General features: G+C 43.6%; 2 protein-coding genes across 2 annotated transcripts in view; both read right to left on the bottom strand.

Moving 5' to 3' along the window:
* Positions 1-27216: 27216 nt before the first annotated feature.
* LOC103719523 (AFG1-like ATPase) lies at positions 27217-35752 on the bottom strand (the record flags this gene model as incomplete). The annotated part of the gene is given in 15 exon segments (XM_039128465.1): positions 27217-27544; positions 27862-28055; positions 32600-32689; positions 32800-32843; positions 32846-32888; positions 32974-33102; positions 33208-33264; positions 33358-33450; positions 33599-33663; positions 33771-33858; positions 33946-34015; positions 35020-35142; positions 35289-35389; positions 35467-35546; positions 35692-35752. Coding segments are annotated over 15 exon segments (1374 nt in total), but the record flags the coding sequence as incomplete, so codon positions are not given.
* Positions 35753-65029: 29277 nt separating this feature from the next.
* Positions 65030-65654, bottom strand: part of LOC120111413 — a 3087-nt gene continuing 2462 nt past the window's right edge. Inside the window, exon 3 of the mRNA XM_039128464.1 lies at positions 65030-65081. Within this exon, the coding sequence (XP_038984392.1) occupies positions 65030-65081 (52 nt within the window). The remainder of the gene's footprint in view (positions 65082-65654) is intronic.

Below are 65654 nucleotides of genomic sequence, written 5' to 3'. Positions count from 1 at the left end.
CGGACCCGGCCCATAACACAGTGGACTAGGGGACACTGCAGCACGGATCTATTGGAGCTAACCACGGACCGATCGTGGTGTTGTGATTAGATTTGAATGGATTTGAACCCTTAGCCTGACGAGGACGTCAGGGCTTGAACAGGGGGAGTATGTGAGGACCCGTGCGGGCGTGTGTTTAGTCCCACATCGGTTTATTCGCTGGGTAAATCTTGGGTACTTATACAGGATCAAGGAACCCAAATAATACCTTCGGCTAGCCATTTTGGGTGAGGTTCTGGTTGTTAACAATGTGACATGATAGGAATGACACGAGGGCATATTGATAGAAAGTTCCAGTAAAATACCCACTCATCCCCATGACCTAGCAGGTAAAGTAAGCCCAACAAATTGATTGCTTTTTCGAGTCTTTTAGTGATTCTTTAGAATTCCTTTTTTTTTTAAAAAAAATCCCTGGAGTCAAACTTGTTTATGTCAGAAAAAGTCAATAATGGAGGCTTATTCCTACTCAAGCAAGGGTCTGAACCACAAAATGGAAAGAGAGTCTGCACATGGTCTTTATCAATTTGGACAATATGATAGGGTATCAAGAAAGCTAATTTTGGGCTTGAAGAAGGTGTAAGATAAGTTGGGTTGTTCCATTAACTTGTATCTGACAAACAATAAATTAATCAATATGAAATGGTCCTTACAAAACAAAGTACCGGACACGAATTAGGTTGAGCTGATAGTGATCAGTAAACAACACAAGCTCAAGTAAGTCTTGAACTTCTTCTCTTAACTCCGCTCAATGTTATCCTTGACATTGTTCACATGAACTCTCCTATACAAGACTTCTAATTTCGAATCAGGGGCTCATAATGTAAGACTTATCTGGTTTTATTTGATTTCTCATCATTCTTTATCCAATGAACTGCGACTGAAAAGACACGTGAGATTTGGCCAAGAAAGCAAAGCACGCCAAAATCATTCAATCAATACTCTTAAACCATAAACTCAGAAAACTTTAGTCAAAGAGCAAAACAAATATGCCAACCAAAGATACCAACTTTCTGAAAAATCATTTCAAGAAAACAAATTTTTCCACCCATGGAGAACAAACTATTACGCATTAAAGAACACAAACAAAAGATCAACTCAAAATATTGAAAACAATCGAATAGTTCTCTACACCATCAAACTCTCAAGATAACGAGAAGAGAGCAAACAAAGAAATCTACTAGTCCAACCAACAATTCGTCAAAAACTCGCAACCAAAACATGTAAGACAGCTGAAATAAATCATCAGAATGCATCTTGTTGCTGGAAATTGGACCGGGGCGGCCGTCGGCTGAGGAGGAGGAGCTTCGGTGGATTCCGGCGGGCGGCGACCTGACGGCGAGCAGTGTCCTCCGTGGGGTGGGGAATCTGCAAAAGCCGGTGGCTGGGGTTTCCGGCGCCGGCCCTCCGATGCTTAAGTTAGAGGAGGCTTAAATTTGGGAGAGAAGAAGAGGAGAAGAGCAGAAGAGCGTTCTGCTGCCCTTTTTCTGAGTCCAACCCCCTCCTTGAGAAGGAGGGATTCCTCTTTATAGGGAAGTCGGATTATCTGTGATGTGATGGGGTGAGGTCGCCGTACGACCAGCATGTCGCTCAAGTTGGTGCGTAATCAGGTGAATTAATGCTTCGGCGTCGGAAGTGAGGCCGGGCAGAGAGTTGTCATGGCTGACTGGACACTGCCGAGCCGTCTTGCCGTGGAGGATTGAGGATCCGTAGATAACATGAGTCATGCACATTGATTGTTGAGTGAGCCGGAGACACATATTAATTGTTGAGTGAGTCGGGAGTTTGCAGAGATCGTGCGCATTAAATGCTGGGGCGGTGGCAGGGTATGGCCCTGACTGGTCTTCAGAAGGGTGTACCCGTGGTAGGTGGGCGGTGAGGGCGGACTTCCGAGATCGGGAGCTCTCCGGGTCGGATGTTCCGAGGTTGGGCGCCGAGATCGGCCGTCCGAGGTCGGGCGCCGAGATCGGCCGTCCGAGGTCGGGCGTCGAGATCGGCCGCCCGAGGTCGGCCGTTGTCGGTCCTTCAACGGCAGAGTTCTCATGGGCCCGGGGGGGGAACTGCGCTCCCCCAACCTATCCCCCGACTTCCGAGTTCGAGCCGCTTGCGAGCTCGGATGCGGGAAGTAGAAATCTTTATTATGGTAGCTGAGATCGAGGAGAGTTGAACTATGTCGGCGTCCTTACACATCCCGAAGCGTTTATTCGGGGGGTTGCGCCTTTTGGCCCTTCGTGGCCGTTTCGTATGGCGAACTTATGATGGGGTCTCAGGATGGAGCAGCACCTCGATCTTATAGTCAGGGTGTCTTTCCTAGACAAGCGTGCTGCGTCGATCCTTGAAGCGGATACGTGGCGTGATCTAGAGGTTCATTGGGTCGATCGCCTTGAGGTCGGGCGTTGGATCAACCGTTCGGGATTTAAAGCCGATCGGGTAGTCCGGGATCGAGGATAGAATTAATTACTCGAGGTCGGACGCATTTAATCTCGTATCGGCCGAGTGGGGATTTGGAAGGCTGTAATTATGTCGGTGCTCCGCGCGCCCCGGGGTTTTTACTGAGGGGAGCGGGGGCAGCGCCTGCTTGCCTTTCGAGGTGATCTGGCGCAGCGGATCCATGATGAGACTGCGAGATCCGATGGGACGGCGCCTCGGCTCTGCGCCCGAGGTGTCGGTCCGGAATGGATGCGGTACTTCGGCTTCCGAGGCCGACACACGTGGCGTAATCTAGACGAGGAGGTGGGAATTAAACCCGCCGATCTGGGCCGTTGGACGGGTCTATATAAACCCCCCAAATCTGCCCTAAGAGGAGTCTTGTTTGGTTGTCTTCCATTTTCGCCGCTTCCACCTTCATTCTATTTCTCAACGAAACCGCCGACGGTACTCGGAGCGATTTCCGACGACTCCCCGTAGGTTTCCTCTCTGTGTCAGCTAGGGGGTTCTCCTCCTTCCTCCTTTTTCTTGTTTCTTTTGTCTTTGGGTTGCTTCGTTTTTCTGCAAAATGGGTTTCGGTCCGGATGAAGTGGGGTCTGGTTTGTCGGGGGAGGAGTTGGAGTTAATCCGCTCCCGGTTCTTTTTTTCAGCCCGGGTTTCGTCTCGAAACTGCGGGGCCGGAAGATAGGGTGACGCGGCCCGCCCAGGTCGGATCGTGATTCATCGCGAGACGCTCTGGGCCGGCTTGCGATTCTCCCTACACGAGTTCGTGAATAGCTTGCTGGTGGAGTACCAACTCGTCCCAGCACAGCTCGCTCTGAACTCGTGGAGGACCATAGTCGGGTTTTTGTCCCTTTGTCTTGCACATGGGATCTCTACTTCGGTGAACATTTTCCGCCGGTACTAAAGACTAACCCGGCGGATGGAGGATGGCTATACTTCGCCTTTCGGGGCGGTATGTCACTCTTCCAGGATGCCCCTTCCTCCATTCATGAGTGAAAGGGGAAGTTTTTCTTTCTCGCGTCCGAGGTGCCATGGGGATTTAACCCGGTGTGGGGGCAGCCCCGGCTGAAGGCCCTTAACAGGCTCTCCGAGCCCTCGGGGAGGGACCTGAGAGTCCTTGACGCCCTGCGGGGCCTCGGGAAGGATTCAACCTGACCGAGCTCCTAAGAGAGGACGCCTTGGCGAGCGTTGGCTTGAGTTCGGCGCGTCCCGAGGTAAGAGTAGTCGCATCGTTTTGTCTTTGCTTTACCTATTTCTTCTTCTTACTTTCCAATGTTGGTCTGACACTTAGGAAAATTTTTGGTTTCAGACATTCCTCACATGCCGACCAGCAATACATCCCTCTTCTTCCGGTTGAAGAGGCGGGAGGCCGAGGCCGGGGGGGCTGTTCCCCAGCCCCGGAAGAAGTCGAAGTCGGCCGGCGCTTCTACCTCGGCCAGGACGGGAGGCTCGGAGGCGGGGGCCTCCGCAGCCGACCAGGGGTGGACATGGGCCGCCGGTGATGCGGGCTCGGCGGCCCCACTCTGCCCTACCCCTGTCGCCCAGCGGGGGGGGGGCGACCGTGATCCGTCTGCGGCGTTCGGGGCCTGAGCCGAGCAGAGGCCCGAGGTCCCTAGCTCGGACGAGCCGAGCTCTTCGAGGGGCCAAAGGGGGGAATCGGCCGAGCCAGGGTCCCCACTCCTTGAGGGGAGCTCAGCCCTCCACGACGCCGATGTCGCGCGCGCCGTGTTTCGGCGTGCCATGCTTCCAGCGGACCGGGCCAGTTCCGGAGCTTGCCGCTGGAAGAGATCGTCGACAGTACCTACCGCAATACTGCTCGGGTAAGCCACTTTCCCAATTTTTCTTAGGCTACTAGCGAACATGTTATATGTTTTTCAACTCATAATCGTTTTCTCCCTTTTCTTTGCAGCACATCCATGAAGTCGACACCCTGGTATTCATTGCCCAAGGGTATCAAGAAGAGACTCGGCAACTCAGCCGGTAGTTAGAGCCGGCTAAGAAGAGAATCGCCGAGCTGGAGGCGGCGCTGGCCGAGGCCGAGGCGCAGGGAGGCAACAGAGGCTGGGCGACTGGCCATGGTCGAGGTGCTCGAGGAAGAAAGGGCTGCCCATTCTCTGGCCAAGTCAGCCCTGCGCGTTTCGGAGGCACGTCTGGGGAGGCTCAGTCCGAGGTCGCGGGCCTCAAGTACGAGGGCGGGGTCTTGCGCCTGATGATAGAGCAGCTTGAGGCCCGGGAAAGGAGGGCGCTCGAGTGAGCCGAGCATGCCGTGGACCTCTTCAAGGAATCGGAGGAATTTCGCGACATGCTAGAGGAGGAAACCGTAGATGGGTTCCTCCGGGGCTTCGAGAACTTTCGGAGGCAGATGGCCCGGTTCTGCCCCAGTTCGATCTTTCAACGGTTCGTCCGAGGATGAGGTTGGGCTACGACTCCGACGACGACGTTCCCGCCACCCTTGTGTCCGAGAGGGATTCTGCCGAGCGAGATGCAACCGAGCCGGCGGTGGCGGAGGCCCTCCCTCATGAAATCAACGAGGGCGTTTCCGTGGCGCCCGCCGAGGCCCCTGCTGCAGACCCCGAGCCCGCGTCCGCCGAAGACCCTCAGGTCATCGCCATAGATGACCCCGAGGGTGACGCCGACGCGACCGCCGCCCCTTAGGACTTAGATTTTGTTGACCCCCTAATGGATTTTGATGAATACAAAACACTAGAGTATAATTCCCTGGTGTATTAACAATTTTTGAGGATTTCAGGTGTTTATCTAAAATATTGGTAAGAAATGTCTAGGCATGTTCCCATATTTTTCAAGGATTTATTGAAGAATTTTTGAGATGAAGAAAACAGATCAGGGACAGCCGAGACGTCTCCGGTTTGTCCCAGAGACGTCTCTGGCACGAACAGGAAGAATTGGCACGTCTGGAGACGTCCCCGGCACCTGGCGAGGCGTCTCGCAGGGTCGGAGTCGACTCCTGACTCTGCGGAGTCGACTCTCTCAGAGGCGGCAGAAAGGCCGATTTCAAGGGATGCGCGCGAGTCGTCTCCGAAGGACGCGGAGTCGTCCCCACGAGTAAAAAGCGGACTTCCCGAGACGTCCCCAGAGAGCGCGGAGTCGACTCTCTCAGGGGATTCCAGAGGACGTGTTTTTCGGTGATACAACCGGAGTCGTCCCCGACGTCGCGGAGTCGTCCCCATGCAAAAAGCGCAAACATCCCGAGACGTCCCCGTAAAGTGCCGAGCCGACTCTCTCAGAAAAACAGAAAAACAAGCATTCAAGTCGTTCTTCTTCAGAGACGTCCCCGTAAAGTGCCGAGTCGACTCCAAACAACGTCAAGAGAAATTTTATACAGCCGAGACGTCTCGCGTCGAAGCGGAGACGTCTCCGGAGCGCCTGGAACGCGACTGACACACTTTTGCAGGTAAATTTGAATTTCAAACGGTCATATTTTTGTGTCTAACGGATCTATTGCTTTTTGGGCTATAAAAGGGAGCTTTTAAGTGCCTTCCAACAACTTCTCACCAACCCAACACAAGATCATTCAAGAGAGAAGAAAGAGAAAAGAGGTTCAAGGGAGTTAGTGCTTTCAAAGGAGAAATCAAGTGCATTCAAGCTTTCCATCTGATTTCGTGCTCAACTACTCACTCCCACTCGGCATTCAAAGCTCACATTCAAGCCAACGCGATCCACATCGGAAGAACCACCATTACCCACGCTTCCAACGGAAAAGGGTTCTTCCGGGTTTTATTATTTCTCATTGTTATATTTGCTTCATTAAGAGCTTTTAAATCTTTGTAAAACATTTTTATTGTGCTTGTTCCAGTCAAGGGACTTGGAACAAGGGATAGGCGTCCCAAGCCTAGGTTAAATTGGGGGATTGTAGGGTTCGTTGTTAGCCCGGGTAAAACAACGAGTTGGGTAGTGAACTCGCAAAACTACCGACTGTAATCGGATTATAGTGAAATTCCCAAAGGTGTTTGGGGAGTGGATGTAGGAGCAGTGGAAGCTCCGAACCACTATAAATCTTGTGTTTGCGTTTGACTGTGCTTATACTTTTTTACTTTGCACATACACTTGTGTGTTTTTTTTAATTACAAAAAGTTTTAAAACACCCAATTCACCCCCCTCTTGGGTGACCATCTCTGGGCAACAAGTGGTATCAGAGCGGTGCTCTGTGTATTTCTTGAAGACCTAACCGTCTTAGCCAAAGATCTAGATGGCAACACCCTTCAACAATGTTCCTGCTGAGGGGCAGGCAACCAATAGACCTCCACTCTTCAATGGGACAAATTATTCCTATTGGAAGACTAGAATGAGGATTTTTATTCAAGCACAAGATTATGCCTTGTGGAGGGTTATAATCAAGGGACCACACGAACCATCTCACATGGTTAATGGCATTCAAGTTCCCAAACCTGAGGAGGATTGGGATGAGAATGATAGTAGGATGGTTCAACTCAATGCTAGAGCCATGAACTCATTATTTTGTGCTCTAGATGTGAATGAGTTTAATAGAGTCTCCACATGTAGTTCCGCCAAGAAATATGGGATAGGCTTGAAGTTACCCATGAGGGTACCAATCAAGTCAAAGAATCTAAAGTGAACATTCTGGTTCACAAATATGAGTTATTTAAGATGGAACCCAACGAAACCATTTCATGCATGTTCACACGCTTCACTGATATAATAAATGGTCTAAAGAATTTGGGTAAATCTTACACTAACCCAGAACTTGTGAGTAAAATTCTCAGGTCCTTGCCAAAAGCATGGGAAGCGAAGGTCACGGCGATCGTAGAAGCTAAAGACCTCAACACATTGGGACTTGAACAACTATTGGGCTCATTGATGACGCATGAGCTCACAATGAAGCAACATGAAGAAGATTGCCAAAGAAGAAGACAATCGCACTCAAGGCTACTTCGAGTGTTTGTGAAGAAGAAAGTAGTGAGAGTGAAGAAGAAAGCGAAGATGAGGACTTGGGCTTAATAGTAAGGAAGTTCAAGAAATTCATGAGAAGAAAGAAACCCTTCCCAAGAAAGAAGTTTGGAGGGAGAAATGATTGGAAAAGGAAAAAGAAAAAGAAAGAGACCCAATCATATGTTATGATTGCAAGAGACCGGGACACATCCGTTCCGAATGCCCTCAACAGAAGAAGCACTTGGAAAGAAGAAGAAGAAGGCGTTGAAAGCAACTTGGGATGATAGTGACACATCCTCCTCCGAGGAAGAGAAGGAAGAGACCGCCAACTTGTTTCATGGCATTCGAAGACGATGAGGTATGTCAAAGCTCAACTACAAATTTTACTTTAGAAGAATTATATGAAGCTTTCCAAGAGCTCATGAGTGATTGTAGTATGTTAGGAGCAAAGAATAAAGAATTAAAGGCCTCCAATCAAAAACTAAAGGATGACATTAAAAACCTATTGATTGAGAAGGAGAGCTTGAAAATGTTAACACCATTGACCTAGAAAATAAAAATTCAAAGCTTAGCATTGAAAACGAAACGGCAAAAACACTAATTAAGGAATTAAATCTAAAAGTTAAATCCCTACTCAATAGTAATACCTCACTTCGCAAAATGTGAATCCCTTAAAAATGATAAGGAAGAATTGGCTAAAGAAAATTTGGTTCTTAAAAATGAGGTACATAAGTACAAACCAATTGTGGAGAAATTTACACATAGCTCTGAAAAATTAAATCTTATTCTATCCAATCAAAGAGCTGTTTTTAATAAAGCCGGATTAGGATAAAACTAGCAAACAACAAAAATATCTAAAGAATTTTTTTGTGAAAGCAAAAGATATCAAAACTGAAAAACCTACATGCTTTCATTGTGGGAAAAGTGGACATAAAGCCTATTCTTGCATTCAAAGAAAGATTCAAACTAACAAGAATACATTTGTAAAAGGTAAAAACACAACTAAAGTGTGGGTGCCTAAGGGAACCAACTACACTAACCAAGAAGGACCCAAGAAAACTTGGGTACCTAAGAGCTTCACATGATTATTTTGCAGGTATGCCTTGCAGCCGGGAGTAAAAAGAGAATGTGGTATCTTGATAGTGGTTGCTCAAGGCATATGACCGGTGACAAGAGCCTTTTCGTCACCTTGAAATCGAAAGAAGGAGGAGTAGTCACATTTGGAGACAATGCTAAAGGTCAAATCATTGGCGTTGGTAAAATCTCCATATCACCCTCCTCATTTATTGACAATGTATTGTTAGTTAATGGATTAAAACATAATTTATTAAGTATAAGTCAATTTTGTGACAAGGCTTTAAAGTGTCTTTTGAATCTTCACTATGCATAATTAGTAGTCCATTGACAATGAAATCATACTTACGGGACATAGGCGTGGAAATGTTTACATGGTAGATCTTGATGATCTCACCATGAAGGATGGCCAATGTCTTGTAGCCATGGATGCCAAAGTCAATGAGACTAGCTGGTTATGGCATCGTAGGTTAGGGCATGCTAGCATGGATTTAATTTCTAAATTGATTACAAAAGATCTAGTCAAAGGACTACCAAAAATAGACTTTGAAAAGAACAAAATTGTGCTGCATGTCAACTAGGGAAACAAACAAGAAGTTCTTTCAAGTCTAAGAACATAGTCTCAACATCAAAACCCTAGAACTAATTCACATGGATTTATTTGGACCTACTAGAACTGCTAGTCTAGGGGGTAAGAAATTTGGTCTTGTAATTGTTGATGATTTTTCACGTTTTACATGGGTTTCATTTCTTGCACATAAAGATGAGTCCTTTCCGCTTTTATCAAGTTTCATAATAGGATTTCGAATGAACTTAATCTTAAACTAAAAGCAATTAGGAGTGATCATGGTACCGAGTTTGAAAATCAGCATTTTGAAAAATTTTGTGAAGAAAACGGTATCAATCACAATTTCTCGGCCCCTAGGACACCCCAACAAAATGGGGTGGTAGAAAGGAAGAATCGCACACTAGCAGATATGGCTCGTACCATGTTGTGCGAATCGGATCTACCAAAATATTTTTGGGCTGAAGCAATAAATACTGCATGTCATATTTTAAACCGTGCTTTAGTCAGATCTATTTAAAGAAAACACCTTATGAGTTGCTGAAAAATAAGAAGCCAATATAGTTATTTTCATGTTTTCGGTTGTCGTTGCTTTATTTTAAACAATGGAAAGGACAATCTAAGTAAATTTAGTGCTAAATCAGATGAGGGGATCTTCTTAGGTTATTCCTCATCTAGTAGAGCATACAGGGTCTTCAACAAGAGAACTCTCATTGTTGAAGAATCCATTCATGTTGTTTTTGATGAAGCTAATGGAGATTCTTCTAGAAAAGAAGAAGATAGTGATGCAGGTATACTTGAAGACAGAATGAAGGAGTTCTCCATACAAGACAAACAACTTGAGGATGAAGTCAAGGAAGATACAATTCAGCAAGATGAAGAAGATCAACCCCAAGCAAGAAATCAAGATCTTCCGAGGGAATGGAGGTATGCACATGGTCATCCAAGGGATCTAATCCTTGGTGATCCTTCACAAGGGGTAAGGACAAGATCCTCTCTAAGAAATACTAGTAATTATCTTGCATTCGTTTCACAAATAGAGCCTAAATCACTAGAGGAAGCCGAAAAGGATGAAAATTGGATAAATGCTATGCAAGAGGAATTAAATCAATTTGAAAGAAATCAAGTTTGGACTCTAATGAAAAGACCCCCTAATGTTTCAATTATAGGCACCAAGTGGGTATATAGAAATAAACTAGATGAAGATGGAATAGTAATAAGAAACAAAGCTAGACTAGTTGCCAAAGGCTATAATCAGGAGGAAGGAATAGATTTTGATGAAACTTTTGCTCCTGTTGCTAGGTTAGAGGCTATTAGACTACTTTTGGCATATGCATGCTTCATGGATTTCAAACTCTATCAAATGGATGTAAAAAGTGCCTTTTTAAATGGTTATATAATGGAGGAAGTTTATGTAGGACAACCTCCAGGTTTTGAAACCACTTACATCCAGATTATGTTTATAAATTGCATAAAGCATTGTATGGACTTAAGCAAGCCCCTAGGGCATGGTATGAAAGATTAAGTAATTTTCTAATTGAAAATAATTTAAGAGAGGAAATGTAGACAAAACCCTCTTCATTAAAAGAAAAGGGAATGACTTATTGCTTGTGCAAATTTATGTGGATGATATAATTTTTGGTGCTACTAATGATAGTCTTTGTCAAGAGTTTGCCAAGCTTATGCAGGGAGAATTTGAAATGAGCATGATGGGTGAGCTCAACTTCTTCCTTGGGCTACAAATAAAACAATCAGAGGAAGGCATCTTCATCAGTCAGTCCAAATATATCAAGGAAATGTTGGAAAATTCAAGATGAAGGATGCAAAGGAAATCAGCACACCCATGGGCTCAAGTTGCAAGCTTGACAAAGATGAAAAAGGTAAAAGTATAGACTGCAAATTGTACAGAGGTATGATAGGTTCTTTACTTTACCTTACTGCTAGTAGACCAGACATATTATTCAGTGTTTGCATGTGTGCTAGATACCAAGCATGTCCTAAGGAATCACACTTGCAAGCTGTTAAAAGAATATTCAGATATCTAGTAGGGACATCTAATGTAGGCTTATGGTATTCTAAACAATCTGATATAAATTTAATTGCTTATTCCGATGCTGATTTTGCCGGGTGCAAACTCGACAGAAAAAGCACAAGTGGCACATGTCAATTCTTGGGTGCTAATTTGGTTTCTTGGTTTAGCAAGAAACAGAATTCAGTTGCCTTATCCACAGCTGAGGCTGAGTACATTGCAGCTGGAAGCTGTTGTGCCCAAGTTCTTTGGATTAAGCAACAACTTGAAGACTTCGGTATCAAAATGGACAACATACCAATTAGATGTGATAATACAAGTGCAATTAATTTAACAAAAAATCCTGTCCAACACTCTAAATCAAAAACATAGAGATTAGGCATCACTTTATAAGGGATCATGTGCTGAAAAATGATGTGATGATTGAGTATGTATGTACTGAAAATCAATTGGCCGATATCTTTACAAAGCCCCTTAGTAAAGATAGGTTCAACTTTTTAAGGAATGCTTTGTGCTTGTATGATCCTAGCAAATAAATTGAACTTGTAATGCAATGCTTTGCTACTCAAACTAATAATCCACTTCAAGGACAAATAGCAAACCTAGTATCTAATAAGTGAAAACATGAATCTATCAAAGTTAGATGACGAATTGTTTGACTTTCCGGAGGATGGTTACCCTCCCTTGGACTCTTCATGGAGATATTTTCAGAGCCTATTTCATAGGCATTCGAAACTTGGTCAAACATTCCTCATTTCAATATTGATAATTCAAAAATCATTATAAAAACTTTTATAGGATGTATTATTGAAGGGAAGGATCACAAGCAAACTCACTCTATATTCACCAAAAGAAATCACACTGATTATTGTGGTTGAATAAAATAAATTGGGAAAAGATAGAAATCAGTCTGAAATTTTTCAGTGCCGGAGACGTCTCTGGCAAATCACAGAGACGTCCCCCCGGCGAGACGTCTCGCATTAGTCGCGGAGACGTCTCGGGGACCGAATGAAAGTTTTTAAATTAGGTCGAAACAGCTCGAGCCGACCCGAGCTATCCTCTTTCGTCCCCAACGAAAAACAAACCCTAGCCTCCATTTTCTCTCCACCACAAACCGAACCAAAATCTCTCCCATTTCCCTAGATTTCCAATCCATGGCACCTAAGAAGCTAGGCGAACGGGTGGGAGGCGTCCTAGAGTAGCAAACGACGACGAGGAACGGAGGGAAGAGCCCTCCGCGCCGTCTCCTCCGGTTGCTCCGCCAACCGTGACCCTTTCCTGTGCAAATCGCACAGTAACCACGGGTAGGTTCATAGATTTCCAGTTTCTAGCTAGTGAGGGGTTCTCTATTGGAGAGAGACTCCGTGCCCAAGGTTGGGAAATACCTATGTCCCTAAATACTTCAACCTATCCCGGCCTAGTTAGAGAAATGTTTAGCAATATGGCCTTAGGGGACTCGGGGTACACGGATATGTCCGAGGGACATTGATAGAAATCAATGAGGATATTCTATCTAGTATTACAAATCCCTAAATACGGTGAGGCTCCGACCTCACATCCCCAAAGGGAGATTGCCCTAAACCTACTTTAGGAAGAGAGGACTGCGGCCCTCTTGACGTAGTTAACTCCCAAGACCTCAATGCCGAGATGAGATTGCTTTTGAGCATGTTAACCGGGTCTTGTTTCCAAAAACCGGTCGCTTCGATTTCGTTTCGGAGCGAGATTTAGCTATCATGCACCATATCTTGCTAGGGATTCCCCTAAACCTCCCTAGACTTATGTTGAACTACATCTCCATATGTCATAGGTATTCCTAGTTTAGCATACCATATGGGATGATTTTACCCTACTGTTCAAACATTTAAAGTTCCAATTCCAGAAAATGAGCCGGCAAAACCTTTAAGAAACACGACTACTACAATGAGAGCACATTGCATAGATGGAGTTTCACAAGAAAGATGGTCTTGGGTTAAGGTCCCTAAAAGAAAATCCCAAACCTTAGAGCCTGAGATCCCACATCAGGAGCCTGACCACCTCTCCTCCACATAGCCCATGGCTTTCCTGATGTACCTTCCAGCTCGGCTGGACCATCCACCTCTGTGCCTCCTCCTCCTCCAGTCAGTGGATCTTCTCCCTATCAGATGACAGATGCACACTAGCATCTGTGATATGCCAGCAGATGAGGGAAGAGATGAGATCATAGTCTCTGCTGAGTTGGCCCCCATCCGTACCTCACATGAAGCTCTCCTACAAGAATTGAAGGAAATCAAAGCTCAGGTAGAAGCTACAGCATCAGAATTGGTTCATGTGGGTACCATCCAAACTTTAAGATCAATTGAGCTACAGGAGAATTGAAGATCATATCAGATGGTCTTCAAGAGTTGACGAGCCCTGGAGGCAATGTGGGCACCGTGGTTGCCCAACTTAGAGGAAAAATTGAAAGGGCAAGTCTTGAGTTTGAAGCACTAGTGGCAGCCTTCCATCAATCTCAGGGAGATCAGTTTAGAACTCTACTGGATTCAATAAATGGATTTATAGAGGCAGCGGCTAGGGCTATTGAGCAACGTCGCCGGTGAAGGACATTTTGTAAACATCTAGGGTTCTTTTTGTAAAACCCTAGGCTTATTTGAAACTTCTTTTGTATTAGGAATCAATACTTGTAATGATTTCCTTTTTAACCTTGTAATGACTTCAAATGATTGCAATGATATATGAATGTCATACAATTCCTTTTGAAACTTGTGTATGTTTCTAATTCTGTGGAATCAAACTTTGTGTATGTAATTCTGTGATGTGCCATAAAAATCTCATAACATACCTTAAGTGTTCAAATTTGACACAACTTATCAACGCATATGAAACAGGGGGAGCACAACTTGTGATAACTACTTTTAAAAGGTCTGAAATGAATTCCAAAACAAAGGGGGAGTGAAATGAATGCTGAATTCATTAATAAAAATAACTTGGACAGAGGGAGCATAACTTGAATATCCTTGAGTGATTCATGGTAATATGCTGAATTCTACTAGAAATTGTGTTTTAGGTACCTAAGGAAAATTTGTCCCCTTCATTGTTGATGACAAAAAGGGGAGTAGAATCAATATATGGAGTATATGGAGTAGAACAATATATGGAGTATATGGAGTAGAACCATATATAGAGTATATGGAGTAGAACCTAGAACAAATATATGGAATGCAAAATACAAAATTTACACTCATACTTAAAAGTTGAATTAGATAAAATTGAAGAATATTGGCTTTAAGACAATTGCCCTTCTGGAAAAGAAAGGGGGAGTCAAAAAGTATTTAGCTTTCAATTGTCTTTCAGCATCAATATTTCATCAATTTACATTTAACTTGATTCAAATTCAGTTGATATGCTAAAATTGCTCAAGAGCTACTAAGATCAATACTTATGCATAAGGATAGAACTGAAAGTTGACTATTTGAATTATGCACACTGTATCTAGCTCTAACCAAAACACAATACTTGTACATCTGATCAAATACTGTGTATATGTTTAAATTTCGAATTTTGCATATACTCAGTGTTTTGTCATCATCAAAAAGGGGGAGATTGTTGACCCCCTAATGGATTTTGATGAATACAAAACACTAGAGTATAATTCCCTGTGTATTAACAATTTATTTGAGGATTTCAGGTGTTTATCTAAAAATATTGGTAAGAAATGTCTAGGCATGTTCCCATATTTTTCAAGGATTTATTGAAGAATTTTTGAGATGAAGAAAACAGATCAGGGACAGCCGAGACGTCTCCGGGTTGTCCCAGAGACGTCTCTGGCACGAACAGGAAGAATTGGCACGTCTGGAGACGTCCCCGGCACCTGGCGAGGCGTCTCGCAGGGTCGGAGTCGACTCCTGACTCTGCGGAGTCGACTCTCTCAGAGGCGGCAGAAAGGCCGATTTCAAGGGATGCGCGCGAGTCGTCTCCGAAGGACGCGGAGTCGTCCCCACGAGTAAAAAGCGACTTCCCGAGACGTCCCCAGAGAGCGCGGAGTCGACTCTCTCAGGGGATTCCAGAGGACGTGTTTTTCATTGATAAACTACGGAGTCGTCCCCGACGTCGCGGAGTCGTCCCCATGCAAAAGCACAAACATCCCGAGACGTCCCCGTAAAGTGCCGAGCCGACTCTCTCAAAAACAGAAAAACAAGCATTCAAGTCGTTCTTCTTCAGAGACGTCCCCGTAAAGCGCCGAGTCGACTCCAAACAACGTCAAGAAATTTTATACAGCCGAGACGTCTCGCGTCGAAGCGGAGACGTCTCCGGAGCGCCTGGAACGCGACTGACACACTTTTGCAGGTAAATTTGAATTTCAAACGGTCATATTTTTGTGTCTAACGGATCTATTGCTTTTTGGGCTATAAAAGGGAGCTTTTAAGTGCCTTCCAACAACTTCTCACCAACCAACACAAGATCATTCAAGAGAGAAGAAAGAAGAAAGAGGTTCAAGGGAGTTAGTGCTTTCAAGAGAAGAAATCAAGTGCTTTCAAGCTTTCCCATCTGATTTCGTGCTCAACTACTCACTCCCACTCGGCATTCAAAGCTCACATTCAAGCCAACGCGATCCACATCGGAAGAGCCACCATTACCCACGCTTCCAACGGCAAAAGGGTTCTTCCGGGTTTTATTTCTCATTGTTATATTTGCTTCATTAAGAGCTTTTAAATCTTTGTAAAACATTTCATTATTGTGCTTGTTCCAGTCAAGGGACTTGGAACAAGGGAAAGGCGTCCCAAGCCTAGGTGAAATTGGGGGATTGTAGGGTTCGTTGTTAGCCCGGTGTAAAACAACGAGTTGGGTAGTGAACTCGCAAAACTACCGACTGTAATCGCGGATTATAGTGAAATTCCCAAAGGTATTTGGGGAGTGGATGTAGGAGCAGTGGAAGCTCCGAACCACTATAAATCTTCGTGTTTGCGATTGACTGTGCTTATAGCTTTATCTTCACTTTAGCATATACACTTGTGTTTTTTTTTTTTAATTAGACAAAAAGTTTAAAACACCCAATTCACCCCCCTTTGGGTGACCATCTCTGGGCAACAGATTTATATCTTCTTTTATTGTAAACGAAGTCGGCCTTCAAATTTTTGAACGGTCGACCTCCAACTTTGACTTAGCCTCTTGGCACTTTATTAATGAAAAGATTTTTTTTTTCGCCATTCCGCGCTTACTTTTCCTTTTATCTTCTTTAGTTGTAAGCGAGGCGGTACTTTAACTTATTGTTTTACCAACCCTCGACTTTGCATCCTAGCCTTCGGGCTGCTTGATAGAGACATGTTCTTGGCTATGTTCTGCTTTTCCGAGTTCCGATTACGCTAACTAGGGGGAGCTCCGAGCTTAGACTCTAAGAAACTTCACTAAGTCCTGTAGCTCGGACTTGAAGATCGCAGAGGTCGCCATGTTTGGTTCTTGGATTTTTGAGGCACCGGGCTCGGGCCTCGGGCCTCTGAGAGGGGCCGCGCTAGACTTGCATAGGTCGCTATCGGGGTATTTAGCCAAGCTTTGGAGCTCGGCTTTTGGAGCGTAGGTCTATAAGAAAGTTAGTGCTGTCCCCTGAAGGGGAGCATGAGCCAATAATCAAATCGTTGCCAGGGCTTTCATAGTTATTGCCCTCGGACTCTGCCGAGGTTCTGGCGAGCGGGGTCGGAACCTGTAGAGAATACCTCGGCCTTCTTGAGCTCGATCAGTACGTCCGCGGTCGAGGTCATCTTCATAGGTCGACATTGGAGTCTCTGCGTATGGGGGCCGAATCGGGCCCTCACTCGAAGAAGTTTACATGAGTTGTCATGGGGGTCGTCGGTAAAGGAAGCGTGCATGAGGTCGGTGGGACCTCGATTTTGGATTGACTCGTAGGGGCGATCCGGCCTTGGCCGGGATGAAGGCCTGATCTCGATCGGAATTTTATTGGCAATACATAGGTAGATCAATATAGTAAGACGGGTGTCGAGTGGGATGTACCTCTCGCCTCCGCAGAATTGTGCGCTCCGTAGTGGAGCCTTCGAAGCCGTCCTTTAGCTTGGGGTCTATCTTGGGAATACCAATTGAACCAGAGGGGGCTGCCGTTGTCGAAAGCTATCGCTAGCGTCGCTCCGTTGTTGCTGTTGAATGTCCGGGGGACCGTCAAAGCGCTGTCCCCGATCTCCTCGAAACGAGGGGGCGCGAGCTCTTCGTCAGCCTGGCAATACTTCCCGAGGTCGGGAGAGCTTGGGTTTGCTATCAACCTGGCGCCGCTTCCCGAGGTCGAGGGAGTTTGGATCTCTACGGTCGACCCTCGGGGCATCTCAAACTCAGTTGAGGGATCATCCACGAGGTCGGAGGGTCAGGGACCGCACTCTCGATCCGTGACGCTTCCCGAGGTCGAGGGAGTTTGGGACTCTACGGTCGACCCTCGGGGCATCCCGAACTTAGTCGAGGGATCGTTCGCCAGGTCGAGGGGTCTGGAAACGCTCTGTCGACCGCGACGCTTCCCGAGGTCGAGGGAGTTTGGGACTCTACGGTCGACCCTCGGGCATCCCGACCTTAGTCGAGGGATCGTGCGCCAGGTCGAGGGGTCTGGGAACGCTCTGTCGACCTGCGACGCTTTTCGAGGTCGAGAAAGTTTGGGACTCTACGGTCGACCCTCGGGGCATCCCGACATTAGTCGAGGGACTGAATATGGGGCCGAAGGAGCTTGGGCTCGTCGTCGACCTGGTGGCGCTTTCCGAGGTCGAGGGAGTTTGAGACTCTACGGTCGACACACGGGGCATCCCGACCTTAGGCGGGGTATCTGGGGACCACAAACGATCCAATATTAGAGCAATCGTAATCATGGTCATCGTGTGGAAGTAAATTATTGTAAAGAGGAGACAGGATCCATGTTCCTGATTGCCCGGAACCCCTTGGGTTTTATTGATAATACATCCGTAGATTCTCGGAATTCCAGCTTCGCGGGATAGAGGTTCCTTCAAGAGATTTTAGCTTGTACGCCCCGGGTCGTTGCACCTGGGCGATTTGGTACGGTCCTTCCCAGTTTGGGGCAAGCTTTTCTTGCTCGGTGGGCTGAGAAGCTTCGGCTCTTCTGAGGACAAGGTCCCCCACCTTAAAGAGCTTGGGCTTGACTCTGGAGTTGTAGTACTGGGCTGTTTTCTGCTGGTACCGTGCCATACGGACTCGGGCGATCTCTCGCGTCTCTTCGACGAGGTCCAAGTTATTCCTGAGCCGAGAAGAGTTGGAGTCGGGATCGTAGTGCTCCACCCTTGAGGAGTAACCGTCCGCTACCCCAGAGGTCGAGGAACCGTCCGCATGTAGGACCCATGGCAGCCTCGGGACCTCTCCCGCGGGTGTGAGTGGCAGCTCGGGGTCGTCTGGCAGGGTGCATTCCACGATGAAATCGGCAAGTGCTTGAGCTTTAATGGCTGGCCTGGGCCGATATTCAAGGTCGAACTCCCCGAGCTCAACCGCCCACTTGGCAATCCTTCCGGCCGATCCGACTTTTGCAGTATTTGCTTCATAGGCTGGTCGGTTATATGGCTATGGTATGTGCTTGAAAATAGGGCCGGGAGTCTCCGAGCTGAAGTGATCAGGGCAAAAGATCGTCTTCTCAAGCTTTGAATATCGAGTCTCAGGGTCCCTGAGGATCCGGCTGGTATAGTAGGACTGGCTTCTGGAGCTTGTTCTCTTCCCGGACCAGGACCGAGCTCACTGCGACCGGGGAGACGGCCAAATACAAGTAAAGGACCTCGCCCTGCCGGGGTTTGGTGAGCAGCGGGGGGGAGGCCAAGAGGCATCTGAGCTCTTCAAAGGCCCGCTGGCATTCCTCCGACCCACAAGAAGTTTTTCGGCCGCTTCAGGATCTTGAAGAATGGAAGGCATCGCTCGGCCGACCTGGAGACAAATCTCCCAAAGCAGCGACCCGCCCAGTGAGCCGCTGGACTCCTTAACCGTCCTTGAAAGTGTCATCTCTTGCCAATGCGCGGATCTTCTCAGGGTTGGCTTCAACTCCACGCTGGGTCACTATGAAGCCCAGAAATTTACCCGAGGTGACTCCGAAGGTGCACTTCGCCGGGTTTAGCTTCATTTGGTATTTTCTGAGTTTGGAGAATGTTTCATTGAGATCAGCTATATGGTGCTCCGCGATTCGGCTCTTCACCAGCATGTCGTCCACGTAGACTTCCATGTTTCTGCGATCTGATCTCCAAGACTTGGCTGACCAGCCTTTGGTACGTGGCTCCTGCATTCTTCAGCCCGAGTGGCATTACTTTGTAACAGTAGGTGCCCTTGTCGGTGATGAAGGCCGTCTTCTCCTCGTCCTCACGCGCCATTCGGATTTGATTGTATCCTGAGAAGGCGTCCATGAAGGTTAGCAGCTGGTGCCCAGAGGTGGAGTCGACGAGTTGGTCGATGCTGGGGAGAGGGAAACTATCCTTCGGGTAGGCCTTGTTCAGGTCGGTATAGTCCACACACATGCGCCATTTTCCGGTTGGCTTTCTTTACGAGGACCACGTTGGCAAGCCAATCTGGGTAGAAGACCTCCCGGATGAAGCCGGCCTCAAGGAGCTTGTCGACTTCTTCGGCTGCCGCTAGCTGCCGTTCCGGGGCAGAGCCCGTTTCTTTTGTTTTACGGGCCTGCAGGTCGGCTTCACCTGGAGTGATGGTTTATGACCTCTGGGTCGATTCCCGGCATGTCAGCAGGCGACCAGGCGAAGACGTCAATGTTGTCCCGAAGGAATTCGGTCAGGCGTCTCCTTTCGCAGGGGCTTAGGCCGGAGCCGATCTACACGGTTAGCTCTAGGCAATTTTCTTGTAATGAATTTGATCAAGAAGCTCACCGGGCTCTACTTGCTTCTTCCAGAGGTCATCCCTTGCGTCCAAGGTTTCTATGGCAGCGTGCGGCCCGCTGTCTGAGTTGATGTCTCGGCTGATAGCTCTTGCCGACTCGACGCTTCAGTTGGTTGCTTTGCCTTGCGGGTCGCCATGTAGCATTGTTTGGCCATCAATTGGTTCCCGCGGACTTCGCCTACCCCCCGGCTGGTGGGGAATCGCATGAGCAGGTGGCAGGTCGAGACCACGGCTCGGAGAGCATTCAGCCCTGGTCGTCCAAGAATAGCGTTGTAGGCTGAGGGTAGGCGGACCACAAGAAAGTCCGTCCTCACAGTACTTTCTCGAGGGGCGAGGCCGACCGTAACAAGAAAGCTGACCTCGCCCTCAACCGGGACCGAGTCCCCGGTGAATCCGACAAGCGGGGCGTTAACCTTCCGAAGCTGACTTTCTGTTGACCCCATTTTTTGGTAAGCGTGGTAGTACAAAACATTAGCCGAGCTTCCATTGTCAACCAAGACACGTTTTACATCAAATTTATTTACAATCTTGGAGATAACCACAGCATCATCGTGAGGGGTCTCAACCCCTTCCAAATCCTCGTCCGAGAACGAGATGGCTTCAGAAGTGCGCGGGCGCTTTGGGGGGATTCCTCCTTAGGCTGAGTCTCCAGCCGAGGTTCCTCCAATTACGTTGATGGTGCCGGCAATAGGCCTGTTGCCATTTGGATTTTCAGGCGGTGTGGCGTTTTCCGCCGGTCTTCTTTCCTCACGCTGGTTCCTCACGAACCGATTGAGTACTCCACGGCGGATGAGCGCCTCAATCTCGTCTCGGAGCCGAAAATAGTCTTCTGTGTCGTGCCCGTGGTCTCGGTGGAAGCGACAATACTTCTTGGGATTGCGGGGAATTCCTGTATCCCGCATAGGAGGTGGAGGTCGGAAAAAGTCCCGACCTTCAATCTCCATCAGAATCTCGGCCCGGGGTGCGTTGATACGAGTGTAGTTCTCGTACCTCCCCGGGTACGTCCGAGGTCGCGGTAGGGACCTTGGCTGAGGCGGGGTCCTCTGTCGAGGCTGTCCCCGCTGTCGAGGCGGGCTTCTCAGTTGGGGGAGGTTCTTCTCTCGGCGGGGAGATCGGCTTCTTTGGCGGCCGCACTCCTCGCGGCGCTTTTTCTGCTTCTTTGAAGCTGGTTCAGTTGCACCCCACCTGGATGCAATAGCCTCTTCGGCCTTAGCATACTTCCGGGCTCGGGCCAGCATCTCGGTGAAGTCGGCAGAGAAGCTCTTCTCGATAGAGAAGAGGAATCTGTAGGAGCGAGCCTCAGTCTTTAGTGCCGACATGGCTATTGACTGGTCGAGCTCGCGAACTTCCCATATGGCGGTGGTAAAACGGTCAAGATATTCCTTGAGAGATTCCCCCTCCTTCTGCTTGATATCTAGGAGGGAGTCCGATGTCCGCCGTTGTCGTCGGCTGGCAGCAAAGTTGGTGGCGAACTGCCTGCCGAGCTGCTCAAAAGAGGATACCGTGCCTGGCTTCAGCCCGGAAAACCAGAGCCGAGCTGTCCCTCGGAGGGTCGCTGGGAAGGCCTTGCAGAGCACGGCCTCCGAAGAACCTTGCAGTGCCATGAGAGCTCGGTAGCTCTCCAAATGGTCGAGGGGGTCGGTAATTCCACTGTAAGGCTCCACTTGAGGCATCTTGAACCTCGTGGGGACCGGCTCGTCCTCGATTTGGCTGGAGAAGGGGGACTTGGTGGTAAATTCAAAATTCCCCTCCTGTCTTGCCTTCTTGCTGCGGAGCGCTTCAATCTGGTGCTCCAGGTTCTCGACTTTCTTGTCGAGCTCCCCAGCCCGGGGAATCGTCACCGTAGTTTGCTCCGGTTCGCGGCGGTCCGGGGCCGACTCAGCTTCGGAGAGCTGGGGTCTTCTGTCTAAAGATCCCCCCGGCAACTCTCTCCGGGGAGACACACGCTCTTCGTTGTTGGCCCTGGAAGAGCCGTGAAGGTTCTGGCCTTGGAGAACTGGGCCGTTCGGAGGAAACACCGATGGGGCCTGGGGCCTGTGGGGCGAGCGTAGGTGGGGCTTCCTCGCGCCGCAGGCCTTGGACGGCAGCGGCCAAAGCCTGGACCTGTTGTACTAGAGCGTTGAACTATTCCGGCTGAATTTGGGGGGCCGGATCAGCCGGAGAAGGCGAATTCTGGACAGAGTGTCCAGGACTATGCGGGGGACGCCAGAAAGCATTGGAGGCTCCCTTACTTCTCAACTTCATGACCGCGACTCGGGCCCTTCCTCTAGCGCCAACTGTTGCTGGAAATTGGACCCGGAGGCGGCCGTCGGCTGAGGAGGAGGAGCTTCGGTGGATTCCGGCGGGCGGCGACCTGACGGCGAGCGGCGTCCTCCGTGGGCTGGGGATCTGCAAGAAGCCGGTGGCCGGGGTTTCCGGCGCCGGCCCTCCGATGCTTAAGTTAGAGGAGGCTTAAATTTGGGAGAGAAGAAGAGGAGAAGAGCAGAAGAGCGTTCTGCTGCCCTTTTTCTGAGTCCAACCTCCTCCTTGAGAAGGAGGGATTCCTCTTTATAGGGGAGTCGGATTACCTGTGATGTGATGGGGTGAGGTCGCCGTACGACTCAGCATGTCGCTCAAGTTGATGCGTACTCAGGTGAATTAATGCTTCGGCGTCGGAAGTGAGACCGGGATCAGAGAGTTGTCATGGCTGACTGGACACTGCCGAGCCGTCTTGCCGTGGAGGATTGAGGATCCGTAGATAACAGGAGTCATGCGCATTGATTGTTGAGTGAGCCGGAGACACATATTAATTGTTGAGTGAGTCGGGAGTTTGCAGAGATCATGCACATTAAATGCTGGGGGCGGTGGCAGGGTATGGCCCCTGACCGGTCTTCAAAAGGGTGTACCTGTGGTAGGTGGGCGGTGAGGGCGGACTTCCGAGATCGGGAGCTCTCCGGGTCGGATGTTCCGAGGTTGGGCGCCGAGATCGGCCGTCCGAGGTCGGGCACCGAGCTTCGCCGCCCGAGGTCGGCCGTTGTCGGTCCTTCAACAGCAGAGTTCTCATGGGCCCGGGGGGGGGGGGGAACTGCGCTCCCCCAACACATCTCATACTCATGTTCAAGCGGCTAAAATCCGAAACATTTGTTCTAATGAAGAACCCAGAGGGTTAGGGTTTTACGCACCCCAAGAAAGAAAGCGAGCGAGAGGCAAGAGACGGCGCGGCCGGGGATAGGCGACGCGGGGGAAGAACGTAGAGAATCGAATGGAATGAGAGAGAAAGGAGGAGGGAAGGGAAGAAGAATTCGAGGAGGGCGCTGACGAGGAGATCCTTCGGCAATGGCGGTGGTCAGAGAGAAAGCATTTCTCTGTGGATCAAGACGACCGCCGCGCCTGCTAAAGCTTAACTCGCAACGGCTATGAAGGGACGAAGCCCACTAGCGCGCAAGCGGAGGCCCCCAATCCGCTGACCTGTGCTAATATGCGTGCTCGATCATCGCTGGAGATAAAATGGACGGTCGATCGGGTGCTCCCGTATACGGGCTGTTTGAGCACCAGGCGGGATTATTTCGTTTACACTTGCATAGTTGAAGTGATTTTTTGCGTTAATGAATCCTATGCGAGGAAATCTCATGCGTTTCTTCAAGGTGTCACGTTTCCTTTATTTTGGCTACACTTAACTTGATTTTTGCTCAAATTTGATGAGATCTAGATTGAATAATGAAGATCCATATTGATGATCTGAGTCATTAAATATGATCTATTATCTTTAAATTGCTTATATATTAAAATTCATATGATTTGGAGACTCCTATTTCATGCATCTAATGATAAAAAAATATATTTTTTAATATCATTTAAACCGGCCAATTTTTTGACTCCTTAATTATAGGTTTCTAAATCATATAATTCTTGGTGCATAAATAGTTTAGAAATTATAGATCACATCTAACGGCTCATATCATTGTTGTAGGACTCTCATTGTGCAATCTAGATCTAACTAGATTTGAGTATAGATCCATTCGAGTATAGCTAAGTCTAGTTCAATAAATAAAAAATTTCAATAGCCAAATTTTTATTGCATATTAAGTAATAAACTTAAATAATCGGTGAACATAAACTCTTATAATTAATATCGGTGTCTTTAACTCTGATGCCCAAATATTGAACAGAGAACTTTGCATCGGCTAGATACTTTCATAAACTAACGTTATTAATACCGGTGTCACTAATTTTTTCCTCCTTTGTCAACTATTTTTGGAATATAATATGATAATATAACAAATTCTAATAAATAAAATACTTTTATGACCAAATTTCTGTTACATATTAAGCCATAAACTTTAATGATCGTTGGGCATGTTAATATCACTTGTTGCCAAGCAAGCAGCCCAAGAGAGGGAGGGGGGTAAATTGGGTGTTAATTAAATATGTGGAATTTTAACTCATAATTAATCTAAAGAGTAAGTCTGGAATGTTTAAGGAATGAAAACAGTGAGACAATGGAAGGCACGGCATAAAGACACAAGATTTATAGTGGTTCGGAGCTAACCTTACTCCTACGTCCACTTTCCAAGTTTCACTTGAGATTTTCACTGTAATCCTAGAATTATAGCAAGTTGTTTTATAAGCTCACAACCAAACTTGTTGTTTTACCGGCTCACAATGAACTACCTCGTTTGTTTTACTCGGGCTCACAAACAACCCGGTTGGTTTTTACAAAAGATCACCAACTACAACCTTAGACCTCTTAATTCAATCCCTTGATTGAATCAAGCACCCAAATATAAAATAAATGTATGAATACAAGCTTCTAAAAAAGAAGATAAAATAATTTTATTGAAAACAGGGAAAAGAAGCTTCTTAGATGATTTTAGCCGATCGAGACGCTGTTTCTTTTCTTCTGGATCCTTTCCCAAGTCAAACAGCAATGAAGGATCTTTCTATTTCGGCTCTGGTGCGGAGAAAGGATGGATTCTCGATGAAGAGTTGCTTTCTTCCGATTTTTCTTTTGAATGTTCTTTGAGCTCTTGTTTCAAATGATTTGCTTGATCTTGTTTATTTGGATTTTTCGTTCTTGTTATTGTTTCACTCAGAACGAGTCTTCTTATATCTCCATTTTGAAAAACTAGCCATTAGACACAAAAGAGTAGCCGTTTTGTTGCGCCTGGCACTTCTGACAAAGTGTCCGTTGAAGCTGGAGTCATCTCGCCCGTCCAGAAGTCGGCTCGACTAAAGTGGGAGACGTCTCGACTGTGGCTCGGAATCCCTCTGACAGGTTATCGGTCGATTCTCGTTGGAGTCGGCTCACGCAGTTCGGGAGTCATCTCGCGTCTTGGTCTGCCGAAAAAGAGTGCTCTGCCTTTGTCTAAGAGAGGCATCTCGTACTAGTTAGGAGGCGACTCGCGCTTCGTCCGAAGGATAGGAGACGACTCGCGCTTGACTCGAGACGACTCGCGCTTTGCGACTCGAAATACACTTTCTGTCTGTCTGAGAGAGTCGTCTCGTAACAGCCGGGAGTCGTCTCATGCTTCATCCGAAAGATGAGAGACGGCTCGTGCTTGACTCGAGTCAACTCGTGCTTTACGACCCGAAATACCTCTTTCTGTCTGTCTGAGAGAGTCGACTCGCGCTTTGTGGAGACAGCTCGAGGGTGTGCCAGTATGCCATGCTCGTGCCGGAGTCAACTCGTACTTCCTGGGAGTCGACTCGAGCTCTAGAAAATGCTTAAATGGTTCCAAAACTTGAGTCTAAGATCCATGAACCATTTCTAAGATATTCTTTTGAAGTTGTAGCATTATTACCCTGAAGATACTTGTTTAAAATTGTTAATCCAACAAGGAATGCACTCAAAATATTTTGGCACATCAAAACCAAGTAGGGGATCAATCAATTACTCAGCAAGTATCATTAATATTTGTTGCATATTAAGCAATGAATTTTAATGATAATCGTATGTATTAATATTGGTATTGATATTGGTATCTATAGGCGAATGAAGAGCATTGCACAAACTGAACCTCTATTTTAGATAAATAATAAATAAAATATATAATAAATTAAAATAGTTATAAGTATCCTCTTCATTATCTAAAATAAAGAATTGTATTAATGATATTATTAATACATACATTCATATGATGAATGGAGAGCTCAGTACAAGCTAAGCCTCCATATTAGAGGGGTTCCTAAGCTGCATAAGCGGTTTAACATGTGCAGCGCTATGGAGCCCAAACCTAGTACCAAGAAAAAAACCCTTGACAACCAGGGCATCATGTGCCAAAAAAGAATTGGTGCCATACTGCTTGTCGATACAATACACAATCGGTTTCAGTGTAACGAGTAAATCTCTTTTTGTATGTGACCTTCAAGATTTTTCTTACTACTAGGTTTTGGCCTCAAAGCATTTTCCATTTAAAAATGAAACTAAAGACTTTAAATGCCATAGTGGTTCATGTTGAAATGCTAATTCTAATCCTTTGTATAATAAGGTTTTGTGTCAGCTTCCAAATCATCTCTTGCAAGAATAGATTCTGAGCATGCAAACTATATCAGTCCTGTCTCTGTGCGGGCACAGCCACCCCAAACTTTCTTTTTGATAAATAACACTCCAACTTTCTTAAGATCCCTTTCAGAGCCATTTTGATGAAAAAGACCCCATATGCTTGCAAATGGGAATGATGTTGTCTCCATTTGGTGGGGGCTACTCCTGATCATATTGCCATGTCTCAATGATTGAACGTTTGATATTTACATTTGGTGGGGGGCTTATAGGGTTTACCTCCATCCTGAGTGGCCTCAACTCCAAATCACAGACTTTCTTAGACTGCTAATGGTTATCCAGCCTTCAGCCACAAGGTGCAGTCAAGCTGCCACTCATACAGCAAATGGTTGGACTCTTTTGAAATTGTGTATAATGTTATGCTAACACCTTAATTTCTGATCTTTTGTTCGAAATTTCTTTGTTCGTACCGAACCTCTTGCAGAATCAACCCAGGAAGGGTTGCAATTATGCAGGGATATAGCATCTTCCATCCCTTAATTCTCAGCTCTCGCATAGTATGAATTGGGAAGATCATTAAAATTTCAGAAAGTAGGATCTCCTACCATATCCCCATGCCTTTTATCACAGTTGGAGTATCTTGAATTGCTTGCAACAAAACTAGAAGAGGTAAATCAAGCGTTTTACTGCTGCTGAACGATGAGAGATCAAAATTTCTAAACTGAACTCTGCTGAACTTAAAAGTTTAACAAAGAGGGGCCTTAAATTCATTTGCTTACTTTACAAAGGCTGGCTTGTGGAAGGATTAATGGCACAGGGTGATGCAAGCTTAAAAAATGGAAGCTTTTCCAACAATTTGTATGTATTATGGTAGTAAATGCTTGCTTTATTTCAAACTAATGGCGTAATCAGATAATATAATCATCCCTTAAGAAAAAGATTTTGCATAGTATGCAGATTAGACCTCTGCTAAACTTGAAGCTTAATGGTGCATTGTGAAGTAAACATTCTTCTGAATTGACTGGCATGGGCTCATATTATGGAACATTATAAATAATAAGTTAAAAAACAAATTATCATGCTTGCAAGGCAATCACCCTTCTCATGTACATCCTCAGGGGCCTTCTCCTGCAAGTTGGCATCATGCTGTTCCAAATACTCCTTGCTGTTCATCTCTGTTAATCTGCAAAACAACAATAGCAATGGAAAATTAGGATTCCAAAAAAAAAGTACAATGCCAATTACAATTTTTTTCCTTTTGAAAAGTCTGAAGTGCATCATAAAACCTGAAAGAATATAAAAGGGAATGGAATGAAAATGAGCAGCTCCTTGAGGCATTTGCTACTTGCTTTAGAACAGTTGCATTTTTTTTCAATTATGTCAGCAAATGCAAAGTGCCGGAGCTGATCACCGAATCTTTGCATCCAAAATTAAAGATTACCTTTCCTCACTTTTCTTCAGTAGGACTGTCTAGTCAAATATATAAGATGGATGCCATACCTACTAATTGTGCGGTCCTTTGCAAATCCTAGTTCATTGTCCACACAAAGATCAAGGTCATCCCCTTTCTGCGACATCGAAGAAGATCTAGGAGATATCTTTTGGGCATTAGCCGCAGTCACAATTCTTTCAAATAATTCAATTGGAGATGCCTCCGCTGTACATAACAATCTGGCCCTGTTCTCATACATCACCTGTGAAAAGGGACAGGAAAATCATATTGAAGTTGTTGCCGTAGCAAAACATTGCATGCAAAGGTCTTTATTACCGATGACCTGCTGAAAAACAAGCAATCTTGTCTAGCTGAATATCACACTTCTTCTATAGTGAACCTCGGTTCAATCTAATTGCTCAAGACAAGACACTAGGGATTTCAGCAGCAACTGAGACTACCATATTGGTAATATTTCAAGAATGTTACAAAAATGGTGAAAATGATATATTTCACTCAGGCCTACATGGCATGCACATAAGTAAAAAGAGAAAAAAAATTGAAGATGCAGAATATGTAGGTTAAAGTTGCAGTCTTTTTATTTGTAAAATCAAACATAATCTCATACCCTCATGGTTTGCACGTATATTTGTTATCTAACCTACCAGTTAAAACCCAAGAAGAACTAATATAGTTGTTTAAGTAACAAAGGAAAAATCAGCCTCCCATAACTTCATTATCAAAATAACAATATATACTAGAAATTGGAAATAGCAATACCACCCAAGGCTTAATCTAGCAGTTTGGCAACCTTCTCCTCATGAAAGACGAGGCTTGAGTTCATTTGAGGTGAACCTAGGTTTCTCATTTGAAAGGTTGGCAGGATCCAATGATTGAAATCTTGCCAAAAGATGGACTCGACAATGGGGCCATGCCTGAAAACATGATCAGGAGATGTTGGAGCTAAAGATGAAGAGCCTCCTGATGCAGGAAGGCATCATTGATGGCTCAAGACAAAATGATAGAGACCATAATTCAGATCTAGTCGGTTGGATATTGAGACATGAATGGATCTTCCGGTATCCTTCTAAGTTCTAACCAATAGAACTAGGATTTGTATCTCATATGAAGATTTAGAAGAAATCAATAGTAATTATCCTTCCTAACAATCTCTACCTAAGTGTTGGTGGAAAAATGGACCACCCCACAAATGTAATCATAGCACCCAAATCCATCAGCAAGCTCGAGCTCATCCTAAGTGATTGGGCTCTTCCGCTCTCGAGCTCATCCTAAGTGATCGGGCTCTTCCGCTCTCGAGCTCATCCTAAGTGATCGAGCTCTTCCGCTCTCGAGCTCATAGACCAGAGAGCCGAGACCAGAGAGCCGAGACCAGAAGGCCGAGGCCAGAGAGCCGAGACCAGAAGGCCGAGACCAGAGAGCCGAGACCAGAGAGCCGAGACCAGAAGGCCGAGACCAGAGAGCCGAGACCAGAAGGCCGAGACCAGAAGGCCGAGCACAGCAGGCCGAGCCATGCCTTAGCCAAATATCCAATTTCCACCTAACCCTCTAAGGGACCTGACAACTCCACTATAACCTGCCACTATCTCCAAGCCATCAAGGCATAAGATCTTCGCAGGTATTCGGCACGACCTGCCATTAATGCACGAGACTCTCTCAAGTCTCCGATGCACTCAGTCATTTAATGAACACGGCCCAAGACGATCTCCGGATCACTGAACCATCAGAACGTATGGCTCTCCCTGACCGCCGGTTCATTCGGTATAAAATGCACTTACCATCCCGGACCCCAGGCCCACCACAGCCGGCGGTTCAACCACTCCAACAGGTCCGATCGACCGTGACAACTCCCTGATTCCGGTCTGATCCGGTCCCGTTCTCCATTACGCCATTAATGGGCCAAATCGTGCCCAATTATTACAAAACAGGACAAACCCTCCTGTCACCTCCTAAGGTAACAAAAATTCCTCCTATAAAAAGGAAACCTGGGGGGAAAAGGGAGGGGGGACCAAAAAACAAGAGGAAACAAAAACGGGAAACAGATCCCCGGGACTGAACCCGCGGGAAGCACAGGACACAATTGAGGACATCATCCTCTTCGTCTTCTTTATCTTATCCAAATGTTCTTGCTGTCTTCTCCATATACTCTCTTCCCTGCTCTCTCCACAGACTTGCCCCCTCTTGACTTAGGCATCGGAGGGCCGGCGCCGGGGAGCCCGGGCCACCGGTTTTCCTTGCAGGACTTGCACACCCCCCCCGCAGCGGAGGACGCAGCAGCCGGCGCACCGCCGTCCGCCCCCTGCAGCAGCGGAGCTCCTCCTTCCCCGGCTTCACGGCGGCCCCCGGGGTCCAATTTCCAGCAACACTAAGCAAAATTGCTTCTTCCATCTTAATTAGATTATATGCCTAGATTTCTCTAGTCAAATAACTAGGCATATATCAATTCCAAACAACTTATGGAGCTTCACCACATTTTCCTAACATTCTCAATTACACTATTATAAATGTTGCCAAGGTCAGCAATCTCGGTACCGAGTACCATACTGGCATGTCACCAGTTTGGTATGGTACAGGTTGGTCGGTATCGCATGCCACCCAATGTTGAGACATTTCTCGAGGTATTTTTCTCACTTTTATCACTATACCACCTAAAGTCGGGCGGTACGGGGTGGTACGGGTTGGTATGCACCCCGGTTCACCTTGATACATTAGTGGTGCGCTTTGATATGCCTTAGTATGAATCGGTAAGGGTTCGTACGGAAAATGTACCAACTTTTAGTAATTTGTACCAGTTTCATTCCAGTATAATATGGTACGCCATAGACCAGGTGGTTCAGGGTGGTACAGCAAACATTGAATGCTGCCATCTACTTGCCTTCAAATGCAACATGCCTAATATCTATTAGGTGACCTTTAGCATTGTGTGCCAGCACATGATAGAATTTTTGAACCAATAATCCTTCACTCTCATCATTTGGTGCATGAGGTTTCCCTAGCCATAAAGGCATAGCCTCCACATCAAAGACGATGTTTGTCTTCAACACTAGAACCAAACAAAGATAACAAACTCTAGTATGTATTGTTACAACAGCATCCTAAATTCCTAATTATAGATTTAATACTACGATGCTGCGTATTTATGCTTTCAATTCAAAATTTGACATGAGTTCCCAAAAGAAATACAAATAAACTAATTACGTGAAAGGAAACGCGAGAAGCAAATCACAATGTACAAAGGAATTTTCTTATGCAACTAGTAACCAAACTAGGCTTCTCCACCTATCAGATTGTTGTCAGAGACTCCTTTATTTCAAAAGAAATGCTGGCATAGATGCATTGCATCCCTTGATAGCAAAAATGGAGGAAAACATTTCTCTACGGAGAAATCCCCAGCCAAAATCCCAATTATCATTAAAAAAGCTAGCTCAACTCCTCTAGTTCCATGAGAAAGAACACACAAATATAAATGTGTCAAATAAAATCTACAAATTCTTACTCTTTAATATCCTGATAGAGCTTCTCTGTTTATATATGCATATATGACTGTTTCTTATTCTCTTCCCATAAGGAGTCTCTAGCATAATGTACAACTGAAATAGGAGTTTGTAAGACTTTTCAGCCTTCATTTTTTTCTTTCATATACCTACATTCCAGAATAACACTCTTTCACACCATTAGACACTACCATTGAATCTAGAAACGACTCAATTGTGCTGGTTCAAATCCAGCAATATGCCATTAAAGATTTATCATATGTAGAATCATAAAGCTTGCTAACCACAAGAATAATGACAGAATGTTTCATGAGAGAATTAAATGTTATGAGAGAAAGGTTGCTTGCATGGTCTATTTGAGTGAAATTGTCCAGAAAGAACCAAAATGACAGAATAAAGACCATGGACAAATGTTGGAATTAGATGCCAGTAATTTTTACACTCCTTTTGATACCTTCAGATTTTATTTGATTAGGATAATATATGCTGCAGTAACCATTTCTAACTGGCTCACAAAGTTATTTTCACATATAGAATTCAGTCAAACATTAGTAATCCTGCCATGCTCAAAAAGGAATATGCGAGTTTAATGAAAAGAAGATTATGTGCATCTAATGTTTTTAAGGGAAGAGAAATAATTGAATTAAATCAGAAATCAATAATCTCAGTTAGTCTCCGATCCAAAAAAGAAACCCATCACTGGTTAAACATTTCTTGCCAGAAAAGAAAAGATCAACATATATTGAGAAGTTTTTTTCAGAAGAACAGTCTAGTTTTTTCTTTGTTTTTATTTACAGACTTTCACAAAAAAGAATTTAACATTTATTATAGAATATATAGAAACTATTTTAAACAGAAGAGATTTATTTCTCATAAGCATGAAACTAAATGCAACATTCTATTTTTGTAAATACATTAGATACAAGGTCGCCCATACGGTTTCGTAATCACAATGTATGAATTCATCCATCGGGCAGAACAATAGAGAAGCTCTAGAGATTAAAATATTACAAGTTTGATTGAATAGCACTTGATCCATTGGACAGAACAATCAAACAAGTCCAGGGGATTTGAATACAATGAGTTCAATGGATAAGTCAACTCATCAAGCCTCAACTCCTTGGGATAGGTCATCTATTTGTACACACAGAGATCATTTTGTATGAAAATAGAAAGAAATTTGTTGATAATTAAGAGAGAGAGAGAGATTTAAGAACATGTTCTAGATTCAGCATGTAGAAGAGTAGCTTTGTAATGCACAATCATCAAACTTCAAAGGAATACTAAGACGCACATCAACTAAGGTGACAAACCGATAAGCTGCAGTTCCTGTTATGGAGCCCAAACTTTGGCACTCCTTCAATGCCAGTGTATGAAATTTTTTCTGCATATGGAGCAAATGGCAGATCATGTTAACTTAAAGAAACAAGTCATGGCTTTTAAAGAAATATGATTTCTCAGATTTATGTGCAAAATGGATTGAGACAACTCACTAAACAATCCAAAGTAGTCAGCTGCACCCAAAGGCCTGTCACAAGATCTTCAAAAGGAAAATATGCACATCCGTTAGCTCCCAGTGGGACCTGAAAAGAAAAAGCTCAAATTTATTGTCTTTGTCCTCCATATGAAATAGGAAGACTATACTCTTTATGACTTTAAGGAAAAGACCTGCAATTGTCTTCCCATGACAACTTCCACAACTCGTGGACCAGGTATTTCTTGTCCAATCAACTGATAGAACTTCTGTTTAAGAAGTTCAGAGTACTCCTTTCCAACGAAATAAAAGCCCTGCTCAGCCTACATCAGGATAATAAAACTTGTTGGCCAAAGGTATATTGGAAGTGTTAAAATGCAGTACAAGCATGCCACGGATATAAAATGGAAAAAAAGATGTAAATATACCAAACCCAATTTTCTATAGTCTATTGAAGAGCCAATCTCATGCACCACACACCTTTCCTGCATCAGCAGTTACACCAGATTCATCAGCAGATCTGCAATAAACAGATGGTAGACAATATAATAAGAAAAGGATAGATCCAAATATCGCACCTTCAAGGTTTCAATGAAGGGCAAGAATAGATCCCTCTGTAAACCACCTTCATAAAGCTGATCAGGAGCGCGATTTGAAGTGGAGACAAGAACCTAAAAAATACAGGATGCCCCACAAAGAAAATAGAGAAGAACAAGAAGACAAGGTCAATGCATATCTTAGGCAGTACATTGAAAAATGTACTAACTGTAAGAGAAGGAAAACTGCCAAATTTGAAAAATTGAAAGGCCAGATACCTACAACGCCTTTGCTGAACAAATGTCGAAAAAGACGATTCAGTATCAAAGCATCAGCAACATCAGTCAACCTATAATTACATGTCACAGTCATTAGAGCACAAAAGCAACATGCAAAGTGCCAAAATCATACAGGGTGCACAGAAATAAGGACCTACCCAAGTATTTCTAACATACCATGAATTCATCAAGGCATAATAGAATTGACTCGTCAGATATCTCTCCTGCAACAACTTCAAGTGGATCTGCTACCCCTTTATGCATCTGCGGAATGTACAAGAAGTACATTACAGAAAACTAATAAGCAGTGAAAGCATTCAACTAAACAGGGTAGCATAAAGCCAAAGGTACCTGCAGGCGACTATGCACACTCAACATAAAATCGTGAAAGTGTATTCTTTTCTTCCTCCAGTTACATGGCCTGCCCCAAGAACAAACTAATTTTAAGCAAACTAAACTAGGAAGAAGCAAAGAGAACTGAGAATAGTGTCTCAAGAAAATAATCAATTATTGCTATTGGTATCTTACAATTTACATGGCAACTGAGATTCTGTGGTGCCAAGCCGGGATTCCTAGCATAAAAGACAAACGAGAAAGAAAATACAGATACTTAAAGGACTAGACTAAATGTATATATGGTTGGAACTTTACAGAGTGCGATCTGTAAGATATGTTTCAGAGTTAAATCAAAAGCCGCATATCTCACAACCATACATCTGGAGGGTTTCTTAGCTTTCTGCTAGCATTATAGCATCTACTCTTTCAATCATGGGTAACGATCACATGGATATGTTGAAGCATGCACATGAATGGCAAGATGGACAAGGAATGCAGGACACCAAATAAACGATCATTAAATTGAACTCACTATTGTTCAGCTTACTAACCAATTTAAGGAAAAATCTGAGTACTCAACAAATGAAAGAAAAAAAACTCTGATGGATGTGATTTCTCTTGGTTCATGAAGCACAGGTTTTTCTATGCAATCAAACTATCCTTAACCTCAGAGCATGCAGATATTTTGAATCAGCACTTTGTTACAAGAAACTCACTATTTTATCATGCCTTCATGTTACAATACAAACCTGCCATTATACAAACAAAGGCCTCAAAACCAAGAAATCATAATAATAAGAGTACATGCGATACTTAAAATGTAAAAGACTTACAGGATGTGGTTTTTCTAAATATTCCAGGTACATACTAGAGGCAAATTATTGGTGAACATTGCCAATGAACTACAGGAGATCTTTGATATCACCAACTACTTCATGATGCCTACGTCACTGAGAAAAAAAAAAATAACAACAATAATTTCATTATCTACTATGATCCTAAAAGACCGATCTAAAGCTTCATTATTCAGAAGACTAAGACATGTAAGTTATCCCGAAATTTCTAACATGGATCTCAGTTTATACTTACAATCGATCATAAAACAAATCCATAAGCATCGTCTTTCCAGTGCCTACTCCTCCATAAAGGTAGAGCCCTTTGACTGGTGAATATGAAGATTGGGGAATGAGACGCGACCATAACCACCCACTCCTGCAAAACAATTCTATTAAACAGTGAATACAGATAATGAACGACGGATGGAAAATGCAAAACCTATAAGTCAGGCAATGAATACATCTGCAAGCCTGGGCCGTACTCTAGAAATACTAATAAGCTATCCTGTATGTATCAATTACCTCCCATTTTTCTCAGATGCTTTGTATTTATCCAGCTGGCAGCTATCTTCATGCTCAATGAGTTGTTCATAAAGTCTTTGCAGTACTCTAAGGGTGCCCACCTAGGAATGGAGCATGAACAGGAGCGTAAATAACCAAAAAGATATGAAAAGCTTAAGTTAAACTTCATATTTAATACCTGGCAATTGTCACCATCCACTAGCTCCCCCGATGCAATTCTCCTTTCATACTCAAGCAAAGGACCAGCTCTTCCAACATCTGCAGCAGATAACATCAACGCCAACAAAAATGACAATGTCAAAAACTAATGGATCCCACTAATGAGTCCAAAATTTAAAACAGGATTCGCAAAACAGTGAAGGCAATTTTTACAACCACACAGATGAGTTTTTTAAAAGAAAACCTCTGGTTGCTTCATTTGCTGCAGGGGGTGGACAGAGCCCTCCAGAGGACCAAAGTCTGGTTCAGATATCTACTGATTCCTTGATCGCGAGAAGGCTTGATTGAAGAACTTGCCACCGGATCACCCAATATTAAAACTTTTCTCATTTTTTCCCAAACCATTCAACGAAAGCGCTCCTCCATGAAGCCGAGATAAACACCGCACTTGTCGACGAGAGCAAGCTAATGCTCTCATCTTCGCCAACAGCAAAGTACTGTTATGCGACTTCGATCGGCAGCTAGCCTACAAAAAAATACCCAACAAAAAAAGGTAAGAAATGTACAAATATCAGGTATTTGGAAACTTCACCTCATCATCCCAATTATTTTATGTCCCAACAAGCAAGGAAAAATTCCACCTTGCGCAGCAAAAGCCAGGATACGATCAGAGAAAAGGATGCAAAGCCGTCAAAACAAAGAAGATAACGTAGAAAACATGGTGATAACTTCGGAATTAAATCATAAAATATTAACAACAATAATAAATTCAAGAAAATCAGGAACTTTAACGTAAGATCATCGTTCCAAGAGTCAAAAAAAAATCGAGTTAAAGAAGGACGAAAAAGAGTCGATAACAACAACCAGTTCCGAATCAAATCGACATAATCTTCTATCATTCCAACAGAATAATTCAGGCAAAAAGAAGGATCAAACAGATATTCGAAAAAGTAAAATCAAACTCTTCAATCGTTAAAATAAAACAAAAGGCCAAAAAAGGAATATGCGCACCAGAAATCCAGAATAAAGAGAAACTCGAGTCAGCCAAATTCCGGTCGCCTCGAAAAGGACTGCTCCACCAATTAATCAAAAAAAAAATCCCACTTCCCGGGGGGATCTCCTCCTCCGGTTCAAGACACCACCAGAGATCCAACCCTAACTCCCCCTAAATCCGATACCAATGGAGTACTCCGACGCAAGGAGGCGGTCGGCTTTTTTATCTGTTTGACGCCGTCAATTGGCTTCCACCTTTGGCCACCGACTCTCCCGTCTCCGAGGACCAAAAGGAAGGGGCCCGGGGGAGGGAGAGACGTGTCCTCGTTTTAGTGGAGTGGGGCCCACCGGTGGAGCCGCTTCAGGCTCCGCGCTTTTGCGGGCGCTGAGGAGTGCGTTGCCGCCCGGAGAATATCGTACCGCTGGATTGAATATTTTTATGATAGCGACCATAGGTCCAGAATTCTTGGGGTGTACCCGCGCGGGGTTCGCTGCCCTCCGAGAACAAATGTGCGGCGATGGGCGCGGCTTTCGGACGACGCGTGGCGCCAGCCGCCGTAGCCGTGCGTGGGGGAATTGAGTTGCTGGTCTGGTTACGTGGCGCGTTTTTGATTCGTGGGGAATTCTGGACCGATTGTTTTGCTCGGAGTAGCAGATCCGATGGCTCTAGTTGGTATCACGCATCACCGTCCATGCGCGGTTAGTGAGATAGATGGACCGTGAGTGATTTGAATGAAAGGTGTATGGGAGCAGAGAATCAAGACGATCCGAGCTCCAACATGTAGACCTCATTTTGCACGTGGCTAATATGCTTGTGAACAGGTAACAGGTGACCCTTACTCAACCCGGTTCCTTATTCAGATCATAATTTTAGATTCAGATCCAACCTAATAGGAGATCGGATCGTCTCGGATCGAGTTCAGATTATAATTTTTGACTTAACAGATCATTCGGTCAGATCGGGTTCATGTATAATCCGGTCCTAACCCAAAAAATACGGGTTCGGGTTCGGACTCTATTCAACTTTACAAAATAAATACGAAGCAGATTTCAGTATTTATACACAGCGCGTTATAAATATTCATGTACAATTAACAAATCCGAATCCCACCAAAATCTAAACGAACAAGTCAGTGAATTAGAGTCAACCATGGGATTCTCTATCTTGTGGTGCTTGGATGGTAAGACTAGAGGAAACTTTCAAATGGATTGCAAAATTATTTTGCAATACAGTGCTCAGATATACTCTGACTCAGCAAACTGTTTACCAACACCAAGTTCAGGCATTGTTTAACTTTACGGTTAAAATAATTTTCAATATTTGCACAAATTCCTTGTGTCCCAACCAAATGTTTCTCTTTGGCTACTAGAAATAAAATTTTGGGTATATTATAAATAATAGTAATCCAAACACAGTGATTCATGATATCCATCACTTATAGAAATTTTAAGAAACAAAGGCCTAAAGGATGCCAATGCTCGGGATGCGAATGTTAATGATATTTTGAAAATTGCTCACACTATTTGAAATGTCATTCCAGACTGGCTGCTCTTGGAATGGATTCTCCTAATTAATTTGCAAAAACTAAGCTCTTGATCATTGTTGTTGAACTTGTTCTCTTCCTCAAACATGACACCAATGACACCAATAGCCACCAAGGTGGTAGCCTAGTGGTACTGGGCAGCAATTCTAACCACAAGGTCCCAAGTTCGAATCGCTGCGGCAACGATTAAATTGTGGACCGGAGCTCACTACTTTGGCCACTGCTTGGACTTGTGGTGTAGGACCGCTCTTGAACCGTTGGTAGCCGGGGTGGTGCCGGGTGTGACGTAATCACACGTGGGACTCGAGCCAGAGCTCAGAGGAGTAGCTGAGCCGGGCCCACGGGTGGGGAGGGTATGAGTAAAACCGGTCAGGGTGCCTAACACACGGCCATTTCTGCCCGCATCGAACATTCTCCTGGCAGGGCGGGGGCCCAGTGGGGGCTGCTACGCGGGGATGGGCTTGTCCCTTCCTCCCCTGCCCTTTCTTTTAGCAAAAAAAAAAAAAAAAATGACACCAATATCTACATAGTCTCGGAAGAATTGGAAGAAAAAGAGTCGACATCTTTCACAATATCTATAAAAATAAAGTATGCACACATGGTGAGAGAGAGAACATACCAAAGACCATAGAACTTTGAGTATGCTTAGCCCCCAGTAGCTTGCATTTTTTGAAAGTAACAAGAAAAATTATCCAAAATTGTAAGAAAAATTAAAAGGGTCAGGTCATAGAATAAAAAGCCCAAAATTGTCACAAAAATCAAATGGGTCAGGTCGGATCAGAATTTAGTAAACTCAGACCCGACCCCAAAAATAGAATGGGTCCAATTTTAGAACATGACCTGCCCCACAGGTTCTTTAAATTGAATCGGATTGAGTCTAAGCGTGTCGGGCCGAGTCGGGTCACTAGTTAATCTGACCCATTTGTAGCCTTAGGTTCCAGCTAGACTCTCCTTTCCCTGAAAAAATATAATTTCCATTCAAAACATCATAAGATTCTTATATGTTAATTTAATTTTATCAAATAATCTATTGTTAACTCTTCTTTCCTAGAAATTAAATCAAGATTTGGGTTAGAATTTAGATGTATGTATAAAATTTCTAGCATGTTGAGTCAAGTCTTACAATATAAACATTGTATTTACTCAAATAAAACTCAGCGACTATAATTCATACATGTAATGTTTTTGTGAGAGAAAGGAACCATGTTACGATTACCTAGATCCACATGCTAGAGAATGCATCATTAAACATAGAAATTCTAGTCATTAAGTATAACGGTATGACCATTGAACAAGCCACAATCCATATGTCATAATAATTTGTAAGTTTTTTATAAGTCTTAAAACATCTTGACATCATTTAAACATAACACTTCTAAATAAAAGAAAGGTGCAAATAGCCCAATGATCTGGATTGGAAATTAGTTCCATTTAAAGTTCGAAACCGTAGTGTGCTAATATTTCAGTATAGTGTGCAAGCATAGTATATAAATTTTACAAAAAAAAATACATGTTTAACATGTATCTTTACTATTACACCAGTCATCAGGGGCAAAAAACTTATCATGCCCCAATTCCTAGATCCATTTGCATAGGATGATTTGACATTGTTGTTTTATTTCGTTATTTTATTTTTATTTTTGTCACGCCCCGAACCCAACACCCGGGTCCGGTACGCGACCGGCCGCATGAGCCCTAGAGCAGTGCCCTAAAGATCATGCAAGGCTTATGATTAACAAAAATTCCAATAAATCCACAACTAATTTAATAATTCAAATAGACAAATCCGACATGTCCAAATAAACAAATTGGTTCAATTACAAAGTCTTCAAATGTTCATCGACATTAAAGAAGAATAAACAAACTAACTAACTAATAACTCTGGTACTCGCACTCTGCGCCCATCCCATCCAAATCTATGCATCCTGCAACTCTGATAAAAAGAAAAAGAAAAAGAGGGGGGTGAGCTTTACAGCCCAGTAAGAATTCCTACACATCCATACCGACACAATAATAATATGAATTCGAAAACCACGACAAATCGATGCACATTTCATGAAATCATAAACAGTTTCCATAAAACTCAAATAATCAATATAAGTATGCATGTCAAATATCAATGAAAGTCCAACCACGCAAGAATGATATAGCATACGATAGCTCATAAATCTTCATTAATATTTTCCAATGCTTTTTCTTTCCATTCTATATTAACTTGATCCGGATCAATTATCTTTCCGACTTTGGGCTACATCCCGGTCACGTTTCCGGCCCGTGACGGGGCAATCGATAGTATCACATTTCCGGCCTGTGATGGGGCAATCGATAGTGTCACATTTCCAGCCTGTGACGGGGCAATCAATAGTATCACATTTCCGGCCTGTGACGGGGCAATCGATAGTATCACATTTCCAGCCTGTGACGGGGCAATCGATAATATCACATTTCCAGCCTGTGATGGGGCAATCCATAGTATCACATTTCCAGCCTGTGACGGGGCAATCGATAATATCACATTTCCAGCCTGTGATGGGGCAACCAATAATAACGAGATAAGCCCAAAGTCCCTGTTCATTTAATCAATTCACAAACACACATCCATTCCCTTTTCCACTATATTTCCGACCTAGACTAACCATGGTCACGTTTCCAGCCCATGACAGGGCAATCAATATAACATGGTTAGTCCATGCCACCACATCCATAAATCCAATTATGCAGATTTAGGTTATACACATACATGCATCCATCATAATTCCAATCACAAGCCAACACGACCAAAATATAATTTAATATAAACTATTTTTGCTTTGTCTGGATCATAGCATATCAAACATATATAGTGCAAAAATATGTATATCATGTAGGATTGGCGTACAAGGATTCTTACCCTTTATTGAAAACTCAGACAACTAATCACCCGCCCTCACGGCGATCTATGAACCGGAATGCGCAGGACTCTGCTCAGCGTCCTCTCGTCCAATAGATTGTTCCCCTACAGAACCAAATCATCATTAAAATTTATCAAAGATATATGATGTTCTAGGACCCCAGTTTAATCCTCTAAAGGGTCCTCTAAAATCTAACATCCCAAGACTATCTAGAGTCCTCAAAGCCCTGATCTCCCTGGATTCAAGTGTAAGAAGGGAACCCAACAACAATTAATATAATAAGAGCAAATATATAATAAGAGAAAGGGAGGGGAAAAACCCTCTCTCTTTCTCTCTTCTTCCTTCTTCCCAACGGAAAGGGGAGAAGGGGGTTCGGTCGTAGGTGGCCCACGGCCGGCGACGTTCCCTGGTCGTCGGCCTGTGTGGTGGTGCCGGCGGTGCCACGCCCGGCGACGGCCGACCGGAACGGGAGAGGAGAAGGCCGAACAAGGCATCGGCTTCTCCATCAACCCGGCGGCTTTCCGGCTACATTCCCAAAGAAAACAGGGGCCAAAAGCAATGGAGGAGGAAGAGGAGATGCTCACCTTGCCTCCGGCGAGGTCCTCCCGGCCGGATCGACGGCGAAAGCTCCAATCCTTCCCGCGGCAAGGTAGAACCCAACCTCTTTTTTTTTCTTTTTTTTTTTTTGTGTGTGGACGGCTCTCGACGGAAGCCCTAGAAAGAGGAGGAGGTCTCGGCCCGAGATTGCTAGGATTTTTATCACCCTAGGATCCTCCTCTCCGGTGGATTCGGGAGGAGGGGAAGGCTTCCGAAAAAACAGGGGAGGGAGCTTTTCGATTCGGGAGACTCCCTCCCCCATTTTTACGAGTTGGGCCGCCCTTCTCCGAGGCCGGCCCAACTCAACATGGGTCTCTACATTCTCCCCTCCTAAAAAAAAAAATTTCGTCCTCGAAATTGACATACCTGAGGTTTCAAAAAGCTGCGGATACTTGACTATCATCTCTTCTTCGAGCTCCCAAGTAGCCTCTCTTTCTGTATGATTATTCCATTGTACCTTCACAAAAGGAATGGTTCGATGTCGTAGTACCTGATCTTTTCTGTCCACAATTCGTACCGGGAACTCCTCATAGGTCAAATCCCCCTGAAGATGTAATGGCTCATATGCTACCACATGACTCGGATCTGGTACATATTTCTTCAACATTGACACATGAAAAACATTGTGCACGCTGGATAAAGCCGGTGGTAAAGCCAATCGATACGCCACCTCCCCAACCTTGTCCAAAATCTCAAACGGACCAACATACCTAGGGCTCAATTTGCCACGAACCCCAAATCTCATCACACCTTTTGTAGGTGACACTCTCAAGAAAACATGATCTCCAATTTGAAATTCCAGTTCTCTCCTTCTATTATCAGCATAACTCTTTTGGCGACTCTGAGCTGTACGGAGTCGTTCTCTGATCACTTGCACCTTATCAATAGTCTGTTGTACTATCTCTGGGCCTAACAATTTTCTCTCGCCCACGTCATCCCAACAAATAGGAGATCGGCACTTCCGGCCATACAACGCCTCAAAAGGAGCCATTTGTATACTTGCTTGATAGCTATTATTGTAAGCAAACTCTACTAGTGATAAGTTGCCATCCCACGCTCCTCCTAGATCCATGACACAGGCTCTCAACATGTCTTCTAAGATCTGGATGGTTCTTTCTGACTGTCCATCGGTTTGGGGGTGGAAAGCTGTGCTAAAGCTCAATTTGGTTCCAAGAGCCTTATGAAGACTCTTCCAAAACTGTGATACAAATCTACTGTCTCTGTCTGACACAATGGTAACTGGAACCTCATGCAACTTCACAATATGCTCTATATATAAGCCTGCCAATCTCTCTAAGGAGAAACCAACTCTGAAAGGCAAAAAGTGTGCTGATTTGGTTAGCCGGTCAACAATTACCCATACGGCATCATTACCCCGTAGGGTTTTTGGCAAGCTAGTCACAAAGTCCATGGTGATATGCTTCCACTTCCATTGAGGAATAAGTAGAGACTGTAATGGCCCTGCAGGTCTTTGATGTTCTGCTTTTACCTGCTGACATACTAGACACTGAGCTACAAATTGAGCAATATCCTTTTTCATACCACTCCACCAAAAATGTTTCTTTAAATTCTGATACATCTTTGTGCCTCCTGGATGCATTGTATAAGCCGAGCTATGAGCCTCCTCTAAAATTTCATTTCTTAATTCTGGGACTTTAGGGACGCACAATCTGCTACCGAATCTTAAGGAACCATCCTCATGCACATGGAATTCGCTTTGAACACCAGACTCCACTGTTCCCCTTACCCTCTGTAATTCTGAATCCTCTTTTTGAGATGACTTAATCCTTTCAATCAAGGTAGGCTGCACCATAAGATTAGTAAGTCGTACTTGAGGATCATGCAATCGTACTTCAATTTCATATCTCTCCAGGTCCAACAAAATGTTTCTTTGTGTAGTGATCAGAGCCGCTAATTTACTTGAAGATTTCCTGCTTAGAGCATCGGCCACAACATTTGCCTTTCCTGGATGGTAATTAATAGTTAGGTCATAATCCTTTAATAGCTCTAACCATCTTCTTTGCCTCAAATTCAGCTCCTTTTGAGTATAGATATACTTCAAACTCTTGTGGTCTGTAAAAATTTCACAATGTTCACCATATAAATAGTGCCTCCATATTTTCAAAGCAAAGATCACAGCTGCTAATTCCAAATCATGAGTAGGGTAATTCAACTCATATGGTTTCAACTGTCTAGAAGCATAGGCTATCACCTTCTCATTCTGCATAAGAACACAGCCGAGGCCCTTGCGTGATGCATCACTATAGATGCTGAAGCCTCCTGATCCAGATGGAAGGGCCAATATCGGAGCTGTCACCAATCGTCTTTTCAACTCCTGAAAACTCTGCTCACAATCCTCCTTCCATTCAAATTTTACTTGCTTTTGGGTTAGACGAGATAGAGGCATGGCAATACGAGAGAATCCCTCAACGAATCTCCGATAGTATCCCGCCATTCCCAAAAAGCTGCGCACCTCGGACACATTAGTAGGTCTACTCCAATCAACTACTGCCTCTACTTTCTTTGGGTCGACAGAGATGCCATCCTTGGAGATCACGTGCCCGAGAAAGGTGATACTGTTTAACCAGAACTCACATTTCTGCAGCTTGCCATAAAGCTTGTTTTCTCTAAGAGTTTGTAACACTATCCTCAAATGCTCCTCATGCTCTTGTGGACTTTTTGAATAGACTAGAATGTCATCAATAAATACTACCACAAATTGATCCAGGTAGGGTTTGAACACCCGATTCATAAGATCCATAAAGGCTGCTGGTGCATTTGTTAACCCGAAGGGCATAACCAAAAACTCATAGTGTCCATATCTAGTTCTGAACGCTGTCTTTGGTATGTCTTCAGCCTTTATTCTCAACTGGTGGTATCCGGAGCGTAGATCAAGTTTTGAGAAGATTTGTGCCCCTTGCAGCTGATCGAACAAATCATCAATTCTCGGTAAAGGGTATTTATTCCGCACTGTTACTCCATTTATTTCTCGATAATCTATGCAAAGCCGGAAACTGCCATCTTTCTTTTTCACAAATAGTACAGGAGCACCCCAAGGAGAAACACTAGGCCTGATGAAACCCTTGTCCAACAGCTCCTGTAGTTGTTCCTTTAGCACTTTTAATTCAGCTGGAGCCATCCGGTATGGGGCCTTAGAAATTGGTCCAGTGCCAGGAATCAAATCAATGGAGAATTCAACCTCTCTATCAGGAGGTAATCCTGGCAAATCCTCTGGAAAGACATCTGAAAATTCCCTCACAATAGGAATGTCTTCTAGTTTGAGTTCTTCCAGCTGGGTGCCCACTACCATGGCTAAGAATCCTTCATCACCTTTCCGAAGGAGTCGCTTGGCCTGTATGGCTGAGATTACTTTTGGAGGAGGTAACACTCTGTTGCCACTAAAAGTAAACTCTGGCTGACCAGAAATTTGAAATTTTACTGTTTTCTCGAAGCAGTCAACAGTGGCATGATATGCTGCCAACCAGTCCATCCCAAGGATCATGTCGAAATCCTTCATCACTAGGACTAGTAAATCTACTTTCATTTCCCTGCCTTCAATATTCAAGATACAGTCTTTGCAGACAGAGTTAACTAAGATTACATCTCCATTAGGGATGGAGACACACAGTTCAGTCTCTAGTGGCAAAGAAATCAATGTACTATTTCTTACAACAAAATCAGCAGATACAAAAGAATGAGTAGCTCCAGGATCAATCAAAATATAGGCATTCGTGGATGAGATTTCAATTGTACCTGTCACCACGGTGTTAGAGGCGTCGGCATCGTGTTGTGTAAGAGCATAGACTCGCCCCTGGGTTCTAGGCCTCTGTTGTCCTCCCGTTGTTGTTCATTCTGAGTTGCTTGGTTGGTTGGAGCTCCCTGAATAGGCTGAGATGCCTGTCGAGTTTGTTGCTCTCCGCGATTAGGACAAGTGTCTGCCCTATGGCCCGGTTGGCCACATGAAAAACAATTCCTATTAAACCAGTGACATTCTCTTCGATAGTGGGGGCCACCACATCTATAGCATTTTACAGTATCCTTGTGCTGAGTTGTATCATTCACAATAGTTTGTTTCTTGGGCTTGGATTCAGTATTTCTACCCTGCTCATTTTGTAGCTCAGCTTGTCTGTTTCTCTTTTTCAAAATTCTTTTCCTCTCTTCTTGAGTGTCATTCAAGCCCCTTTCAACTACCAAAGCTTTGTTAACCACATCCTTGTAGGAAGAAAGTTCGAAGGTAGACACCTGTTGTCTGATTCGGGCTCTGAGTCCACTTTCAAACTTCTCAGCTCGTTCTCTTTCATTCTCCACCTGTCCTGGGGCATACCTGGCCAGTTCCTCGAACTTTGCAGCATACTCTGCGACCGTCATATTTCCCTGCTCTAACCGGGTAAATTCTCGAAATTTCTGCCGTCTTACGCTTTGGGGAATATATTTGTCACGGAAAAGCTCCTTAAATCCTTCCCAAGTCAAAGATGTAGCATTCTGTCCCATCTTTCCTCTTTCCACATTCCACCAAATATCCGCTTCTCCCAGCAGCATAAATGTAGCAAAAGTAACCCTATCCTCATCAGGGCATCTCAGAGCATTGAAAACCTTTTCCATTTCATTCAGCCAAGTCTCAGCCTCTAATGGGTCAGAAGTGCCTTTAAAAGCTGAAGGTGCAAACTTTTTGAATTCTGCCAAACTAACATGATGCTCCTGCCGACTTGTAGCCCCCTGTAAATACTGAGGAGTCATCTGCTGCCGCTGATGTTGTAACTGTTGCTGCATAAATTGTTGCTGCTGTTCCATGAAGCGTTGTTGCATCTCCATCATTCTCATCATATCTGAACGGGAAGTAGCTTGTTGTTGCATCATTGCTTCCATCATCTGAGAAGCACTTAGTGGTTCATTCGGCTGAATCCTAGGCTCACCCGAGGTTCCTGTCCTTGGAGTTTCCGGGGTTCCCGTTTCCAGAGCACTACCAACAGGGTTGACGGGGTGTTCCTGCGGGTGCACACTTCTGGCCGGTGAGGGTGGAACATCTTCTTGTTGTTCGGAGGGCGTCCAAGCAGTGGAGCCATCAGCAAAACGAGTCGGCCTCCTATTACGCCCACGTCCACTCCCTCGTGCCATATCAACCTACACAAGTTACCTTTAACATTTAAGATTACAAAGAAAAATGTATCTAGAGGGTACTTTAATAAGTCATTAGATATTCTTCCCCCACTCACTCTCACCTGAACCTAAACCCTAGGATACCTTAACCTGGCTCTGATACCATTTGTAACAACCCAGGACCTCAACCAAAATGGCTAGCCGGAAGGTACTATTTGGGTTCCTTGATCCTGTATAAATACCCAAGATCTACCCAGCGAATAACCGATGTGGGACTAAACACACGCCTGCACGGGTCCTCACATACTCCCCATGTTCAAGCCCTGACGTCCTCGTCAGGCTAAGGGTTCAAATCCATTCAAATCTAATCACAAACACCACGATCGGCTCATGGTTAACCCCAATGGATCCGTGCTGCAGTGTTCCCTAGTCCACATAGATTATGGGCCGGATCCGCTCTGATACCATTTGTAACAACCCAGGATCTCACCCAAAATGGCTAGCCGGAAGGTATTATTTAGGTTCCTTGATCCTGTATAAGTACCCAAGATCAACCCAGCAAATAACCGATGTGGGACTAAACACATGCCCGCACGGGTCCTCACATACTCCCCTCATTCAAGCCCTGACGTCCTCGTCAGGCTAAGGGTTCAAATCCATTCAAATCTAATCACAAGCACCACGATCAGTCTATGATCAACCCCAATGGATCCGTGCTGCCGTGTCCCCTAATCCACATAGGTTATGAGCCGGGTCCGCTCTGATACCACTCTGTCACGCCCCGAACCCAACACCCGGGTCCGGTACGCGACCGGCCGCATGAGCCCTAGAGCAGTGCCCTAAAGATCATGCAAGGCCTATGATTAACAAAAATTCTAATAAATCCACAACTAATTTAATAATTCAAATAGACAAATTCGACATGTCCAAATAAACAAATTGGTTCAATTACAAAGTCTTCAAATGTTCATCGACATCAAAGAAGAATAAACAAACTAACTAACTAATAACTCTGGTACTCGCACTCTGCGCCCATCCCATCCAAATCTATGCATCCTGCAACTCTGATAAAAAGAAAAAGAAAAAGAGGGGGGTGAGCTTTACAGCCCAGTAAGAATCCCTACACATCCATACCGACACAATAATAATATGAATTTGAAAACCACGACAAATCGATGCACATTTCATGAAATCATAAACAGTTTCCATAAAACTCAAATAATCAATATAAGTATGCATGTCAAATATCAATGAAAGTCCAACCACGCAAGAATGATATAGCATACGATAGCTCATAAATCTTCATTAATGTTTTCCAATGCTTTTTCTTTCCATTCTATATTAACTTGATCCGGATCAATTATCTTTCCGACTTTGGGCTACATCCCGGTCACGTTTCCGGCCCGTGACGGGGCAATCGATAGTATCACATTTTCGGCCTGTGATGGGGCAATCGATAGCGTCACATTTCCAGCCTGTGACGGGGCAATCAATAGTATCACATTTCCGGCCTGTGATGGGGCAATCGATAGTATCACATTTCCAGCCTGTGACGGGGCAATCGATAATATCACATTTCCAGCCTGTGATGGGGCAATCCATAGTATCACATTTCCAGCCTGTGACGGGGCAATCGATAATATCACATTTCCAGCCTGTGATGGGGCAACCAATAATAACGAGATAAGCCCAAAGTCCCTGTTCATTTAATCAATTCACAAACACACATCCATTCCCTTTTCCACTATATTTCCGACCTAGACTAACCATGGTCACGTTTCCAGCCCGTGACAGGGCAATCAATATAACATGGTTAGTCCATGCCACCACATCCATAAATCCAATTATGCAGATTTAGGTTATACACATACATGCATCCATCATAATTCCAATCACAAGCCAACACGACCAAAATATAATTTAATATAAACTATTTTTGCTTTGTCTGGATCATAGCATATCAAACATATATAGTGCAAAAATATGTATATCATGTAGGATTGGCGTACAAGGATTCTTACCCTTTATTGAAAACTCAGACAACTAATCACCCGCCCTCACGGCGATCTATGAACCGGAATGCGCAGGACTCTGCTCAGCGTCCTCTCGTCCAATAGATTGTTCCCCTACAGAACCAAATCATCATTAAAATTTATCAAAGATATATGATGTTCTAGGACCCCAGTTTAATCCTCTAAAGGGTCCTCTAAAATCTAACATCCCAAGACTATCTAGAGTCCTCAAAGCCCTGATCTCCCTGGATTCAAGTGTAAGAAGGGAACCCAACAACAATTAATATAATAAGAGCAAATATATAATAAGAGAAAGGGAGGGGAAAAACCCTCTCTCTTTCTCTCTTCTTCCTTCTTCCCGACGGAAAGGGGAGAAGGGGGTTCGGTCGTAGGTGGCCCACGGCCGGCGACGTTCCCTGGTCGTCGGCCTGTGTGGTGGTGCCGGCGGTGCCACGCCCGGCGACGGCCGACCGGAACGGGAGAGGAGAAGGCCGAACAAGGCATCGGCTTCTCCATCAACCCGGCGGCTTTCCGGCTACATTCCCAAAGAAAACAGGGGCCAAAAGCAATGGAGGAGGAAGAGGAGATGCTCACCTTGCCTCCGGCGAGGTCCTCCCGGCCGGATCGACGGCGAAAGCTCCAATCCTTCCCGCGGCAAGGTAGAACCCAACCTCCTTTTTTTTCTTTTTTTTTTTTTGTGTGTGGACGGCTCTCGACGGAAGCCCTAGAAAGAGGAGGAGGTCTCGGCCCGAGATTGCTAGGGTTTTTATCACCCTAGGATCCTCCTCTCCGGTGGATTCGGGAGGAGGGGAAGGCTTCCGAAAAAAACAGGGGAGGGAGCTTTTCGATTCGGGAGACTCCCTCCCCCATTTTCACGAGTTGGGCCGCCCTTCTCCGAGGCCGGCCCAACTCAACATGGGTCTCTACAATTTTGCACACCATCAAAAGTTGATTATTGTTAAATTGTGTCTCAACAATAAATTTTAGTCATAGACAGTGTGTGGGATGAGAGCACAGGCCAAAATTGTGGTTTGGTTTTGAAATTTTTCTCTACCCAAAATTTTCTGTCTCCTTAGCTCTGAGATTGATATCCATCATATTAACGAAGTGGATAAGATCAAGAATTTAAAGAGGTCACATTAGACGCATGTGATTGCCATGCCGGTCTTCTTCTTTTGGTGATGATGGCATATGATGCCCACTAAAAAGACAGTCATCACCTCCATTAACTAAAATTTTCTCACCAAATTATGGTGCAAAGGAGGACCATGCTGCCAAAACCCTATTATCAAACTTGGGAATATGATTGACCAAACACTAATATCTCATGATCATACAGTATCTAATTCTACAGCATTCGGTATTTTATGCTATCATATCATTGGACGATCATAAAAATTGTTTGCGGGCAGACATCAGTGATCGAACCACATGAATTGTCTTCTCTAGGGGTAAAGTGAGGACTTTGAAGCTCTCAGATTATTATACTCTATTATGCAGTTTTGTTCTCACAAATACTCAGATCATTTTACCCTAAAGATAATAAATAAATTATTTTATTGCTTCTTGGCATGTCAAATACTAGAGTGGTATAATTTATGAGCAACATATGGAAGATGATGTACCCCCACCTCATGAAAAAAAAAAATCTATTATTCTCAACAGATTCAAAAACCTTCTCTATCTCCTGGAACGAGTCCCTAGTAAAAATTGCATTTAGGTCTGCAGCAAAGACACTCTGTTTTGGATGTGCAGCAAGCCTAAACTGCACTTCGTAATGTGAATCAATCTAAATTACAAATATATAATCATGTCAATTTTGTGTATGATTTAAGTCTTGGGTTATGATTATATGCAAATAAGTTCATATCTCATCCGGGGAAGAAACAGATTCTGGCTTCAACCCTTGATACAACGTAGATCTCCAAGAAGTGGGCCCCGCCTTTGTCGTGATAAAAATGGTCAAGAAAGAGGGTATAGTTTCCAACTCTCACTTCTGCCGCACGTGCTGCGGATCCCCGGGTTCCGTCTGAGTTTTGACCATGAAGCGTGTCTTGCGGGGCATGAGCAGTTAAAGTTCGTCAGCGAGCACCAACAGTTTGACTCAGTGATCTGACCGTCGTCAGAAGTGCACGTTTCCTTGGATCCAATTCTGCTTAGTAGAGGCTAACATTTGGCTCCGCTGTTGGGGTCCCCATCTCGAGTTCCAGAATTAGGTACGGATGGTTAAAATGGGATTTACGTGCGTCCAAGTTGGATTTAGTGGCAGTAGTTTAGTAGTACGTCTTTATCACGGTGTTTGGAGCTCCAAAGCCAAGAAAGACACGCTTGATTGAAAGCCTCATTATTTTTCAATCATCGTACCTTTATGGCTTTTATATGTGTTTAATTTTTGGCAGGCTTATGATTTCACCTAATCAGGTAAAGTCCGTGACATGCATCACATGTGACCTACATAATATAATAATAACATTATAATATACAAACAATAGTGCAGCAATGTAGTTGTAAAGAATATGATATAAAATGTAGCCTAAGTGCTTAGCTATAATTAAGAAAAGATATAAAAGGGAGACATGACTATTTTAAATTCTAGGAAGCAAGAACACTAAGATTTCTGACTTGCACTCATTGAAAACAAAAGAATAAAAAAAAAATTGTATTTCTGCCTATCTATTACAATGTACAAGAGCAACTTTTATATAGACTAGAAGATTGACGGAGTTCGGTAAGGCCGACTAAGTTTGGTACAATCAATCACAAATCAATCAAGGTGAAGTTTGATAAGGTCGACTAAGTTTGGTATAATCAATCAATCAATGGATTCTAACATCCCTCTCAAACTCAAGATAGTAAAGTAGACACCAACTTGAGTTTGGAAACAAGAGATCGAAAGATGCCAGGAGGATGAGTTTTGGTGAAGACGTCCGCAAGTTGATCTGCTGTGGAAATTGGATCACGAATGTACTCAAAAGCTGACGTACTAGATGAAGAGTAGGAGTAGGACATGCTGGAATTTGGAGCGAGACCACGCCTACCACGTTTACCTTCACCAAGCTTCTGATGGTACGGTTTGATGCGCTGCTATTGGGGTGCACAGCGAGACCGCGCCTGCCAAGTTTACCCGCCAAGCTTCTGATGGTACAGTTTGATGTGTACCACTTGTAGAGAAAATACAATCTTGTAGGAAAAATATTCCTTCACTTTGTGAGATCACAAACTCAACCAAATATCGCCAACTATGTGTAAGTTTATGAATACAAAGTCTATGGAAGCTAGTCACCACAAATACCAATGCTAGGCAAGCAAAATGTATGGACTGATTCTAAGTGGCAAAACATCAAACACATAGAAGGCATACACAAGAGACACAAGATTTAATGTGGTTCGGCATATAGCCTACATCCACGGGTCATGCTCCGATCAAACTTCCACTATAATAAACAAATTACAGTGATTTCTACTCAAGTATCAACATATATCACTTGAGCCAACACAATCTAAAAAGAGGAGAAAGACAAGGGTTACCTCATGAGCATGAACAAGCCAACTCCAACATAAAATCTTCCAAATAACTTGTTGGAAGAAACTACACCCTTGAAAATACAAGCTTCAATGAGTATCAATGGACATAGGAGTAGGACACACAAGCTCTCCCCAAACCCTAGCCGTCTTCCCTCACCAAGAGCTCTGATTTTCGTGCTTCTGTTTTTATACCCAGAAAAAACAGCACCCAGGCTTTAAAGTTGGGCTTAAAATGACTTAAGAGGTTCCATAGGCTTGGACCAAAAGAAAGGGCCCAAACCACATAACAATCTTCCCCTCCAAGCCCATGAGGGAGGAGAACCAACTAATGACTCCTCACCGGGAGCCTAAACCCGCCACCTCGGCGCAAAGCTCAAACTTTTTTTTAGAAAGCACTTTGGTCATCATGTCAGAAGGATTCTTATCTGTGTGTATCTTCTCAAGCCACACTTGTTGCTTCTCTACTACATCACGTAGCCAATGATACCTCACATCTATATGCTTCGTACGAGAGTGATACGTAGCATTTTTACTCAAATCCATAGCACTCTGTCTATCACAAAACACCACAAACTTATCTTGCGATATCCCAAGCTCAAGAAGAAATCTCTTCATCCATAGCATTTCCTTGGTGGCCTCTGTAGCAGCAATATACTCTGCCTCTGTAGTGGACAATGCAACACATTTTTTGAAGCTTTGACTGCTATGAAACAGCTCCCCCAGCAAATGTGAACAGATATCCTGAAGTGGACTTCCTGTGGTCTAAATCTCCTGCCATATCAGAATCTGTAAAACCCTCTAACACTGGTTTGTAGCCACCAAACCTCAAGCACAACTCAGAAGTACCCCTCAAGTACCTGAAAATCCATTTCACACCTTCCCAATGATCTCTGCTCGGATTTGAAAGAAACCTGCTAACCACACCAACTGCTTGGGCAATATCTGGTCGTGTGCACACCATAGCATACATAAGACTCCCCACAGCTGATGAATATGGAATGGCCTCCATGGATTTCCTTTCATCTTCAGTAGATGGACATGAGCATTTAGAAAGTTTAAAGTGACTAGCAAGAGGAGTGCTAACTGACTTAGCACTTGCTATGTTGAATTTTTGAAGCACTCGTTCAACATATTTCTCTTGTGGCAACCATAATTTCTTTGCCTTCCTATCACGATAAATTTGCATGCCCAAAATTTGTTGTGCTGCACCTAAATCTTTCATATCAAAAGACTTAAATAAAGCTTCTTTTAACTTCACAATCATTTTTGCATCCTGACCCAAGATAAGCATATCATCTATATAGAGCAAGAGAATAATAAAGTTCCCACCACTAAACTTTTTGAAGTAAACACAATGATCTACATCTGTTCTTTTGTACCCATGATCGACCATGAATGAGTCGAACTTCTTTTACCACTGCCTTGGTGCTTGCTTAAGCTCATAAAGACTTTTCTTCAACTTGCAAACCAAGTACTATTTACCTTTCACCTCAAACCCTTCAGGTTGAGCCATGTAGATCTCTTCCTTTAAATCACCATGAAGAAATGCAGTTTTAACATCTAATTGCTCTAGCTCAAGGTCCAAACTAGCTGTCAAACCCAAGGCAACTCTGATAGAACTCATCTTCACAACCAGAGAAAAAATCTCATCAAAGTCAATGCCTCTCTTCTGACCAAAGCCTTTAACAACCAACCGGGCTTTGTGTTTCACTAGCTTTCCATTGCCATCCTTTTTCAACTTGAACACCCATTTGTTCTTCAATGCTTTTCTGCCTCTAGGAAGCTCCACAAGCTGATAAGTGTCATTTTTCAGCAAAGAGTTCATCTCTTCTTGCATAGCTCTTATCCAACTAACCTTATCTTCATGAGATTGTGCTTCTTGAAAACTCTCCGGCTCCCCCTCACTAGTAAACATAATGTATGCTCTCTAGCAGATCTTCTGACCTGAGGTTCTGCACTTTCTTGTTGAGTAGACTGTTCCCCCTGCTCACTAACCTCATCTTCAAGCATCTCATCATTATCCATACCCATTTCTGACATATCATTGCCACTAGTTTCCGGTACCTCATCTCTGCTAGATTCATATTGTACCTCTCTCCCATCTGTAGTATGCTGCAAAGGTGTCGGAATAGGTACAAAATCGATAGCATCTTCTACCACATCCTTAGATTTCTCGGCCATTTCAGCATCTTCAAAGGTTTGACCTTCATGAAAGACCACATCTCTACTTCTGATAATTTTTCTCTTCACTGGATCCCATAATCTGTATCCAAACTCTTCATTGCCATAACCAACAAAGATACAAGAAAGTGTCTTATCATCAAGCTTCAATCTTTGCTCCCTAGGTACATGTGCAAAGGCTTTGCACCCAAATACCTTCAAATGCGAATAGGAGACATCCTTTTCACTCCATATTCTCTCTGGAATATCAAAGCCCAAAGGAACTGAGGGAGATCTATTTATTAAGTAACAAGCAATGAGAACGGTTTCACCCCAAAATGTCTTAGGTAACTTAGCCATCTTTAGCATGCATCTGACTCTCTCTACAATGGTGCAGTTCATCCTCTCTACCACCCCATTATGTTGCGGTGTACCTGGAACAGTTTTTTCATGCCTAATACCATGCCCAGAGCAATAACTTTTGAACTCTTTTGATGTGTACTCTCCTCCGTTATCACTACGGAGACACTTCAATGGTTTTCCTATCTCTCTTTCGACCATGACATGAAACTGTTGAAATAACTGAAGCACTTGATCTTCTGTCTTCAACAAATACACCCATACCTTCCTTGATGCATCAACAATAAATGTGACAAAATACCTATTGCCACCCAAGGACTCCACCTCAATGGGTCCACAAACATCAGAGTAAACCAACTCAAGAGGATTAGATTTCTTTGAAGAAGATTTAGCAAAAGAAACTCTATGTTGCTTACCAAAAAGACAATGATCACAAGGGTTTAGAGTTTTACCTTTGGAAAAGGGAATGAGAGACATCTTTGCTAAAATTTGCAATCCCTTCTCACTCATGTGAGCTAACCTCTTGTGCCACAACCTTGGAGACGACTCATCTTCGGTGACATATAAATCATCTCTACACACCTTCATATGTATCTTGTAAAGAGTGCAACAACGCTTTGCTCTAGCTACCACAAGTGACTCTTTAGTAAGCTTCCATCTTCCATCACCAAAGCAATTCACATAACCTTGCCTATCCAAGACACTCACAGAAATAAGATTAAGGCGCAAATCAGGAACATGGCGCACATCCTTCAAGATCAAAGTACACTCGGCATTGGTTTTAATGCAAACATCACCAATTCCCACAATCTTCGAATAACTCTCATTGCCCATCTTCACATTTCCAAAGTCTCCTCCCTTGTATGAAGTGAAGAACTTCTTATAAGGAGTAGAATGGTAGGAAGCTCCAGTATCAACAACCCACTCAACTTCTTCACCAACATGCATACATTCATCCTCTTCATAAGAAAAAACTACTACTTCTTCACTTGAGCAAGTAGCCATTGTATTCTTGTCATCTCCTTTCTTTTGTGTATTATTCTCTTTTTGTTGTGCTTTCTATGCATAGCAATTTCTTTTCATATGCCCCACTTTACCACAATGATAACATTTGTCTTTTTCACCAAACTTTTCTCTAGACTGAGATCTTCTCTTAAATTTACCGTGAGCTTTGTGTTCTCTACTCTTGCTTCTACCCCTGTTCTCCATGACAAGAGCTTGTGCATTATCTGTACCCGCTGACTTTCTTCTTGTTTCTTCATTGAACAAGCTACTAGTCACTTGATTCATTGACAATACACCACCCAGAGCAGAGTTACTAACTGTGACAACCAAGGTCTCCCAACTATCTGGAAAAGAACTCAAAAGCAACAAAGCTTGCAACTCATCTTCAAGCACCATTTTCATTGTACTCAATTGATTCACAACACTTTGAAATTCATTCAAGTGATCAGCAACGGGGTAACCCTCTTTAAACTTCATATTCACAAGCTTTCTGATTAAAAAGGCTTTGTTCCCAGCGGTCTTTTGCTCATATCTAGCCTCTAGCTTCTTCCACAACTCATGAGCATCGGTTTCATTAGACACATGATGAAAAACACTATCATCCAACCATTGCCTAATTGTCCCAATAGCCTTTCTATGCAACTTTTGCCAAGCTTTATCATCCAAGTCTTTAGGCCTAGCCGTTTCACCCTCCACGGGCTCATACAAATCTTTGCAATAAAGAATGTCTTCCATTATTGGTTTCCAAATCAACCAATTTGTGTTTGTAAGCTTAATCATGGTACTAGAAGAACCTTCCATCTCAAACCACACAAGTCAACCACAAGCCACACAACCTGGAACTGATACCACTTGTAGAGAAAATACAATCTTGTAGGGAAAATATTCCTTCACTTTGTGAGATCACAAACTCAACCAAATATCGCCAACTATGTGTAAGTTTATGAATACAAAGTCTATGAAAGCTAGTCACCACAAATACCAATGCTAGGCAAGCAAAATGTATGGACTGATTCTAAGTGGCAAAACATCAAACACATAGAAGGCATACACAAGAGACACAAGATTTAATGTGGTTCGGCATATAGCCTACATCCACGGGTCATGCTCCGATCAAACTTTCACTATAATAAACAAATTACAGTGATTTCTACTCAAGTATCAACATATATCACTTGAGCCAACACAATCCAAAAAGAGGAGAAAGACAAGGGTTACCTCATGAGCATGAACAAGCCAACTCCAACATAAAATCTTTCAAACAACTTGTTGGAAGAAACTACACCCTTGAAAATACAAGCTTCAATGAGTATCAATGGACATAGGAGTAGGACACACAAGCTCTCCCCCAAACCCTAGCCGTCTTCCCTCACCAAGAGCTCTTTTTTATTTTCGTGCTTCTATTTTTATACCCAGAAAAAACAGCACCCAGGCTTTAAAGTTGGGCTTAAAATGACTTAAGAGGTTCCATGGGCTTGGACCAAAAGAAAGGGCCCAAACCACATAACACTAAGCTTTGGTGAAGAAGCGAGACCGCACCTGCCAAGTTTACCCGTCAAGCTTCTAACAATAGGGTTTGATGCGCTACTGTTGGAGTTTGGAGTGAGACCGCGCCTGCCAAGTTTACCCGCCAAACTTCTGACAGTACGGTTTGACACGCTGCTGTTGGGGTTTGGAATGAGACCGTGCCTACCAAGTTTATCCGTCAAGCTTCTGATGGTACGGTTTGATGCGCTGTTGCTAGAGTTTGGAGTGGAACCACGCATGCCAAGTTTATCCAATAAGCTTCTAAGGGTACGGTTTAATACGCTGCTGCTAGGGTTTGGAGCGACACCGCACCTGCTAAGTTTACCCGCCAAGCTTCTGATGGTATGGTTTGACGCACTGCTGGGGTTTGGAGTTCACCGACATGGAGGAATAGGAGCACTGAAAGCGGGTGCTCAGGAAGCTTAACTCCCTCAACAAGAGCACTGGTGCTTAGGGAGCTTGGCTCCCTCATCTCCGGAGGAACAAAAACTGTTAGTCGATGACCCCAAGATCTGTCCCCAAGATCTGCATTCAGCTCCCTTTCTTCTCAACGGCCGGATCAAGATCAGACAGTCATGATAACCACTCCAACCCCAGACCCACATCAGGAAATCCCATATCCGAATCAGAGAAATCCCAAAATAGCCCCAAAAGGGAAAGGGAAAAGAAAAAAAATAGAAGATCGAGAATGTAAGGATCTGTCATTGGAGGCACCGAAGAGGAGCAGCGTCGACTGGAGAGGCACCACCACTCGTCTTCCTCAAGGAAAAGGAAGGAGCACGAAGAGGAGAGGAGGAGACGAATTCCTGTTGAGTCAGGGGTTGGTAAGGAAGCAGACAGATGGTTTGAATATAAAGAGGATAGAATAGTTCGTGAGAGAGAAAGAGGAAGAGTTTTGTATGGTTTTAATATAGAGAGGACAATTTAATGAAAGAGAGAGAGTGAATGGGTTAAAACAATTTAATAGAAGGCCACGGAATACAAAAAAAAGTTGAATACAAGAAGTTGAATAGAGAGTAAAAGCGTCCACGACAATCCAATAATTATTTATTTATTTATTTAGAGTGAAACAAAAAAATAATAGAAAAATAACAAAAAATTATAGAAAAATAACAAAAAATAATTAAAGTGAAAAAGGATAAAGAAACAAAGCTAAGATTTTATCAGGATCTCGATGAAAAGAAAGGAACTTTGAAAGCTGCTGAGGTCGAAACCTCAGCTATCCCCCCAAACGAGGTAGGAGAAACAGAGGATCTGCGAGTGACGAGGACGACCACAGGAAGGGCGGAAAAGAGGACGACAGTAGATTACGTGATTGGTGGCTTTGATACCATATTGAAAAAAAGAAGAATGAGAGAAGAAAGTTGTGTTTCTGCCTATCTGTTACAATATACAGGAGCAATATTTATATACACTAGGAGGCTGACAAAGTTTGGTAAGGCCTACTAAGTTTGGCACAATCAATCACAAATCAATCAAGATGAAGTTTGGTAAGGCTAGGGATGACAATCGGGTCAGGTCAGACATAAATAGATCGGGTCAGATGTAGGTCGGGTCAGAAAATCATAAACCTGAACCCAACTTGTTTATTAAACAGGTCAGAAATTACAATCTGAACCCGACCTGTTTATTAAACAGGTAATCCGACCCGACCCGTTTAACACGTTTAATAAACTGCCCAACCTGACCCCACCTACCTGACCCGACCCGACCTGTTTAACAATTGTCCTCCCTAAAATTGACCCATAGAAAGAAGAGTCAGTCAAAATACAAGCCAATATATTTTCCTTGTTTATGGCCTCCCCTACATTTCTGTCTCTCTCTCTCTCTCTTCATTCAGTTGCAGTCTGCCTCACGTACCGCCCGTCGTTGGAGGACATGGGAGAGCGAGATGGGTCCACAGCTTCACCGATCGAAGAAAAAGAGTATGTTGAAGTTGCAACCGGCGGCCGCCATGGCTCCTCCTTCGTAGCCGTCGGGCTCCGATCGGTTCGGCAACGGCGGCATCTGGACGTAACGAATTTAAGGCAACTGTAAGCAGAGTAGAAAATCGCCTTCAAGGTTGAAAAGCTCAACTGTTAACTTTTGCTGTGTGAATCCGGCTCCGAACTCGAAGCCCCCGCGGAGATCACGCCTCGAGAACCCAGACGCCATGGCTTCGCAAAGATCACGGACCAAGGGATGATCCGGATCCTTGGAGGAGATCTAGAGTTAGGGCTTCATTATTTCATACCTCTCAGTCTTCGGATTCAGCCGTAGAGAAGCTCGCGAGGAGGATGCGGCGCTGCCATGGGACTGTGGGAGCGGCCGACGGCGACTTCGTGGGCGACGTACTCGTGGGTGCCGACGAAGGAGCAGAACCGGGCGGCGACCGGCTCGGTGATGAATCGGCGGGAGGGAAGGGAGGGGGCTGGCTTGCGGGGGCGGAAGAGGCGGTCGGGGAGGCAGGAGGGGTCGTCAGCACCGTCGGAGGGGTCGGAGGCGGTGGGCTCGAGGGTGGGGGAGGAGGTGGACTAGAGAGAGCCGGAGACTCGGAGAGGTCGAAGCGTCAAACCCAAAAAAAAAAAAGGAAACAGGTGCCCTAATGACCTGTGGGTTGTGGCCTGTGGGGAGATTATTTTAAACGGATGACGGTCCTTGTGGGTTGTGGGCTGTGGCCCTTTTCCAACCCAACCCATATATTAAACAGGTTATTAAACGGGTTATACAGGTTAAACGGGTCAGATATCTTAAACCTGTATCCGACCCAATTAATAAGCAGGTTAAACGGGTTAACCTGTTTATGACCCGAACCTGTTTAGGCCAAACCCAAACCTGTTTATAGCGGGTCGAATACGGGTCGGGTTGGCGGGTCGGGTCATATTTTGCCACCCTTAAGCAAGGCTGACTAAGTTTGGCATAATCAATCAATCAATGGATTCTAGTAGTACTTTTGTAAGCTCAATTAGGAAAGGACTTGTTGCCTTTTTCTAATAAATGTTTGTACGTAATAAAATCCATTATTTCAGAAAGAATTTCAACTTATAAATTAGAGATTCATCTGGTTCATTCATGTATTCATTAAAAAATAAAAATCAAAATTATAAAAATCAAAAGAGATTACTCATCAAGTTGAGTACACATGGGTCTATGTATAGGGAAGCAAAATAGGCATTGTGAAATAAGGCTTGGACCTTTAGTTCTATGGTTGAAACTTTTGTGTTGCTTTGGCTATTCAATTCACTACAGGAAACTAGGCCTTTCCCGATGCATTTTTCGAGCTTTGCCGACGCTAATTAGCGTCGGCTAAAATACCCCCGACGCAAAGCCAAGCGTTGGCAAAGCGTCGGATATACCAGAGTGGGAAAAGTTTTTGCCGACGCTTGAGTAAAGCGTCGGCAAAAACATGGCTTTACCGACGCTCATATAGCGTCGGCGATAAACCGACAGAGCGGTTTCCCCGACGCTTTTTTGTGTCGGCAATTCGTGATTTACCGACGCTTGTATAGCGTCGTCGGCATTAACCTTTCCCCGACGCTTCTAAGCGTCGGAAATTGCTCAATTGCCGCTGCTGCCACGACCTTTTTTATCGACGCGCAAAAGCGTCGGCAATTGTCTCCGTTTCTTCGACGCTTTTTTGCGTCGGCAATTTCTGATTTACCAACGCTTTTAAGCGTCGGAAATTGCTCAATGGCCGATCTTTTTTACCGACGCTTAAAAGCGTCGGGAATTGTCTTTTTTAAAAAAAAATAAAACGATAATCAGTATTATAAAATACAAATTACAAAACATATATTATAACAATATGAACCTGTATTACATTGATACATTGACACAAATACTCAGATCATTCAAAATATGAATATTGATATATCTGATTAAAACTCCATGTTTTTGACTCATATATCAGAAAAGCTGCCATACAAATTACAATGTACTCTGAAAAAGCAAATTACAATGTACTCTGAAAAAGCAAATTACAATGTACTCTGAAAAAGCAGAAACATATACATATCAAACTCATAAAAGATAATCTAGAATGCATCAGGGACGGGATTCAGCTCCATCATCATCTCTACTAGCGTTTGAAGTATCAGGAATCTACAAAAAAATAAAAAAAAACTTTAGAAGTTAAGAATAATGTGATACATTAACTCATATATCATAATTGATAATATGTAAAATATTAAAATATTAAAATATATATAATTATTTACCTGAGAAGGGAGAAACCGTTGTAACATGGAAGAAATATTCTTAAGCTGAGACTGCAAATTTGCTTGGTTTTGCTTCAACTCATCAATAGTTGCTTGAAGCCGACGAACTTCTGCAGTGTTACTAGATTCTCTGGCATTTCTTGTATATGTGCCCACTGAAGACAACTGAGTGGGGGTAACTCCAACGCCGTAACCCCTCACTCGACCATAACGCTCTGGGCCCATCAATTCAGCGAGCACTTTAGCTTCAATATTATGGGTCGCGTCGGATGATGATGACCCCCCGACGCGCTCCGAAATAAGATTTGTTGCCCTATCCTATATCTCTCAAAAAAATTCAAATTAATGTATGCCAATAATAAAACCAAAAAAAATACAGCACAAGCCAAAGATGAATACATACAACTATATCTCTTGACTCCTCCCGAACAAAGCTGCCATCTCGGTGGGTGTGAGTCATCCTATAAAACTCCACCCTACCAGGCTCCCTCCCATTATCATCCATCTACAACAAAAAGTATATTTCAAGAGTATTCATGCTATATGATAGAATAATTTAAAATAAATTTAAATTATTTCAAGAAATCTTACGAATTCAGCTCTACGCCTCGCATAACTCATGGAGCCTGAAGTGTGAGGAACAGTCTGTGATGCTCGAGCAGCTCTACCAATATTGGAATATGTCTTTCCCGAAAAACAATAAACAATGTAATGCATAAAATGTATAAATTTCTAATCTATAATAATAGTAAATACAATCTAAGGTATTGAAAAAATATACACAACCTGAGCTCTCTCGGAAAACCAGTAGTGGACAAGCTCCCTCCACTGATGAGAGATTACATCTGGAGGACAAACACGGGCCACGTCTCCTCTTTAGTCATGCCCTCGTGCTTCCAATCCGCCTTTAGCTTCGCCTTATATTCTTTCCATTTGCGGTTGACGGACTTCAGCACCCAATCATGGCTATTTGCAGGAAGGACAAATTTTGTCTACATCAAAGTCAAAAATGTTATATCAATGTTAAATCAAAAAATAATTGAAGATAGTAAGCAAATTCAATTCTTTACCTCAACAACTCTAAGAAGCTCAACCTTATACGAAGGAAGCATTTCGTTCCATTTCGTATAGTTGAGTGGACACAATTGTCCCTTCCGCGCAACCGATCCTAAAAAAGTTGATAAAATGCTTGCAGCATTCTTGATGGGCTGCCCCAGCTCGTTGCAATGGACGACAATCTTCTCATCCTCAGGTAGGCTCCATACGTCCCGTGCTCGAGTGGGCCCTCGTGTTCGCCTCACTCTCCCCAGTCCATCTATAAAATAACAAGTCCATTAAAGGTAAATGATTTAAAATAGTTAGAACTGGAATGAACATCTAGCCATTAAAAGCAAATGATTTAAAGCAAAATAGATGATAAACACGAGAGGATGAGGGTTGACATTAAGGCGTTAACTGCAAATTAACATATAATTATTATCAATCAAGTTCATGACAAGAACATAAAGAAACAGCTCAATGCCAGAATGCAGAAAAGATGAGAACAGTGTTTGTTCCCTGGTAAAGTTTTGTAATTCAAGTACCATCTTCTCAGCACCATTAACTGAACAGTGTGCAACAAATAGAGAAAACTTGCTCTCTCTCTCTCTCTCTCTCTCTCTCTCTCTCTCTCTCTCTCTCTCTCTCTCTTTTCGGTAGAGAGAGAGAGAACTTGCTTTGAACCGTATGTAGTCTAATGATAGAAAGTTATCACACACCAAACAATGCAAATTTCAAATATCAATGGAAATATATATCTATATGATGCAAAAGCATCTATACACACACAGTGATATATAAAATGCAAAAGCATACACAATGTGGGGCACATGAATCAATATAAATGGAGACATGCAAGCATGTAATTTATGACAGAGTAGATGTCCTCAAGCTTGTGTGTGCCATTTAATTATTACTCTTATGAACGCATTTTAACGACGCTGCCACTCTATTCTTCGCATCAAATATGCCATATGATGGCCTTGCAAAAATACTGGCAAAGCACAGTTGCGGGCTGCGAGCAGAAGATCAGGAGCACATTGACCACTGGCGAAGCTCTGGTTCTTTAAGCTGAGAAGATAGAGAGTCTCTGAAGCCAGGAGGCAATATGCATCTTTATGAAACTGTAACGGGAAAGGGGACACATTATTGCTATCCATTCTACTGTTCCCAAAAGGTTCCATGAACCAGAACGAAACCACATTGGAATACTGAACTAGTACTGCACACCCATAATTTGATCAGTGTAAAAGCTACAAAGGCTTAAAGATATACAGCACCAGAGTTTCATGGAATATATATTTCTCCTCATGTAAACATGAATAAAAGAATTTTCAGTCCAGCATATTTGGAGATTTATCATGCATCCAAGGGATGCCCGCCCTTTAGACATGTAGAGCCTAATTTTTTGACAATTTGGGAACCGACAGTTCAATGACAAGGCAATGCTCTCCGCTAAAGTTATGTGCAACCTCATCCTTCTATGTCCATAGTAATTGCCGACAAATAAGTTATTATATACATCCTGATGCTTTTGTTCGACAACAATTGTTCACAGTCTTGCCAAAGCAGCCGCTAGGTTATATGTCATGCCCATTCCAGCTAAATTTGATCTTTTCTATAAATCCTGCAACCTCCCCTTAAATCAGTGCCCCTCTCTCCCTCTCTCATATTATCAAGTAAATATAAGAACAAGATCATTAACTTGTGTTGCTGAATCCACCCCTCAATTCTGAGCTTGTTCCTGCTTCCTTATCCCTGTATTGCTTCATAATGAAACCCCTCTGATTTATATTTAATCCTGCTTCTACTAACTTGGGTACATTCATCATGACTCGTTGGGATAGTTAATACGTAGCCAAACATATGGAGAGAATCATAATCATAACTATCAAACTTTATCTACAACCATTTAGGGTGGGCATGACAAATGGAAAGCATCAGAAAATAAAACTCATGTCTTCTTCATATTGGTCCCAGAAAATCTTTTCTGAAATACATTTCAAGATTGATCTTGAAATATGTGGATCGACTTGCCCTATCAACTGGCATCAATCTTCAGTGCAAACAAAGAAAAAAGTTGGTCTTCAATAAGCAGACATTAATGCATAGTTGGTTCTCTTATGATACTATCCCAAGTTGATACGATTGCTAAATCATTTAATTTAGGTAAAATCTAATCTGTTTATGCCCTTATCAGGACAACATTGAAATGACCGAGGAATATATTTTTCAAAATACTTCCAATATCCAAAATCATCAAATATGCCATATGTAATGTACTTTTTTAAAGGCAAATGATTTAAAGGCAAAGGATTGTAAATCAAATTACCCAGGACGTCCACATCATCCGTGTCTGGACGATCTGCAGGTGGAGCATGCTCCGACTGGGACCCGGACTGAGTATGGGGCTCATCGGGTTGCTGGGAACGATCAGAAGTAGATCCCACGGATGTGTGCTGAAACTCAATATTTCTGAAACGTCTTCCTCGCGGCATATTGTAATCTAGTATGCACAAAAAAGAATCAATATTAGTTAAATATTAAAAGTACATTACTTTTAATATTCTTATAAAAGAAGCATTTGATGTAGGAAAGAGCTCTCCTTGTCATTTGTTAGGTTGCCTGTACTTGCAGTCACACATAATAAAGAACTCCATCAACAATATAAGCAAAAAAGTTACGATATCTGAAAATCCGGAATAAAAACACAACAGCAAAGATTCATGACAAAAGCTGAAGCCTCCTTTGTCAAACAGACATCTCGCCAAAATAGATATCTCGTAACAAGTGGGTTTAAGGAATACTACCATCCTCACACATATGAAAAAAATATAATAAAAGTTGTTCTTTTTGAAGATCAACATTGGACTTTTGATCGAAAAGAATGCCAATTGTTTTTTAATTTTTGTATATGAGTCTTTGGTCCCACGGATGTGTGCTGAAACTCAATATCTCTGAAACGTTTTCCTCGCGGCATATTGTAATCTAGTATGCACAAAAAAGAATCAATATTAGTTAAATATTAAAAGTATATAAATAATTTATAAATTGCAAAATAATTTAATGCATAAAACTAATGTTTTACTTACCATTAAGAAACTGGCCAGCTCTCATTCAACATCCATCCTAACCAAACTAGTAGAATTCAGTTCATCAATTGGCGGAACATTAAAAGGCATACACTGAGTATAAGTCTCATCATCCTCCTCTGCTAACCCTTTTTCCATATCATACAAGTCCCTAGGTTTAGTCTTAATAA

The sequence above is a fragment of the Phoenix dactylifera genome, chromosome 7, assembly GCF_009389715.1.
Source record: "Phoenix dactylifera cultivar Barhee BC4 chromosome 7, palm_55x_up_171113_PBpolish2nd_filt_p, whole genome shotgun sequence".
Classification (NCBI taxonomy): Eukaryota; Viridiplantae; Streptophyta; class Magnoliopsida; order Arecales; family Arecaceae; genus Phoenix; species Phoenix dactylifera.
This window is presented reverse-complemented; position numbering and strand designations above follow the sequence as displayed.